At 36.5% G+C, this 72089-nt stretch overlaps 1 protein-coding gene across 2 annotated transcripts; it reads left to right on the top strand.

Annotated features, from left to right (window-relative positions):
• The first annotated feature begins 21292 nt into the window (after positions 1–21292).
• On the top strand, positions 21293–42583 carry LOC150099189 (uncharacterized). Of its 2 annotated transcripts, XM_090404027.1 has the most exons (3): positions 21293–21703; positions 38003–38267; positions 40755–42583. In XM_090404027.1, the coding sequence occupies exon 3, from the start codon at positions 40970–40972 to the stop codon at positions 41954–41956; it is 987 nt and encodes a 328-aa protein (XP_090260153.1). In that variant the 5' UTR covers positions 21293–21703; positions 38003–38267; positions 40755–40969; the 3' UTR covers positions 41957–42583. The 2 variants fall into 2 exon arrangements, with proteins under 2 accessions (XP_090260153.1, XP_090260154.1); XM_090404028.1 differs by lacking the exon at positions 38003–38267.
• The last annotated feature ends 29506 nt before the right edge of the window (positions 42584–72089 follow it).

The following is a 72089-nucleotide window of genomic DNA, read 5'->3' on the forward strand; positions in this document are numbered from 1 at the left end:
TTCCTCTGGTTGGCGACTAGATTTGACCACAAGTCTCTTTTTTCGTGCGGTCAAGCATCGTAGAGTGCAAATGCCACTTCTACTGAGCTCCACAAGCTCCACCTTGAACTTAAAAACAACAAACAACATGACTGTCATTTCTGAACATAACTTCTGCAGGTCTCCAAAGAGAATAGATCTTCAGTATGCATAAAGCCTTCCCACACACACCAGAAGATAATATCTCCATGCTCATCTTACTAATGCCATTCCACCAAAAAATACAAATAATTAACATGCTTAGCAATAGCTTACATCATCTCTAAAAGCAGAGAAAAAAAAAAATCAAAAACATAAATACCCTGGCCAAATCCTATTTTGAAATGGATATTGGTATAAGTTGATGAACAAGATCTTGCAACCCTCTCACAGACAACAAATAAGCAAGAATACAAAGATGTAATATATTCAACATATAATAGACAAAATTTCTGAAATACGTAGACAATATGACATCAAAGTAGCTTTCCCACTATGCAAGATATCAAGATTCTTACATCTTTCTAAAAACCACATCATCCACCCTTAAAAATTCAGAAGTCTAAAATTTACTGTTCATGTAGAATGAACTGGACCATCTAAAGAGATTCACATGTTAAAAAAATACCATGTGCAGGTCATAACTGCTTTGTCAGAAAATTCAAGGCAGCTTCAGCAATACTATGCACACAGACTTTGAAATGTATAATATGCCATTATGTATCCAAAGTTAACACAGTTTTCAACTGTTGATTCCATTCTGACTTTGATACAGTAAAGGTCTCTTATCATTTCACTCATATCTAACAAACTTTCCTAAAGATGTGTGCAAGAAGGTGTATTTCAAAATTTGTCTTATAAAGAGAATTGCCGGCCTGGTTGGCCGAGTGGTTAGCATATCAGCCCTCCAGCTAAAAAGCTGCTGGTTTGAATCCAGCCGTGGGCATAGATGTTTGTGATTGTGAAAGTACTGGTGACGGACGGTAGATGGCGCTGATGTAGAGGATGCGATTGGTGGATGATGGGCGGATGAGGTGGAGTCGGAGAGTTATAGAGTAGGTGCCTTCCCTCGATGAGTCTTGGACTCCCTGGAGGTGTTAAATAATAATAATAATAATAATAATATTGACCAGAAAACAATTCTGGATACTTCTGTATTACAATACAATACAGTAATTCTGTATTACAATACAAGCAATATTGTAATACAAAAAAGCTACGCTTAGCAATAAAGGAGCTGACCCATAACCAACCTCTGAGGCATAAAATTACCTATCATCCTGTGTTACAGCCCATTGTGACCCTTAGTCTCCTGTACAACTTGCTTCCACAATCTTCTATCCTTAGCTAATCTTCCCAGTCTTTCACTTTCATAATAGTCAAGTGTAGGATTACATTATCAATCCATCTTAATCTCAGTCTTCCTTTTTTTTTCCTTGTTGCACATATCTTCTCTCTCAGCATTCTTCTTGGTATACAGAAGTCTTCCATTTCTTTCTACGTGACTTAACCATTGCAATCTCTGTGCTTTTATTAACCTAACAATATCTTTTACATTTAGTATCTGACTGATTTCTTTGTTACACTGTATTCTCCAGTCACTGTTTTCTTCAATAGGTCCATAAATTTTTCTTATAATCTTCCTTTCAAATTTCCTTAATCTGTCTTGGTGTTTTTCACTCAGCGTGCACACTTTGCTTCCATATGTAACCACGGGTCTAATGAGCATTTTATATATAAGTAGTTTAGTATTTCTGCTTATTAGCTTACTTTTTTCTAATCATGCTCATATTTGTATAGTATGCTTTATTACCATCTTGAATACGTTCTTTAATCACCATGGTTGATCATGCCTCATTCTCAACAATATCTCTTAGATACTTAAATCTGGACACCCCCTTCAAACATTTTCTGCCCAACTTGTAGATTCTATGGTTTCCTTCTTATTTCTGAAGTTGACATCACCATATAATTAGTTTTATTTACATTGATCTCTAATCATATATCATAGAGGCATAAAATTACTGATCAAAATTTGTTTTAAAGAGAATATTGGCCAAAAAACAATTCTACATACCGGAAAGGGAAAGAGAATCACCATATTTGCCGAACTCTCAAATTTGGTTAGTTAAAGGATTTTTTTTTTATTTGGTATTGAACTCGATAATGGGACTGACATAGTATTAGACTGAAAATTCAATTTTGCAGAAAGTGAAGAACCAATAAATGTACATATGAGATATATATACATTTATTGGTTCTATTTATTTATAGAAATATGAGATAGTACAATAGAACAAAATGCAAGGAGAAAAAATCTTTTCAAAAAGATGAACTTAGAAAGTCTATAGTATCATGATCATCTAGTAATAGTGATAATATGTGTGCTCATTATTCCTCAGAGAAGTCAATAGCTACATTTTTTTTTTTAAATTTAAAACTGGGATGATTTTTTTTTAATAGCAAATGTATATATGAAATTTTGACACTTAAACCATGACTCATTCAGGAATAAGTTTGTTTATAAAATATTTTAATAAAGAAATTTTCATAATAAAATTCAGTATTGTGCAGAAGCATTTTGTAGAGATAATCATGCAGAATGAATCTGCAAAACAATTGATGTTTTAACTTGATGTTATTAATTATAGTTATAATTTTGCTTTATTAGGTTTGTTGATGACACTCATTTTGTTGTTTACTATAATGAGAAGGTTAAATAAGAGTGAAAGGGTGAGAAGGTTAAATAAGTTAGGTGTGAGATGGATGAATAAAGAGATTAAGCATGCAATACAGAGAAAAAGGGCATTGTGGAGGCAGCATAAGAGAAGTGGAAGTAACCAATTTCATGAGTTCTACAAAGACCAGGCAAGGAGAGTGACTTGGTTGGTGAGAGTAGCTAAAGAGAGGTATGAACAGCAGTTAGCTAATGAAGCTAAAAAGAATCCTAGGGAGTTCTTTCGATATGTAGCCAGCAAAAGAAAGAATGATTATGGAAGGATGACATTGATTGGAGGAAATGGTATAAAGACAGCTGTTGCAGAATGTGTGGTGGAGATACTTAATGAGCAGTTCATAAGGATCTTTCAGTCTTGTGAATGTGACTTCATGGAGAGATTGAGAGCAGTTGATGATGGGGAGGAGAGACTGACTGTAAGTGAGCAGGAGGTGTTTGAGGAGTTGAGTAAACTGGATGTGAATAAGGCTGTGGGACTTGATAATATATCACCGCGTATTCTGAAGGAATGTGCCAGAGAGTTGACACCTGCCTTGACATATTTTTTTAATACGAGTCTTGCACTTGGTCAAGTCCCTAAAGAGTGGAAGGAGGGCAAGATTGTGCCACTTCATAAAGGAGGTGATCGAACTCAAGCATCAAACTATAGGCCTATCTGTGTGTCAGGTGTTGTGGTTAAGTTGTTGGAGAAGCTTGTGAGAACTAGGATCCAGAGTTGGGTTGACAACAATTGTATAATCTTTGATGGACAGCATGGATTTGCCAAAGGGAGGTCGTGTTTTAGTAATCTACTTACTTATTACAATAAAGTGACTGCTTCCTTGGACAGAGGAGAAGGATACACAGTAATATACTTGGATTTCGCAAAAGCTTTTGATAGAGTACCTCATGATAAGTTGACAGTCAAACTAGAGCAGATGGGGTTGGATATTAGATTAGTGCATTGGATTGGAGACTGGCTGTCTGATAGGTATCAACAAGTTGTGTATGGGGGTGCAATATCCAGGAAAAGGAAAGTCACTAGTGGAGTGCCTCAGGGATATGTTTTAGGGCCATTACTATTTAACTTGTATATTAATGATATTGGGGAAGATTTGGATGGAGATATTCAGTTGTTTGCAGATGATGCAAAGTTGGGACGAACCATAAAGAGTAGTGAAGATGTTGTGGCCTTGCAAGAAGACTTGAATAAATTGAGTGATTGGGCAAGCAAATGGGGATGTGAGTTCAATGTTGCAAAATGTAAGGTTTTAAAATTTGGAAAACAAAGATGGGATGCAGAATTTATGCTTGGTGAGAATATATTGTTCGAAGTAGACGAAATAAGAGATCTGGGAGTGATAGTGGATAAGGATCTAAAATTTAGGGGACACATCGCCAAAATTGTGAAGACAACACAAAGACTTCTGGGAATGATGAGGAGGACACTGACGTGTAGAAGTAGGGAGATTCTTGTTCCATTGTATAAGGCTTTGATTAGGCCACACATGGACTATTGTGCCCAGATTTGGTCACCTGGTTTTCAGAAGGATGAAGAGATGTTGGAAAGGGTCCAAAGGCGACTGACTAAGGTAGTTTCTGACCTCTGGAATGTCGAGTATGAGGAAAGATTGAAAAGATGTAATTTGCAGAGTCTAGTGGAGAGAAGGAAGAGGGGAGATATGATAGAGACCTACAAGTTGGTAAGGGGTTGTTATAGGATCAATGGTGGAGAAGTTCTACAGCGAATAGTGGGAGATCAGGGGAGAACCAGAGGTCATCCCTGGAAACTGTATAAAGAGGGTGTGAGTAGGGGAGTGAGAGGCAGGTTTTTTTCGTGCAGAGTTGTGAATGATTGGAATGCCTTGCCTGAGAGTGTGGTGTCTGCAAGGAGATTGAATGTGTTTAAGACCCGGTATGATGAGATGTGTGTGAGATAAAAGGACCTCCTAGATGAGTCTTTGACTCCATGAGGTCTTGTTTAATAATAATAATAATAATAATAATAATAATGCTTCACAAATCTTTGGCCTCGTTGGTTTTCATTACTCATTATTGCTCAGAGAAGTCAATAGCTACATTTTTTTTTTTAATTTAAAAGTGGGATGATTTTTTTTTTTAATAGCAAATGTATATGTGAAATTTTGACACTTAAACCATGACTCATTCAGGAATAAGTTTTTTTATAAAATATTTTAATAAATTTCACTTAATTTATTAAATTGTTATGGTAGTTGATCTCCTGGAGGAAAAAGACACCTGACCAGACAGGACTGGAAAAAGTTGTTAATCAAATGCTCTTTAATGTTCTTTCCAAAATATAAAAATCATTAATTGAATCCATGTTTTAAGCATAAAGCAACACTTTTGTATAATAACAGGATTTTTCCCCCTTCATAGCTGGGGGAAACCTTGGTCTGCTGTATGGAGTTCTTGTCTGATCAATTTAATTTTTTTGAGAGGGGGGGGTCAGAAAAACACCTTGTGTTCCTTTTTAATTTTCCATTTAAGATTTTATCCCTGCTTTTCAGGTTCTTATGTATATTACAGTATGGAACTTTAAACTGAATAAAAAATGAAATACTTGTTTACTGTTTTTTACATAAATGCCTCTTTAATATATAAATAAGCACTTATTATTTTATTACAATTTTATATTTTAAAAAATACCATATCAGTAAGTTATCATGCAAGAATAAGAATGATATTTCTAGGAACTACTTTTTACACTGATTTTTTCTCCTTGTTACATTTCAGATGCACTATAATAATAATATTACTATTTAGTAATATTGTTATTATCACTAAAGTACAGAGCCAGAATTCTTCAATTTTTGGCATGAGTAAAATATTAAAATAGAGGATATTATAGGTACAGCCATATTTTATAGTCACATATTAAAAAAAAACTGAGAGTTTCGAAAATTTACGAGAGAGCTTGTAACTTTCCGCATCAAAGATGCCTTGGTGTTATACGTTCACACTTAATAGAACCGAGCTTGGAAATGTGCCAAGAATAGTCAATTCATGGTGAAGGGGGAATGTACGAATTGGTCACCAACACGTGAAATCACGTGCTTTATACGTAAATTTTCCAACTGTTGTACAAGCAAAATAGTTCACACTTTAAAAACTGGAATTTTCATAATCGAAAAACTAATTTTCCGACGTGTATAATAATAAACACTCATCCCACGAAACGTATTGATTACCCTGATATCGGAATGGATTCTCCTTCTGACATGCGCAGAAATGTCGCATCTGTGGGCGTACAGTATGTTATGCACTCCTACAAGCAGTTCAAAACAGCTGTCTGTCAGGCCAGTGATGTCTAATTAAAGTTGACTCCTGTACAGAGCTTGTATCTTTTAATCAGTGCATACCAAGGCAACAACAAGGTAAATTTTCGAACCTTATTTTTAAATATTTGACTATAAAATCTGGTTGGATCCATGGCTTTAGTGTCGCGTGGAGATGTAGCGGTGTATTTGAACAGTGTTACAAAAAGTATTCCCCCTTAATTATATCGTGTATATTTGTATAATAATACTTTTGTGTGATAGTCAGACTGGATATAATAATTGGATTGCATCCATCTGATTCCTACTCTATTTTTCGAAGTTCTAAAACTTCGAAAAATAGAGTAGGAATCAGATGGATGTGTAATATTAATAAGCAAGAGATTCCTAAGAAAAGGATGATGTGGAAGGAATACCGTGTGCATTGATGTCTGTTATGGAAATTATAAGCACCAGGCCATAAGAGTCGCAACTGTTTTACGGAAAGCTAAGTCTGAGTGTTAAAAGAAACTGGCTCTGCAAGTAAAAGATAGAATGAATATGAAAGAATAAATTCTGAATGCAGGTGTGAGGGTGACATGCAGAACAGGTTGTTCAAATACTAAATGCCCATTTTGCTAAAAGCTTTCAACCTGGTGTATCCAACATTGAGTTCACAGCTACTTCTTCTGAAGAAACAGGTGTATGAGGAGGAGTTATTAGAGCTGTCCACAAACTGAATAAGAATTCAGCAGTAGGGACTAATGTTATATCAGCATGTGTGCTAAAAGTGTATTCAGCTGAAATGGCTATTCCTTTGACCAGGCTATATAATAATTTGAGTCCCAGAACAGGGAAGATTCTCAGGAATCTTCCCTGTTCTGGATGTACAGACTGTATAGTAATCCCATTACACAAAGGTGGTACAAAGACTGGTGTATCCAACTATCAACCAATCAATATCTCAGTAGTGGTGGTGAAGATTTTGAAAAAATTGGTCAGGGCTCACATTCATAAATAGGTTGAGAGTGAATCTCTACTTTCCAATGAACAACATGGGTTTAGTAAGAGAAGGTCATATTTTGGCAACTTGCTCGCATTCTATTCTATTTCATGGCTACACCATGAAACTTTTGGATTTTGCTAAACCTTTTGACAATACAGCATGAAAGACGAATAAATTGGAGAATGTGGGATTGGATTATAAAATAGCATGGTTAAGGGGATGGCTGACTGACATATCAAAAAGTGGTATATGGGGGAAGTGAGAGCAAGATTTAAGAGATGACGTCATGCAAGATGGCATCTCTAGATGATGCTCCTCTTCCAGAATATAACCATCAAATTCTTAAATGTCTCATCCAGACTTACCTTCTGGGAATAGATATCACAGATCAGTTGAATGACTACCTCCACGCTGAATTCTCTGAACACTTCATTCCTCGACAACATCAGCCTACGTCTCATTCTACGATGACTTTGTCAAATAGGAAGCAGAGGATGAGGGCCTATGCAGTGATGCAGGCCCTCTATAAAAAGAATAGAGGACAATGTGCCAAACCCATCCTTCACAGTGCTTCCCATCCACCTCTAGCAGACTTACATGATGATTTTGTCAAATTCTGGAGTAGTCTTTTCTGCTCCATCTCCACACTTCGCTGATTATGATGACCAACCTACAATATTGAGGTCCATTCCTGCCCTTCAAATATACCAGCCTGTCTCCATCCAGGAGATTAAAGCAGCTCTTCCATCCAATTTCTCTGCCACCGGACCTGATGGCTTTTCTGCGTCTAGGATTCGGAAGGTGCCGTTGAAGATTCTTCAAGACTTAGTGGACATTCTCCTTTCCAGTAAAGGAATACCACCATACTTAAGTGCTTCAAGAACTATCTACATTCCGAAGAAAGAAACTTCAAGCTGTCCATCAGGCTTTAGACCTATTACCATCTCCCCTGTGTTACATAGACTCTATCATAAAATATTAGTTAAACGCCTTCAGCAACATATACAGCTTGATTACGGACCGAGAGCTTTTGTCCCTTTGGACGGCTGTGCCGAGAATATATATCTTCTCTTCTCTCTGATTCCCGACGCCATCTTAAGCCTCTATATATGGCGTCGCTGGACTTCCAAAAGGCCTTTGATAGCGTGTCCCTTCCTTCTCTCCTTCGAGTGCTGCCTATTGCTGGATGTCCAGAACCTTTTCTTTCCTATGTTATGGAGCTATACTTGGGTAGCTCCATCACTATCACTACAGGGTCACGTGCAACTTCTATTCCTGCAGTGCGGGGTGTTCGCCAGGGTGATCCTCTATCTCCCCTTTTCTTTAACTGCGTCATAGATGAGTATCTTTATTCTCTTAAGCGCTTAAAGAGTAGCCATATAGGCTACTCTCTAGGCACTTCTTCCTTTCATGCTATGGCCTTTGCGGACGATCTTATTCTCGTAGCCTCTACTAAGGTAGGCTTGCAGGAACTCCTTGACCGGGCAGTTGACTTTTTCTATTCGAGGCCTTTGTATTAATGTAGAGAAGTTCAGCTCTTGTCCCCTCTGGTCGTTACAAGAAGCTTAAGGTCGCCACTATAGAGTTTTCTCTGCACAGGAGGCCGTTGTATGCTTTGACCATCCTTGAAGAGTGGAGACACCTTGGTATCATGTTCACCCCAAAGGGAAGGTCTGTCCCTTCTATCCTAGAAGCTGGGATCGCTTCTTTGAGGAAAGCTCCTCTCAAGCTCCAGCAAAGACTGTTTCTCCTTTCCTACTATCTCCTACCTCGCTTTTACCTCAAGTTGGTGCTTGGTAGGACATATATCTCGGTACTGTACCGAATGGACAGGGCTATCCGTTCAGCCATAAGATCATGGCTCCGACTGCCGCATGACACTCCTACTGCATATTTCCATGCGAGGGTGAAGGATGATGGGCTTGGGATTCCATCACTTAGATGGCTGATCCCACGTTTGCGGCTGTCAAGAACCGCACAGTTAGAACTATCTTCTTTCCCCATATGCAGAGAGGCTTTCTATAACCCATTAATACAAAAAGACTTTACGCAGGCTAAACGCTGGTCCAGCACCCGCAGAACACAAGAGATGGGCATCTCTGTTGCACAGTTCTGTAGATGGTGCTCCTTTATGCCTTTCCAGCATGATTGGGTAAGGGATGGCACCAGACTCCTCCCTGGGTTCGAGTATATTGACCTTATCAGGACGAGGATCAATGCCTGCCTACTCGAGCCCGCACAGCTCGATGGGGTAGTGACGACTCCAACTGTAAGGGTGGTTGCCACTACGGTGAGACATTGTCTCATGTAGCCCAATGTTGCTTCCTCACCCATGGGGTACACGTGAGGGGGCATGATGCCCTGGTCCCCATTCTGAACAACCGCTTTAAGAACAAAGGTGGGGAGACTGCGGTGGAACCACATTATAGGACCTCCTCGAGTTTGCGTAAGTCAGACTTAGTGATTAAAAGAGATGGTGACGTTTGGGTAGTTGATGCCCAGGTGGTGGGAACAGGGCGCTCAATAGCCATAATAATAAAGTAAATTATTATAAAAATAACCAAGATCTAGTTAGTAAGATATGGGAGGAGCATAGGATAACTCCGAGGTTTACCAGCGCCACCATCTCTTTACATGGGGTATGGGGTGCAGAATGTTATAAGGACTTAAAACAGCTTGGGCTTACGCAGAAGGATATAAACGTTCTTTCCTTGAGCCCTACAGGGCACACTGGTGGCATGGCGTTGCCACCAGAGAATGACTACAACGATAACTAGAACAGGCATAGGGTAAGACACTTGTAAAGGCTTAGGCCTATATCAAGTCTGGACGAAATATCTGGGCGTGATGTAAGGGTAGCATTGCCCATAACCAGTACAAAGATTAATAAAATAAAAAAAAATAACTAGTGGTGTACACCAAGATCAATCCTCAGTTCGCTGTTATTCAAGCTACACTTTAATGATATTGGAAATTATTTGACAGGCCACATACTATTTGCCAATTATGGAAAGATATGTGAGGTAATCAGGAATGCTGCTGATATGCAGTACTTGCAGAATGATTTGAATAGGCTGGAATTGTGGGCATGGGAAAAATGGATGTAAGTAAATGTAAAGCCATGCACTTTGATTAGATATCCAATGGATTATATTTGGTGGGATTAAGCTAACTGATCAAGCTAGGGATCTTGGAATATTAGTAGATAGGAAGTTTGAGTTCAGGGGCCATGTAGCGAAGATTACAAATACAATTCAAAAGATAATTGCAATGCTGAAACGAACTTTGTCATGTAAAGATAAGGATGTCATTTTGCCTCTCAAGGCCTTGATAAGACCTCACTTGGACTATTGTGTGCAAGTTTGGTCTCCTGGTTTCTGTTGTGATTCTGATACAGTGGAGAGAGTGTGTTAAAAGGCCAAAGACTTATCAGAAAACCTTCCCTGCCTGCATATCCAATTCACAATCAGAATTTTTAAAATAATCAGGCAATGTATTCCACCAACCTGCACGTAAAAAAAAAAAAACCTCGCTTTATTATTCACCAGTTCCTTGCATAGTTTCCAAGGAGATGCTGTAGTATTTGCTCCTTTTATTCTGCTATCTGTTTTTGATTGTCTGTGAAAATACTAGTGGTCGTGAGGGACAGTAGATGGCGTTGGTATAGTTAAAGCTGTTCGCTGTAGCTGATGGATGAGTTGTGGAGACGGAGAGTTGTAGAGTGGGTGTCCTCCCTCGATGAGTCTTTGGACTCCTTGGAGGTATCACATAATAATAATGATTATCTGAGAAATCTTGTTCTGGTGAATACCTCTCAAAAGCATAAACGTCTCAATCATATGATCCTTTCGGCTTCTATCTTGCCAAACTGACTACATGGTCTCAATTCATTCTCATAACTTACATTCCACAGTTCCGAAATCGTTTTGAAAAACCACCTCAGCATTCCTTCGAAAGTATTTTCATCACCTAAAAAGCGTTGTGACCAAATATGAGCACACTAGTTCAGATATGGTCTGATCAGGGCCTCATACAATGCAGTCACTAACATTTTATTTATGCTGATTATTCTGGCTCTGAAGTGACTTCTGGATTGTCTTCTACCTTTGCAACATGCGCTTTAAATTTCAAATTTCGATTAACACCATTACCCATGATTCCGAGTACAGTGTCCCATCGGCAGATTCAAAACTACTTTCTTAGTAGTAGTAGTAGTAGTAACTAATGATGCATATGATTACTCTTCCTCCTGAAGAGTATCTACATCAGCACTGCACTTGACAAGTTCCCCGGCTTCACGTTATCTGAAAATATCTGATTATCTTATGAACTGCAGTAACAATATCACTGATATATAAAGGTTAAAAAGTAATCTTCCTAGCACAGAGATCGGTGGAATTCCACTGGTCAACTTCGTTTCTATCAGACTGCCAATCGACTCCACCAAATTATTAAATATTGAAACTGATTAGTTGCAGATTATATATCAATTTATAACGTGAACCCTATCAAATGCTTTTGCAAAATCCAAAAAATTAGTATATGTATTTACTTCATCAACTATTGTTGTTTTATCATAAAAGTTAATCAGATTACGTATTGAAACAAGAATGCTCCTTAACAAATCCGCGCTGATATTCACAGACTTCATTTTCATCTGCCGAACTTTATATACGACCTCTTACAGTTTTTCCAATATCTTTTAAAACCACAGAATTAATACAATCTGGTCTATAATATAATTTGATGCTGCCATCACCTTTATGCAGTGGCACTATCTTAGCCTCCTTCCTTTCCCCAGCGACGTTTTCTAGTTGCAAGACTTTCAACAACCAAGAGAGGGGAGCTTTTAGTTCTTTAGTGCATTCCCTTTAAACTTATGGGGAAATTTCATCCAGTTTCCCCTGCTTTGCTGACACCCAGAGTACTTAGTATTGTAAATGCATTCATTTAATTTCTAATCCGTCGACTCTCTCCATTGGAATAAAACACCCCTGCAGAATGAAACACTAATAAATTACTCCTTAAACAGCTCTACAATAATTCCTTCTCTTGCGTCCACATAGCGAAACAATTCCTTAGATTTGTTCCTTGAATGTACTGGTAGTATCTTCTCATATTCAAATATTTTCTCTCACTGTACTAGTCATCTTTCTCTCTTGAAATTTATATTCCTCATAAAACTGCTGTTCACCACCTCTCATCCTGTATATTTTTTTTTTCATCTCGAATTCTCGTTTGATATCGGTGATCAGCCAATTTTTTAATTTTTTTTTTCACTCGTAGTTAACACTTTGCCAGTGCTGTTAAAATGGTCCTAACTAGCTGTCATTCACCTTCTCTTTACCTTTCAATACCTCTATCCATAGCACTCCCTCAAGTTGGTTTCGAAGACTATTAAACTTGCCTGCCTTGTAATTCCACTTCAGTTCCTTTCTCCTTAAGACATTGGCATGCTTGTGCATCTCCCAAGTCAGTACCAGAGTCTCTTTCACCAATCGAAGGCAACATTTCAACCATATTCAAACCGTTTTCCACGTGTTCCCGCCAACGCATGCTGCCCGTGACATTTTACCCCTCAAGATTTCCAAATGACGAGTTTCGTTATTAGCATAGACTACTCCTCTATCCAGTCTATATGACCATAACTGAAATCATCCATAATGATCACCCACTTTCCACTTACCAAGTCAGTTTTTCCAAACATTTCCTGTTCAACCTACCCTCTACTTCACTAAATTTTGTCTGATTACCTCTATTTCTCTCTATAGACGTTATAGTCAGATAGTGTACGGCCAGAAACAAATGACGGGCCATTCTCACAGTACTCTAGATATGCGATAATACTTTCGGAATCATCAACATCAGTACTGCATGGAAAAATACTGCTCCTAAGCTGTTTTAGTTGCTTGGTGGAACACTAAGGCTCTGCTGGTGACTAAGTAGTGCCATCCTAAATTCTGTAACTTCACTCAGTTGTGGCCCCTTCTACAGTCACTAATTCTAAGCCCATGGAGGTGATTTCTGACTTATGATTCTCACCTGGCAGAGGAATGGAATCATGAGTTCGCAGATGATTTGGTGCTGATAATGCTATTTCCCCTATTACTATTCTGAACTACTTCTGATGACCCGAGTCTCTGATTTTTGATGACACCTAGTTCTCTATTTGCTCTGGCTGGAATCACTATGAGATCTGTAATGCTTTGTTTTCTTCTTATCAGTGGCGATTATGTCCTACATTGTTGTGGCACTACACTAGATGGTAAAAAATGAGTTCTAACGGTCTATTCATTCACTTCATGATTGGAAGATCAGAAGCACTACAATGCTCCCTGTGACCCTATTGAAATTAACCTTAATTTCCACTGCTGATTTTAGGAGTGTGCAAAGCCGGTCTCGTGAAATGTTCATTTCACAGAATGTGAAATGTACTGTGGTATACCATAGTATACATGAAATCTGCAGTTGCTTTAAGATCTACATATATGATATGTTTGAGGATATCGATGGAATATTTACAAGAATTTAAGAGAAATAAGCCGTGAAAGTGAACATAGGCGGAACTATTTTGTGGGCCTTTAGATTTGAAGCCCCCACAAGCTAATATCACATTTATTACTAGGATTTCACTGGTTAATAACTGATCAAAAAACAGCCAAATATTGAGCTAATGATTTTTCCATTTCAAACAAAATTGCTGGGTTTCCACCTTTTCCAGATTAAATCCAATTATTTAGTTATGCTGTACAATTATAGGATGAAGAAAGGTGACTTCTTGAAATAGAAATCGGAATATATCACAACTAGTCCATCTTATCAAGTCATGAGGATATTGTGATATTTGCCCATTTGCCGGTTAAACTAACTGGGCAGTGCTTTCACGTCTTGTGAAATGGGCAAGGGTCCTGATAACAAACCGGTTTCATTGCGTTGGTGATTTCTGCTCAAATTAAATTTCATTCAACGAACTGTCCCCTCAGTCTACAAAGTTAGATAGGGTTAGCTTCGTTTACTCCCTGCAAGGGAATAAAATGCGATGATTTTTTTCTTTACTAGGAACCAATTACATAGCGGCCGAAATCCGCAAGGGAAATACTCTACTTTAAAAATAACAACAATTATAATTATTATAAAATCTCCATGAAGTCAAGCGATTCATCGCGGGAGACCTTAATGTTACACGCACAGTCTATATATATATAGATATATATTTATTTGAATTGAAGGTGACCTGACCGATCTCATACAGAGGTAGCAGGGTTTTTTCTCTCGGAAACTCGGGATTTTCATCCCGCGTACAAACAAATCAGCCTTCAGAACAGACAAAAAATATTGATGGTAATGATGCGCGATAGATGGCGGTAGTAATAGGAGATTTAAGCATTAATGGAGTGAGTGGGATGTATTTAGCGAGGCAGAGCATAATGTCCTCTCGCAATGAGTCCTTGAACTCCATGGAGATGTCACATAATAATAATAATATATTTAAAAAAAAAACACCTAACACATTTGATTCCCTTAAAGGGGGTAAGTGAGGCCGTTTTAACCCTAACTTTATCAAATCGCGCCTTAAATATGTTCACTGTGTGTGCTCATCCCACTCTTGGGTAATGCATTCCAATCACTCGCCATCTACATATAAAAAAAAAAACTGCCCCCTTATTCCCTTGCTCACGTTCTCCTTATATAGCTTCCAGGGATGACTTGTTTTGTTTTGTTCTCTCCCTCCCTTCACCCATCAGGTCTGGTCCGAGAGTATCTGATGCCCCTAGGCAAAGAAAATTTAGGCGCCCCTATACATTATCTCTATATATTTTTCCCCCGAACTGTAGCAAAATCTGGTGCTCCAAAGCTTAACGCCCCTAGGCGATTGCCTAGGTTCGCCTAATGATAAAACCGGCCTGTCACCCATTCTCTGCAAAACCTCCCAGACATTAATCTGGTAATAACCTGTTAACAACTTATATGTCTCGTTCAAATCTCTCTTCTTCTTCTTCTGCAGCTTTCCCAATTATGTAGGGTTGCTGTACTTAGTGAGTCTCTTCCACATCCTCCTGTCTTGGGCTGTAACTTCATCCAAGTTCTTCATCCTCAATCTTCCTCCACCAGCTCCCTCCATCTCTTCTTTGGACGCCCACACTTTCTTCTCCCCTACACATCAATCTGCATGACCTTTCTTCGCACATACTTGTCCTCCCTCCTCATCACATAACCAAACAATCTCAACCTTGTTTCCTCTTCTCTCCTCTCCTCTAGCCTCGCCTCCTCCTATCCACCAATTTTAGCGAATTGAATTTTTTCCAATTAATAACGATAGTGTCATTTTCTCTTAATAATGAGGTTTTAATCCTTTTTCCAAGTAAGCAAACACACAAGCTTGTGCCTGAATGTCACAAGTTCACGTCTAAGGCAACTCGTTGTAAAGGTGAAGTTAGCTCCGATCACTTAGTGTTTTCCCCTAATGCAAAGCACATCCCCTTGCAGTGATGCTATGCATTAAAGGCAAGGTCCACTACTCAGACCGGTTTCGACTTTTATTTAGGTCTCATCAGTGTGGAACCAGAACCCAAAAAATGTCAAGGATGAAGTAATGCAGAGCTTATAAATTTTACTTAAACAAATTGCCACAAGGTGCTTTAACCTCATTACATAGAAATCTCAGGATGAGAGTAAGATGTAGAAAGTTTTTTACTTTGGGAATATACTATGTTAAAGATACCAAATAATTTTAAAAGCTAGGTTTTAATTCTTTTTCCCAAGTAAGCAAACAGACGAGTAATTCAAGTTTGCTCCTGAATGTAATTCAAGTCTGAGATAACTAGTTGTAAAGGTGGAGTAAGTTCTGATCACTTTCCTTAGTATTTTACGCTAATGCAAAGCACATCCCCTTATGGATGTGTATCACGCTATGCATTAAAGGCAAGGGCAACTACCCAGACCAGTTTCAACCTTTATTGAGGTCTCATCAGTGCGAGCCAGACACAAAAAATTCCAAGGTTGAAATAATGCAGAGCTTATAAATTTTACTTAAACAAGGTGCTTTGACCATATTAAATAAAAAAATCTCAGGATGAGAGTAGATGTATATAAGCTCTGCATTACTTCAACTTAGCATTTTTTGGGTCTGGCTCCCACTGATGAGACCTCAATAAAGGTTGAAACTGGTCTGGGTAGTGGCCCTTGCCTTTAATGCATAGCATCATACATATCCGCAAGGGGATGTGCTTTGCATTAGTGGAATATACTAAGGAAAGTGATCGGATCTTACACCACCTTTACAACGAGTTGCCTCAGACTTGAATTACATTCAGGCACAAACTTGATTTACTTGTCTGTTTGCTTACTTGGGAAATAGGATTAAAACCAAGTTTATTTCATATTGCTTGGTATATTTATAAGCTCTGTATTACTTAAACCTTGGTATGGTATTTCTAAGCCTGGCTCCCACTGAGAAGACCTCAATAAAGGTCGAAACCGGTCTCGATAGTGGCAACTTGCCACTATCGAGACCTATTCTTAGAATTCTCACTATTCTTAGTATTTACCCTTTAAGGGTAAATACTATTCTTAGTATTTACCCTTAAAGGGTAAATACTAAGAATAGTGATCAGAGCTCATTCCATCTTTAAAACGAGTTGCCTGAGACTTGCACTACGTACGGAGTGCCCAGACTTGCACATCTTGCAGGTGCAAACTTGACTTACTTGTCTGTTTGTTTACTTGGGAAATGATTAAAACCAAGTTTATATTTATTTATATACATATAAAATAGCTTGGTATCTTTAAATAGAAAGCCTGTGTAGCTCAGTGGATGTGGCGTTTGCATACCACGGCGCTTGGCCGCACGAAGGAAGACTTCGTTTCGAGTCTAGTCGACGACTAGAGGACATTTTTCTAAGCCTTTTTTTCGACCGATTCCCGAGTTAGTCGATCTCTGGCACGGGCGAGCGGGTTTTTCGTCTTGTAAACTCAAGAAAATCGACCATAGAACCCACATTATTTCAGACATTAAATGTATTGTGTTAGGGTTAGGGACCACGAGATGGCGGCACATTTGAGCCGTCTCTCTTCACCCTGTACCGCTTAATTAGTGGTAGCCTTGGGCCATCAATCTCTGATTAGTACCAGTGGAGATTGAACTGCCCACTCAGTCTCCAAAAGTTAGATAGGGCTAAATGGCCTCGCCTACTCCCCACCCACTCCTACTAATAAAAAGGCGGTAGCTGATTTTTTTTTGGTATCTCTAACATATAAAAATATATTTTAAAAAAAAAATAGATATTTAATGACTTTAAACCGAGATAAAATATTAAGTTTTAATGAAAATGATACTAGTTCAGCCTTTCACAGCCTTCATCAGGTATCCACGAAAGGCAGAACACAATAATAAAAATTGAAGTTACAAAAAACTGAGAATTACAGGCAAAAATGCAATACATAATTGACATGAAAAACGTTGTATTTTTTAAGTTGTTCTATCCAACGCGCCATTGTTCATTGCGTGCGTACTTTTTTAAGTTCTCGTGAACGCCAGTATTGAACAACTGCAGCATGGCTATCTGGGATGTTGTAACTGAAATTGCTGTTCAAATGTTCAGGATTAAGGAGGATTTCTCTGGATTCCACAATTTTCCTTTCAAACTCATCACTGCAGAGAAAAATATTTTCGGATTTATCCCAGCAAACTGAGTGAGTTTGGAGATCATCATGAGGATTGTTTGAGAAAAGAACATGACTGGATAGTGCAGATGCATGCGATCTTTTTTAAGGAGATGTCTCGTAATCCCAAGTATGTAAACAATTAAGTTTGTGCCTGAAACATAGTTCAAGTCTGAAGATGGCACAACACCAGGGCAACTCATTGTAAAGGTGGGTAAAGTTCTGATCACTATTCTTATTATTTTCCCATAATATAAAGCACATCTCACTAAAAGATGTATATTGCAATGCATTATGGGTGGGGTCACTACCCAGACCGGTTTCAACCTTTTTTGAGGTCACCTCAGTGAGTAGCTAGACCCTAAATACCAAGGTTTTAGTAATTTTAGCCCTGGTGTTGTACCATCTTCAGACTTGAACTATGTTTCAGGTTTAACTCTTAATCCCAAGTATGCAAACTTAATTGTTTGCATACTTAAGATTAAGAGTTAAATAACCAAGCTTATAAAATTACTTGGTAACCCTAATATACAGTATCCCCAAGTTAAAAAATGAATTACATCTATATCTCGTCCAGAGATTCTTATTAAAAATAAAAACACCTTGCAGCAACTTTTATAGGTAAAGTTGATAAGGCCCTGTATTACTAAAACCTTGGTATTTAGGGTCTAGCTACTCACTGAGGAGACCTCAAAAAAGGTTGAAACCGGTCTGGATAGTGACCCCACCCATAATGCATTGCAATATACATCTTTTAGTGAGATGTGCTTTACATTATGGGAAAATACTAAGAATAGTGATCAGAGCTTTACTCACCTTTACAATGAGTTGCCTGGTGTTGTACCATCTTCAGACTTGAACTATGTTTCAGGTGCAAACTTAATTGTTTGCATACTTGGGATTAAGAGTTAAATAACCAAGCTTATAAAATTACTTAGTAACCCTAATATATATATATATATATATATATATATATATATATATATATATTAGGGTTAGCAAGTATAATATAGTTTAATATAGTATATTAAATAGTATATATATATATATATATATATATATATATATATATATATATATATATATATATATATAGAGAGAGAGAGAGAGAGAGAATTTTTTTTTACCTTGGGTGTAATATGCGTTAAAAATACCAGATCCCGAAGTACAATATCTCGAGATTATTTTATTATACTGCACATTAAGGTGATAAATATGCACAAACAGTTCAGTGTATTATTTATTCCCAGTTTTTTATGAACGTGTTCGATTATACTGCCCCTAAATTATGTCTCCTGGGTTCTTTGTACCCCGGTACGGAACGGGCCTGTATTGTTGCTGAGTGGTTAGTCATTCTCGCTTAACGGGTTTTAAAGTCTTGTGGTATGAAACTAATTTGTATAGGAATTTCTTCAGGGCCGTCGCTAGATTAGATCTCGTCCTAAGGCAAACAATTAAATGCTGAATTAATGAAGAATAAGATTATTGATTATAAGACAAAAATATAAGAAAATCTCCAATTGCTATTTTGTTTTTATTACAAGAGAACATTAATGCAAAACAATTATATAATAATATTCATTAAATGTTTGCTCTATGGTTATGTGACCAGATGTACAGCAGTAGTATGTGTACAACATTCAAAATATTTTATTCAGCTTAAGAGAAATAGTAAAGTACGAACATATTTACATTAGTTGTTTATTCTGAGGAACTTTTTCATATTAAATTATTTTTTAATTATATGCCAAACTTTTATAAAGATGTAAAACTTTTTCCTACTATCATTCGTTATTTTGATTCAAAAAGTGGTGTGAAGAATAAGTTATTGATTTTGTTTCCCTACTTGGGCTGCAGAGCTTATCAGCAATTCTATCTTAACTGTTCTTGAAAAAAAACAATTTATCTAAAAAGGCTGTTGCATATTGTGCTGATCATGCAAATACCAATTTTGGTGGTGTAGCTAGAAAGGGTATTAACAATGTCTTCACTATATTGAACAGACGTTAAGAGCAAAGTATTATTGGAGTAGGTTGTGTTGCTGACTTACATATAGTTCACAATGCCATTCAAACTGCTGCTGATCTTCTACCACTAGACAGAGTCTATTTCAACAAAATTTTATAGCCATTTTTACATTTACACTGTCAGAGTAGAATCGTTGAAAGAACTCTGCGAAGAAGCAGAAATTGAATATCACAAAATACTGGGCTACAGTAAAACTAGATGGCTAGCTTTAATGCCTGTGATTGAGAGGAAATTATTACACAATAATTACACACTGAAATTATATAGTCCATTTAAGTCATATGTCTTATTCCTTGATAAGTGTCCAAGAATAATTGAACTCTTTTTTCAATGATAATACCTCTCAGTTGTGGTTAATATTTCTTCATAGTCAGACATCAGTCTTTGAGGCAGTAGTCAGAAACATTGAAGGAAATTATTACACAATAACGGAAGTCTCAGAGGAACTTAATATGCTAAAAGCAAAATACAGAGAATGTCTCGAATCAAACTACTTTCCTATTTGCATAAGAAGAGATTTAAGAATTTTAGATGATGGAAGCATAAAAAAAAATTGTTTATTTCTCTTGTTAAATTTTTTTACAGTAACTGTTTGGAATATTTGGACATGTAGTCATCCCAGTTCCTGAAAATTAAGACATTTAAATGGGTGAACCTTAAAAATAGGATATCATTGCATGATTTTGAGGCATCATTGAAGTATATAGATTCTAATTTTGGAAAAAAAATCATGGAATATATAAAAATAACCTTTTTTGATGAGGTTTCTTGTTTAAAGAAGTATATAATTGATTCAAAAATTGAAGAATGGAAGGATAAAAAAAACTCCTACAGGAGATAGATGGTTGTGATATTCGCGTTTTTTTGAGAAATAAAAAGTGCCGTATGGTAATATATATATATATATATATATATATATATATATATAAACAGTGGAATTTGCTCTTTGCTTAGCTGGGAGAAATGCTGTTACAGAATATTTTCAGTTGTGAATAAATTATGGGCTGCAGAGAAAACATAATTAAAACTTGAGACAATAAAGGTCATTGTTATTCTGAAATATAATATGGTTGATTCCTGTGAAGATTTTATGGGTGAAATATCAGAAGCTGATGAATTATTGAAAATAATTCATTCTTCCGAGAAATATGTTTAAATTGTTCATTTGGAGAGTTTTAATAGATATTCATTGTATAAGATAAATAAAGTTTTGTGTGATATTTACTTTTGCATATATTATTAAGAATTTAAATAAAAGTTGCTTTTAATAAATATCTATTCAATTTGTATAATATAAAATATAAATAATTTTTTGGGGATGTTTACTTTTGCATCCATTATTGAGAATTTAAATAAAAGTTTCTCGATAGTTTATCAATAATAATATTATTAATTAGTAATAATAACAAGAATGAAAGCAGAATATTTTATTGAAAAGGTATGGTTATGTTTCTGTTGGGATACGAAGAAATACAGCAATTTTAGAATATACGCCTGGAGGGAAGGCAAACCTGTAAAGCAGGAAACAAAAGTTATGCAACCAGTGGAACGTATCCAGCATTGGTCATTGGGTAATATGGTCGTTATACTCTACGGAGATATCGCACAATAAAACTGTTTATAAGCTCTTCTAAATGTAAATTATAAGCTATGTCTGCTTCTATCGATATAGTTGCTAGATCAACCTATCTTTCTTGGGTCATTGCTGTTCGCAAATAATTTTTAATGAGTTTAATCTTGGAAAAACTTTCCGCACTAACAGCTAATAAGAATTGTTAGCGTAGCGACGGCGCTAACCTTAATATGGCTGAACGAGCGCCCTTATTAAGCGGCGCCGTGAGGTCGGTTGCCTCTATGCTCCACCCTGTTGACTGCACTGAATTTCTTCAAAGCGGTGTTAAGGCCCATATAGATGTATCGGCTTATTGCTTTGAATGTTAATGAGTTCAATGTCTTGATGTGCTGTCTACAAGGAATCGATTAAGGAGAAAACAGGTAAGTTTAATTTATATTTGATCAGTGGCGTAACTATTGTGCACGAAATTTCGCAATGGGGACAAAGAGCACCGATCGAGACATACTGAGGTTTCGAGTGCCTCCATAAGTGCAGGAATTGGTGCACTTTTGGAGGCACTGCTAATTAGTGCACGAAACCAGCTTTCTAATCAGGTAGTGCTAAATTCTGCTACCATTGACTCTGCCGGTTTTTGACTGTAGGGTATCCAATTATAGTGGTGTGCATGTAGGCAGTGGCGTAGCTAGGGGGGTTCGGAGGGTGAGGTCCGCCCCGGGCGATACTTTGAAACTTTTTGAACTTTTGCAGTTAATTCTAAAATACAGTCTCGAGAACTCATTTCCAAATATTGTAATACTAGTGCGAATTTTCCTCACAATTGCTGTAAATGTTGCTAGTTTTGAGAGGAGTTTTTCTAAATAAAATTTGATTAAGAATTACCTACATTAGTATGAAATAGACTTCGCCAATGTCATCGACGATTTTGCTAACTGAAAAGCAAGAAAAATAACATTAGAGAATGTTGAAATTAAAGTTTTACTTCAAAAATAAACGTAGTGTTTTAATTTATTTCCCTTTACTTCGTTTTGAATTTTTGTAGTATTTTTGTGTGTGTATTGAGAGGGGCGGCGGCAACCGCTCTAGCCACTGCATGTAGGTAACTGTTGAGGCCACTTTTGGATAGGAGATTGGGTGGTATTTGCAAGCCTGTCACCTCCCACTGCATACTCTTCCTCCGTCCCTCAGAAAATGAATTACAATTCATTGAAACACAATTTTATTATAGATCATAAAATATCACACAAAGAAATCCAAATAAGTAACTGAAACCATTTAAAAAAAAAAATAATTAATTCTTTCAAAATTTTTTTTCTTGTCCATTCCATTAATGTTTCTGGCCTAAACAGATATAAATGATATGCACTGCCACCTATAATCATCTAGCCCAGTGTTACTATTATTCCTAACAGCTTTGGTTGGCAATTTCAACTCTTCACCTCAACTGCCCAGACTACACATTACACAGTTCCATCCCTCATAAGGGTGGCATTTATCAGGATTGATATCCCATGTCAGAGATTGCACAACTCCAACCCCCCCCCCCCACACACACACCGTTTAATCTGTTTTGGCTCAGAATTTCTTTTACAGACCATGCTGTCACATTCATTTGCGCTCTCTCTCTTTTGCTCTTCAAACTCCAGTCGCCACTCTGACCACTTTAATTCTGTATCTCTAAAGCTTGACTTTCTGCAGTCAAAATATCCTAATAGTGAGATCTTTTGGGCTTCATTGCCCACAATTCAAGTTAGCTTTCATTCTGCAGTTCCACCGATCAAGCCAGGCAGGGATGCCAAGGCTTGATTGGTGGATCCTAAATGTGAATCCTTGATCTTTACCATTACCATTAGCATCAGCTAATACCTAACACAGTACCAGAATACTAGACAATCCCCACAACCTACCAACACACTTGACTTCCTCTTAACAAGTTTGTTTCAATTAAAATTATACTGTAGATGTCAGTTCTCTTCTCAATTACTTAACCTCATACAAGTCTCCTTTGGCATAGAATAACTTCCAGGTAACATTCTTATTATTATACGGGTATCTCCATGGAATTAGAAGACTCATCATGGAGACCCAAATTATCAAAACAATATCTATTATATCTCTTCTTGAACTCATTTACAGGCGAAGCACTCACACTGAGTCAGGCAATGGATTCCATTCATTCACCACTTTCCAAGCAAAAAATCTAGTTCTCACACCCTTGTTAACCACACTCATTCCTTAATTTCCAGGAATGACCTCTTGTTCTTCCATCACTATCACACAGCTGAAATATTTCCCTGCATCAATCTTATAAAAATCTTTTATGTAATTTAAATGTTTCTATCATATCCTGTCTTCTCTGCCTATCAGCTAATCCCTGTAATCCATAAACTCTCAAGCTATCAACGTAGGGAGCATTTTTTACACCACTCACTAACTTAGTCACACTCCTCTGAACTCTCTCCACAAATGACTTTTCTTATGCATGATTTTTACTCCTTTCCATAGTATGACTACTACTTCTGCTATCTCAATCTAAACATCTGCTCAGACTGAATAACAGATATCATCTTCACAGGAATGAAGGGATCACAGGAATCACCTCTCATTACACCCAATATTCCTGACCACATCTAAGTCTTAGTTCTTAAGCAAGTGTGCCAACACAGTACAAGGAAAAATTCTATCATACCATGGGGGTTTAAGATCAAAATCCCAGCTGCAACATTCCACTTATGTCATGACTTGCAACAGTTGTAAAAAAGCCTCCTGCAAATGCAAATCCGATTCTGAAAGGGCCAAATGCTGCAAACTTGTCTTCTGTCCAAATGGCAGTCAAGCTTTCTGGTCCCTTGCCCATGCCACTGGGTGTAGCTTTTGCCCATCCATGTTTACACCATTTTCAAAGATGGTACCATAGTAACATCACCCAAAAACACATTAGTTACTGGCATCAGTATTCTCTTCCAGTTCCTGTATTGATGATCAAGGCAAAGTACCCCCCCCTCCCCCCACACACTTTACAAACAACTTCCATTCCATGATATTCTGGGTCTTATGCCAGAAAGAAATGAAAAGAATCCTTTAACTTGGACACAAACAAGGTACTTGATCTTGATGGTATTCCACCTATTGTATTAAAAACTTGTGCTCCAGAATTAACACCTATCCTGCATTGCCTCTTCAATCTATCGTATTCAACTGGCATCTACCCTACAGCATGGAAGCAGGTCTACATCAAGCCCATCCAAAGAAAGGTGACAAGTCAGTCAGTCAGTCAAAGTATTCTCCAATTGCCCTCAGTTCTATTCTTTCAAACTATGGAGAAGGTTAACAGCCAATTTCTGCATCACCTGGAGATCCACCAGCTAATTAGTAACCATGGATCTGACCACACTTGATTCTGCCCACCTTTTGGATTCAAGACATGGAAAAATTTGTCAAATCTTACATGGTTGCTGTCGACATTTTTAAAGCATTTGATCAGGTTTAGCACAGAGGCCTACTCAGCAGATTGTATCCTATGGTTCTTCTATCTTCTTCTACTGGATCATCAGCTTTCTCACTGGTTGCTCACTATGAGTTATGGTGGATGGTTTCCTGTCCTCAGATTTCTTCACAAATTCAAGCATAACTCAGAGCTTTCTACTCTCTTCTTCTTGTATATAAATGACCTGCTCTCACTGACTTAAGATCTTATCCATAGCTTCACTGATGACAGTACACTTTACTCCTTTTCATCTGACAAACTTGTAGTGCCCAAGTATTAGAAACTTCAAGATCTACCATAAGCAATGTTGTAAACTTTAATCTCCTTGCTATATTTCAGTATTTATATTCACATTATATTATTTATATTCATATTATGGTTATATTATTTTTGATCATATTATTATATTATATTAGTTATCATATTATATTATATCATATTATCATATTCGTATTTTTATATTTAAGAGACCTAACAAAAATAAAAGATGTCATTTGAGAGCTAGGAAATCAAAATGGGATTGGGCAGGCCACTTGGCAAGATATCAAGATGATAATGGTCAAAGAAAACAACAAAGTGGCTGCTGAGAGAAGTAGCCAGAAAACCTAGAAGACAGAGAAAAAGATGGAGAGATGACATTGAAAAACAGCTGAGTGTCGCATGGACAAGAGTTTTCCAGGATAGGAGAGAGTGGGAGAGGTTGGGGAGGGCCTGCAGTGGGACATCTAGGCTAACAACAAGGTATTTCGGTGGGGTCAGGACAACTTTGTAGACATCACTGTCGCCAGCCCTGTCTAATCTCTCATGAGAAAGATCTTACCACTCTGATTTTGCTAAACTTGTGATAATGCACATATATCCAAAGACGATCAGATTTCCTTTCTTGGGATACCAACACTTCCACCTTTACTTGGCACAAACACATCTCAGCCATAGCTTCTGCAGCTGTGGCTGAAATATGTTTGTGCCAGGACCATAGCTGCCAAAAAAAATTGTACTTTTCTGCTCAAGCCACCACTGTACAGCTGCTAACTCTGTACAAATCCACCAAACCATGGAATACTGTTTATACATCCTGTCCAGAAGAGAACAACACAATTAATTGATAATCTTGCTCTATCTCACAGACATTCAATTTTCACATTATGCCTATTTTTCAGGTACCTTCATGGACAATGCTCTGCTGAACTGGCCACTATCATTCCTCCACTTTCCTTGAGAACAGTAAGAACAAGACAGCTGCTGGTCAGTACCATTTACAGCCCAGCTCCAAACTTGCTAAATGAACTTCTTTGCCTCTTTTCATTTCATCTAAATCTTCATTGGAACAGCCTCCTTCATTCTGACTTCCCCACACTATAACTTTCAGCTGTTCAAGAAATAAATACATAAAAAATGTAAGCAGATTCCCCTTTCTTCTTATTTTCTTACTTTCTTCTTACTCACTGATATGATGTAGATCTTGCATTACCTTTTGTGTGTGCATTATATATCATCATCATCAAATTCCTGACATGTACTACCCTCAAGGGGGTATACAGGATATGATTGTACTACATGAAAAGCTTACATCATTACTAACTTTCTATTGACAGTTTTCCTCTAAATAAATCTGTTACCTGTCAAGACTCCAACATTATCAGATCTTATATTTCTGCCTTCTAAGGCACTTTTTTTTTTTTTACTGTATCATTCCACCTACATCTTGGTCTTCCTCTGGGTCATTTTCCTGCCACCCTGGCAGAGAACACTTGTTTTGCTAACCTTTCCTCTTCCATTTTGTTTAAGTGACATACATGAGATTAGCTCTGTTAACACATTCCTGGATGCTAACAATGTCAAGCTCGTTCTTAATATCCTCGTTTTTAATATGATATTGCCACTGGCACACTATGGGTGCAGTGATAGAAACCTGCAGAAGTCTCAAAAGGACTGCCTTCCATATTTTAGGTAAGGTGAGGCAGCTGAATTTGTTCAGATTTGGTGAATGATGTAGTGCAGTGACAGATTCTAGGAATAACCTTTCCAATTTGCACCTGTTCCTGCTAAAGATGGGTCATAATCCATGGCATGGTCTGTTACTCCAGAGTGACCGCTGTGGACATAGTTTTGGTGTTCATTGAGGCAGATGTTGCTAGTTCTTCCTGTTTGTCCAACATAGGAAGCTTGCAGGAGCAAGAGATTCTGGAGACTCTGTTCTAGATGATGGAGAGATTCTTTCAGTGAGCAGATAAGAACAGTTCATTTCTAATGAAGGCCATCTGCATGTTGTATTTTTAAAATAAACTTGTGATTTTTTAAGCCATTGGCAGCAGACACATCATGGAAGAAAACCTCTCTTTTATACAGATATAACTCAGTGAGATTATGTGTGAATTCTGCCATATCACTACAGCATTCACCAAATCTGAACAAATTTGGTTGCCTCACCTTACCTGAAATATGGGCGACAGTTATTTTGAGACCTTCAGTGAGTTACCATCACCACACTATAAAACCTATAGAGGGTGAAAATTAGGCATTTAGGATCCTACTTCTCTTACTCAGACTATGTTTGCCTTCCTACTAGTGTGTGTGTGCTTGTGTGCACATGCTCAGTTATTTTCTTTGTACCCAGGAAGTTAGATACCTTGATGACCAAGATAAAATATTGGCATGATAATGTGTTTTTCTCCATTAAACTTCAATGTGAGTGTACATCTAACATCTAACATCTAACATCTAAGTATCCAAACGGGAAAGGCAATGTGTTAAACTGTACTATGCTGTAAATTTCCTGTAATACAGTACTTATAATAAAAGCAGTATTCTGTGGTCTTTGCATCTCTTCAAAAACAATCTTCTCTTGAAGCACAGTTCTGCTTATACAGTACATAATTGTATGTACAGTATTGAACTGATGAGTGCACTTGCCCTGCAAAGTGCAACATGTTGCATTTATTAACATTAAAATTGCAACACTCCTGATTCATATAAGATGAAAATATTTAAATCTTATTGAAAGAAATTGACATTATTAACACTCAGATAAAAAGGCAAAATGGCTATTTTTTCTGGCGAAGTTAATTAAATTAAGGGGATAAAAATCCCTTATTATTTTACAGCCAGTATGCAAAACTCTAGAGTTTCACATACTGGCTGTAAAATAATAAGGGATTTTTATCCCCTTAATTTAATTATTAACACTCCTTATAATCGTCCCCAACTTTGCATTATCAGCAAACAGCTGAGTTTCATTCCACATGAAATAACACGAAGAAATAACATGTGTTAAAAGATGAAAACATTTCAATATAATGAATTGTTAATGAATGGTATGTTTGAATATACCATATTATTACAAGAGCAGCCCAACTTTTTTTTTTTTTTTTTGTCTACTGATTTTAATTTTTATTAGGTATTATAATAAATGATTATGTTCTATCTATTTCTTGTGAGCAGAATATATTAATTATTTAATTTATATTTAATGTCTAAAATAATAAAAAATTAAGAATACTTTTTTATTATTCTTAATATTATTCTAGGTAATAATAACACCAAAATAAGCATTATTAATGCTACTCTCGGTCTCAAAACACATCAAACTGCTTAAGTTTGATGTGTCTCAAGGTCAAATTTAATACTCAGGAAAAATAGTATGGTATTAACTCGTACTGATAAACTGTTGATAAAATTGGACATCGAAGAAAGAAGAAATTAAGATTTTGGAAAGCTTTCAGATGTGGATTTGGAGAAGGATGGAAAAAATCAAATGGACAGATAAAATAACTAATGAAGAAGTCTTAAAAAGAGTAGAAGAAGAAAGAAGTCTGCTAAAGAGGATAAAAAGAAGACAGGGAAATTGGATCGGACATTTTCTGAGAGGAATTGGAATCATCAGAAATGCCATCGAAGGAAAAATAGACAGAAAAAGACCCAGAGGAAGAGGAAGAAAAACAATGCTATATGACATATTGAATGGAGACAGGTACACAGCCTTGGAAGAGAAGACTCAGAACAAAAGAGAGTGGAAGGGAAGTTTTTGCTACTAAGAGAAGAACCTGCTTAATTGCAGAATACTTAAGAGAAGATACACAGTCAACTTTCACAATATAATTGTTAGATGCCAAGAAGTTATATTCTTGGTTTAATACTTTATCTAATGGGGAGACTCAGGGTGGACAGGGGAACACAGCATGAGAAAAGTGGATGCTCAAAGAGGATGTGAATGCATGTGTAGACAGGAAAGGAAAGGGATGGCCTTGGATCTAAAGAAAACAGGTGGATTTGAAGAGGATTGCAAGATGAATAAGGAGAAAAGGAAATGGCTTGAGTTGAACATGGAGAAATCACATCAAATGAATGGTATCAGTGGAACTAGCTATAGATCCAGGAATGAGCTGCTGTGTTTGCATACAAATGCTAGGTGTAAGAAACAAGACAAATGAAACGGTTGCATTAATTGAGTCTGTTCACCCAAAAATTGTTAGAATAAGTGAGACATGGTTGATGAGGACGACATCCTGACAGGAATAGAGATGTGTATAATGTGTTTCATGAGGATAGAAAGGGAGGGGAAGTGCTATTGGTGATAGAGAAAGAGTTATGTCCATACAAAGTAGAGATGCAAGAGGGAAATAGTGCCAGTGGTTTTGAGGCAGTATGGTGTGAGATAGAGGTGAATAGAATGAAATATTTTGAAATACTTGGTTGGATGTTGTTATAGACCTGATAATGTAGTAACTATGAAATGTATAATCAAATTGCTAAGCAAATAAGAAAAGGGGTGATCATTATGGGCGATTTTAATTATGGCAATATAGACTGGGAAGATGAGATAACAACTGGAAATTAGGAAAATGACTTTCTTGAGTTTTTGAGTATGTAACACAGGGCACACGAGGATTGAGGGTCTTGGATTTGGTCATCTCATCAGCGGATGTAATTATAAATGAAGTGTCAAATCACCCACCAATTGCTGAGAGTGACTATGAGGTGATTACCTGGAAGTAATCTATTAGGTTGCCAGCAGTGTGAAGACCTCTGTAAGAAATGGGTATATGTGGAACTACAAGGGTGGGGGATGATTATGAAGAGCTCAGGATGCAGCTTGTAAGTGTATGAGGAGTTAGCTGGAAAAGAGATCACTGCAGCTTGGGGGGATTTTCAAAAACTATCTAGTAGATGCAATGTCTAAATGTATTCCAAGGGTGATTTTATAAGGTGATTTAATAAGGTAGGTGTGAAATGGAGGAATAAAGAGATTGAGCATGCGATATAGAGAAAAAGGGCATTATGGAGGCAGCATAAGAGAGTGGTAATAACCAATTCCATGAGGATTACAAAGACCTGACAAGGCAGGTGACTTGGTTGGTAAGGGTAACAAAAGTGAGGGATGAGTGGCAGTTAGTTAATGAAGCCAAAATGAATCCTAGGGAGTTCTTTTGATATATAGCCAGCCAAAAAAAAAATTATTATGGAAGGATGACATTGATTGGAGAAAATGGTTATAAGGACAACTGTTGTGGAAGATATAGTGGGGACACTTAATGAGCAGTTCATAAAGGTCTTTCATTCTTGTGAATGTGACTTCATGGAGAGATTGAGAGCAGTTGATGATGGGGAGGAGAGACTGACTGTAAGTGAGCAAGAGGTGTATTGGGAGTTGAGCAAACTTGATGTTAATAAGGCTGTGGGATTGATAATATATCACCACGTATTCTGAAGGAATGGTCCAGGAGTTGATGCTGGCCTTGACATATTTTTTTTAATACAAGTCTTGCACTGGGTCAAGGTGATAGAATTTAAGCATCAAACTATACGCCTATCTGTGTGTCAGGTGTTGTAGTTAAGTTGTTGGAGAAGCTTGTGAGAACTAGGATCCAGAATTGGGTTGACAACAATGGTTTTATCTTTGATGTACAGCATGGATTTGCTAAAGATAGATCATATTTTTGTAATCTGCTTACTTATTACAATAAGGTGATGGCTTCCTTGGACAGAGGAGAGGAATACACAGTAATATACTTAGGTTTTGCAAAGGCTTTTGATGGATTACTACATGATAACTTGATAGCCAAACTAGAGTGGATGTGGATGGGGTTGGATATTAGATCAGTGCATTGAATCAGAGACTGGCTATCTGATAAGTATCAGCAAGTGGTGTGTGGGGAGCAATATCCCAGAAGAGGAAAGTCACTAATGGTGTACTTCAGGGGTCTGTTTTAGGACCATTACTGTTTAACTTGTATGTTAATGATATTGGCAAAGATTTGGATGGAGATATTCAGTTGTTTTCAGATGAAGCAAAGTTGGGATGAAATATGAAGAGTAGAGAAGATGTTGTGGCCTTACAAGAAGATTTGAATAAATTGAGTGAATAATGGGCATGGGAATGAAGATTTGAGTTCGGTGTTGCAAAATGTCATCATCATATGAGCAATTCAGGTATAGGCTTCTTATGTCCTGTTCCTGCTCTGGAGATGAAGTTGATCTTTCCCCCTTAATCTTAGATATCCATGGTCTCTTCTTTCTGTAGGTTTATATTTATATGCTAATTTGGGAATCTTTTTGTTATCCATCCTTTCTATGTGGTCTAGTCAATTTGCTGATATTCTTCTATTGGTTGTATGATGTTTTTTGTATCTAATCGTCTTCTTATTTCTGTGTTTTTCTTTTTATCTAACCTAGTGAGCCCTAGGAGAGGTCATAGAAACTTAATCTGTGCTGCTTCCAGTCTTTGTTTGTTTCCCTGTTTTAGAATCCAAGTTTCACTTCCAAATTTGAGAGATGGTTTATAGGTCATATTATGTAATCTTTATTGGGTTTCTTTAGTCATTTGTTTTCCAAAATTTCTTTTAATTATGCCATTATTCTATCGTAAATTTGTAGTCTTGCTTCCAATTGTGAATCATTATTGTATTGCGAGATTATATTTCACAAGTATTTGAATTCTGTAACTTGTTCTATTATTATTTTATAATTTTGACTTTTTGAATGGTGTTTTCACATGCCATAGCTTTTGTTTTTGTTTCAGAGATTGTAATTTAAAATTTTTTTGCTATTTCATTTAGATGGTTAGTTGCAATTTGGAGTTTATCTTCTGAATTTGAAATTAGTACTTGATCATCTACATAAAGTATTGTATTTAGCTGTATATTATTTGTTAGTTTAACTCCAGTTTTGACAGTTGTTTTCCATTCTTTTATGATTCTGTTTATATAAATGTCGAATAGGATTGGGGATAAGCCACAACCTTGTCTTACTCCTTTATTTATAGTTATAGGTTCTGATAATGTTCCATCTGCAAATTTGATGCAAATTTTTGTTTCTCTGTATAGACTTTTTACTGCATTAATTAATTGAGGTGGTATTTTATCATCTTGTAATATTTTCCAGAGTAGATTTCTGTTCAAGTTATCATATTCTTTTTCATAGTTCAATAAATAGAAAAAAAGTGAGCAGATTAAATTCTTTTCTTTTTTCTATGATCTGTTGCATTGTAAAAGTAGCATCTGTGCATCCTCTCCCCCTTCTAAAACCACACTTCTTCTTCTTCTAAATAATTTTCTGTATATTTAATTGGTCTGTTCTTAAAATGTGTGCGTATAGTTTAGATGCTGTTATTAAGAGAGTAATGCCTCTGTAATTTCTACATTTGTCCTTGGGACCTTTTATGCGAATATTTATTACTGCTCCAGTTTCCCATTCGTTTGGAATCTTTTGATATTTCCCGATATTATTGATATTTCATGATATTATTTTCTTTTAAGCTGTTGTCTGCATATTTCATCCGGGCCTGGGCTTTTTCTATTTCTGCTGTTTGTAGTTGCCTGAAAATTTTAAAACCTATTCTTTGTGGTCCGGTGATATCCTGCTCTAATGATTTAACATATTTACTCCAGTCTTCTCTGCGCATACTTCTGTAAAGCTTTCTGATTTCAGCCTGTAGTTTCTTATATTCTATATAGTCAGCAGTATTTTTACTCTGCAGATAGGTTTTAAAAGCCTGTTTTTTTCCTTTCGATTAATTCCTTTAAGTCATCATTCCAAGTTCTGAGCCATTTTTTGTTTTTCCTTGATTTGTATCCTAAACTTTCTTCTGCTGCTTTTAGTATGGTTTCCTTTACATTTTTGCAGTCAGTTTCAATATTGTTTATGGTTGATTTTATTTTATCTCTTATTCTGCTTTTATATACGTTTCTGATACTCTTCCTGTTCTAGGAGGTGAATTTTAAACTGTTTATTAAATGTTGGTTCATTATCTTTTTTCTTTTGAAGTATGTGGTTCTTTTTATGAATTCAAATCTGCTTTCAACTAACATGTGATCACTATCAATTTTGCTTCCTCTAAAAAAACCCTTGTATCCTTGATATTATTATTTAGTTTGTTGTTAATAATTGAAGAACATTGTTAGATATTGTGAAGAGGAAAAGTGTCAATGGGAGGATAGTGTGTGCTGCCTCCTTTTGGCAATTACGAGTTAAGTAGACGAGCGATGATAATGAATGATATGATTGCAACAAGAATGTGCAAAAAAAGAGGTCTGGAATTTGTTGATGTCTATAGTGTTTTTTGAAGGAAAAAGACAGTTGTATGCTACAGATGGGCTGCATCTGAACGTGGAAGGACATAAGCGATTGAAGAAGTTACTGTTTTCTGAACAGGTTGAAGTAATTGGGCAGGGAAACTAATATTGAAAAGGTTGGTGTAAGAGAGGGAAACTTTAGCAGTGATTGTATATTTATTGATCCTTATTTGCAGAATCAATTGCAGAAGAGATGGGATAAAAATCGGCATGGGACTACTGAAATTAGTGACTTGTATATCAGTTCTAAAGCCGGTACAAGAACTAGAGGGAATCTGCAATTTTTGTATACCAATGCAAGAAGCATTCGAAATAAGAGAGAAGAATTTTTGGCATTAGTCAGTGCAATTTCACTGAAGATAAAACAGGGAGAGGAGCACTGTTGATGATAGCTGATGTGTTGCAGCCAAAGAAAGTAGTATATCAAGATGATAGACATGTGAATGAGAGTTCATTTGAGGCGGTCTGGTGTGAAATAGTGACCAATACAACCAAATATACAGTTGGATGCTGCTATAGGCCAGGGGTGCAGGGGGAGATATTGAATTCATGCATCAGCAAATTAGTGCAATGAGTTCAGAATTAGTGATTATTATGGGGGATTTTAATTATGGTGATATCAATTGGAAGGAGGAAATATCTCGTAACAAAAAGGAAATGGAGTTCATACATCTACGAGATAATTAATTGAAACAGCACATACCTGAAGGAACATGTGGTGTGAGAGTGTTGGACCTGGTTATTGGTTCAGAGGATATATGCATAAGTAAGGTGTCCTCGTTACCTCCAATTGGTGAAAGTGAAGTGATCATGTGGTATTGACTTGGGAGGTTGCAAAATCTGTGGATTTTTCTGTTAAGAAGGGAGTATATACAGAAGTACAGGTTAGGTAATTATAACAATCTTCGGAGTGAGCTTGCAGCCATCCCATCTCAGAACATATTGCAGGGGAAAGATGTTAGCAGTGCATGGGATAAAATCAGCAGCTGTCTGAGAAAAGCAATATCAGATTGTGTCCCCATGGTCAGGAAGACAAACAAGGCAGGCATTAGATGGATGAGCAGTAGTATCAAGCTTAATCTGCAAAAAAAAGATGTTATGGAGAATGTACAAGGAGAAATGCGATCAGTACATCCATGAGCAGTACAAGGCTCAAGCTAGGAAGGTTACCAGCATACTAAGAAAAGCTAAATCTGAGTATGAGAAGACCTTAGCCAATGAGATCAAGGGCAATCCCAAAGAGTTCTTCCGCTATACGGCAAGTAAAAGGAAGAATGACTTCGGAAGGATAACTTTAGTGTGTGCTGATGGTATTGAGGTGACAGAATCAGATGTAATAGTCGAGTTACTGAGTGATCACTTTTCAAAAGTCTATCACCCAAGTGAGGATATCTCTGTACCTGTAGCAACAACTAATGTGAAAATTGAAGCTAAGAAATCAGAGGTATTTAATATATTGCAAAATTTAAATGCAAACACTGCTGTAGGTTTAGATTGAATATCAGCTCGGGTGTTGCATGAATATGCAAAGGAATTGTCAGCCCCTCTTACTTGGATATTTAACTTAAGTTTGAACTCTGGTATGGTCCCTAGGGAGTGGAAGTTAGGCAAAGTGGTTCCTTTGCATTAGGGTGGCTCTAAAACTGCAGTGGTTAATTACAGACCAATCACCATCTCAGGAGTAGTGGTAAAAGTATTCGAAAAGTTGGTTAAAGACAAAATTCAAGAATGGGTGGATCAGGATATGATACTCTATAGAGGCCAACATGGTTTTGTTAAAAGTAGATCCTGCCTTAATAATCTATTAACTTTTCGTAATAGAATGACATCTGAGTTGGACAAACGAACTGGCTACACAGTGGTACTTCTGGATTTTGCTAAGGCTTTTGACAGGATACTAATATTGAAAAGGTTGAGTGTAAGAGAGGGAAACTTTAGCAGTGATTGTATATTTATTGATCCTTATTCGCAGAATAAATTGCAGAAGAGAGGGATAAAAATCGGCATGGGACTACTGAAATTAGTGATTTGTATATCAGTTCTAAAGCCGGTACAAGAACTAGAGGGAACACTGTTTTGCAAATTGGAGCAGATGGGAATGGATACTAAATTGGTGATATGGGAGAATGGCTCAGGGAGAGATACCAGAAGGTGGTGTATGGAGGAGCCGAGTCCAGGATGAGGCAGGTGACCAGTGGTGTGCCTCAGGGCTCTGTGCTTGGGCCATTGTTGTTTAATTTGTATATAAATGATATAGGAAATGGCTTAAAGGGAGGTATTCAGTTGTTTGCTGATGATGCAAAGTTGGGTAGCTCAATAAAAAATCAAACTGATGTTGAAAGTTTGCAGGATGATTTTAATAAGCTGTAGAATGGGCAAAAGGTAATGGATGTCAGTTCAATGTGGAAAAGTGTAAAGTCATGCATTTTGGGATTAAAAGATTACCAGCTGTGTGCTACATTGATGGAACAGTACCCCAAGAGATTGATGAGGCTAGGGACTTAGGGGTGTTGGTAGATAGGGAGATGAAGTTCAGGGGACACATTGCTAAGGTATCCAAGATTGCACATAGGATTACTTGGATGGGAGGAACACAGTGACATCCAGAGATAAAGAGGTTATTATTCCCCCTTTATAAAGCATTGATACTTCCACATTTGGATTACTGTGCTCAGGTCTGGTCACCTGGATTCCTTGGAGATGAGGGTTCAGAGAAGAGTGACTAAGTTGGTGAGTGATGTAAAAAATGCTCCCTACATTGATAGATTGAGAGCTTGTGGGTTTCAGAGGTTGGTTGATAGGTGGAGAAGAGGGGATATGATTGAAACATTTAAATTACTGAAGGGTTTTTATAGGATTGATGCAGGGGAAATGTTTCAGCTGTGTGATAGTGATGGAAGAATAAGAGGTCATCCCTGGAAATTAAAGAAGAGTGTGGTCAACAGGAGTGTCAGAACAAGGTTTTTTGCTTGGAGGGTGGTGAATGAGTGGAATTCATTGCCTGACTTAGTTGTGAGCTCTTCATCTGTAAATGAATTCAAGAAGAGATATGACAGATATTGTTTTGCTAGTTTGGATCTCCCGCGATGAGTCTACTGACTCCATGGAGATACCCATAATAATAATGTAATCTATTATTAATTTAGTTCCTCTTGCTTCCCATGTATACTTATGTATATTTTTATGCCTGAAGAAAGTATTGCTGATTTTTAGACTCTAAATATGCAGAAGCCTCTTAATAAAATTTCATTGTTATTGATTACTGATTCTCCCTCTGATCTAATGCATCCTGTTATTGGGTTATTTCCCACTCTAGTGTTGAAATCTCCCGTCCAGATTATTGCTTCATTTTTGTCTGTTTCATCAATACATTCCTGAAGTGTTCCGTAAAATTCTTCTGTCTCTTCCTTTTTCATCTACTGGTGCATAAATTCCGAAAATATTGAATGTTTGATTCATAATTTTCATTCTAAGTTTGATTATTCTGTCTGATGCCCAAGTATAATCCAAAATTTTGTTTTTAATTTTTTATTAATCCAAATTGCAACCCCAGATGCAGTCCATTTGTCTTCTGGAACTCCAGAGAAGATCATGACATAATCTTGCAGAATTTGAGATCCCTTCTTTTTCTTTTTTGTCTCAGTTATTGCTGCTATATTAGTGTTTCTATTTTTTAGTTCTCTGTTTAGCTCATCAATTTTGTGTGCGATTCCACGGACATTCCAAGTAGCTATTTTTAGTTTCTCAAAGAGAAGTCCCTGTCCATTAGCCGGGTCAGTTCCGATAAAATCCATCCTATTTTTCTTTTTCAGTTGCAAGTAATTCTAAATTTCCCCCTGGATAGGCTGCCAACCTTTTGCAGGGCGAGTTCACTAGTGGGGCTGCCACCTTAACGCCTCCAAACCTTAAGGTAGCAGATTCCCACTGTGTGAGATGGAAAGAACATAGTATAATAGGAAAGGTTCACCCCCTAGCTCTTGACTACACTAATAGCATTGGGGGGGGGGAGCAATAGGCACAACAAGAAAGAAAGAAAGGTGGGGACCGGTCTACAGATAATATACAGGTGTATATTACATGAAGTAAGGCATGGTCTGGCATCAGGTGCCTCGGGTTTGCCGCTCCCATATTCACTAAAGTGAGTCCTCGAGGCTTTCAAAATGTATGGTTTTAAAATTTGGAAAACAAAGATGGGATGTAGAATTTATGCTTGATGGGAATATGTTGTTGGAGATGGAGTTTCAGGGTGTAGCATAGAGGCAGCCTTCCTCACAGTGCAGCTTCATAAGGGCGCTTGTTCAGCCATATTGTGGTAGGCACCGCCGCCATGCTCACAATTCAGGAATTCTTAGTGTAGGAAGTGCAGAAAGAAGTCCTTCCAAGCGTAAACTGATTAAAAGTTATTTGCGAACAGCAATGACCCAAGACAGATTCGTTGGTCTAGCAACTATATCAATACAGGGAGACATAGGCTATAATTTAAATTTAGCAGAGCTTCTAAACAGTTTCATTGTGCGATATCCCATAGAGCAAACATTTAATATTATTATTTAACCTTTTTGCATTAATGTTTCTCTTGTAATAAAAACAAAATAGCAATTGGAGATTTTCTTATATTTTTGTCTTATAATCCGTCATGGGTGATATTTAATTGTTTTCCTCAGGGTTCGATCTAATCTGGCGACGTCCCTGGGGATGATAGTGGATAAAGATCTGAAATTTACGGGACACATTGCAAAATTGTGAGGACAACACAAAGACTTCTGGGAATGATGCAGAGGACACTGAATTGTCGAAATAGAGAGATTCTTATTTCATTGTATAAAGCTTTTGATTAGGCCACACACTGTCTACTCTGCACAGATATGGTCACCTGGTTTTCAAAAAGATGAAGAGATGTTGGAAAGAGACTAGAGACGACTGACTAAGGTAATTTCTGACCTCTGGTAATAGGTTCAAGAAGAGGTATGATAGATTGTGTGGATTGATTGAGTCTCCTGTGATGAGTTTTCAGACTCAGTGGAGGTGCCCGTATATTGTAATAGTTAGTTATAATAATGGAACTTACCCACGTAAAATATTCTTTATTAGTAGAATTCTCACCTGAGTATCACAGGCATAAAAAAAATTAGGCAAAAAAGAAAATAATAATAGTAGTTATTTGGACATTTCTGGTGATTGGTTGTGTTTCTGCTTCAAGTATTAACACACACACACTCATCCACTTCTAATTGCATTCCTCTTCATTTTCTTCCACCACTGTTCTGTCACAGCTTGTTTCATTTAGCAATATTTCAAAGTAATTACTTCAGTCATCTAGAATTTCGTTATCTTCAATTTCCATTTCACCTTTGTCATTTTTCATTCTTTTTTACAGCTTTCCTCTGTTTCTCATCTTTTCAATAACTTCCAAAACGTTTTGCTACTTTTCTGATATTTATTTTCTGTATTGTTACAAAAATCTTTCTATGACTTTTGTTAAGCTACTTTTACATGTGCTTGAAGTGGGGAATGCAGCCAATGTTAAAACAAATATAAACTGTCTTATTGCAGATTCTATAGATCCCTGACACATCAGAATTTAACAATTTCTAGGTGTTATTTGTCATGAGGCCTTTTAAGGGAGCTACATGAGTGAATGACTGCAGTAGACTCCTTAATTTGTTTAGGGAAAAAAAAGTTAATAATATGCCGTGGTGGCTAAATTGAAATCAATTTGTCATGGACATTAATAAGCTGGGCTAGAACATTCTTCTCTTTTGGGATCAGTGTCATTGACATGTTCCTTAATTTGAAACTTCAGCTTGTCTGATGTATGTAGGTTGTACCATAAGAACATGGGATCCTTTCAACACCTGGAAGATCCCCAAAAATGGCATTCCTTTAAAAACCCTGATTATGGTATAAGAAACTACCTTATTTGTTGTACATGCATCTTAATAATATGCCGTTTTATTGTACTTGCTGGACAATTGCAAAGTCACATAGTAATACATGACTCTTACATCAATAATTCTGCCCATTTTATTCAGAAACCAATATCCAAAGATGAGATGTCAACATTCTGGCTGAAGTGCTGAACCCAAGATCTCTTCTCATGGGATGTCACTAGAATATTTGAGCATTGCCTCTTTGAAGGAACAGTGATCTTTATAAACACCTGCTTGGGCTAGCAATGGACAGTTCTTTATCCCCCCATCTCACACACATACACACATTGATCTCTTTATGGAAAACTGAGACATTTTAATAGTTTGGGTGCATGATTATCTGCTTTACAACAGTTCTTTCATTCTATTAATTTGTTCCATTCTGATATACATTTCACATTGGAATTGAGGAATATAGGCAAATAACTAACACTTGGTTTATAGGTTGTAATAGGGTTGCCAGATTTTGGAAAATCAATTACTGGAAATGGGTGACCAAAAGAATGATGTTTTATGCCATGAAATGCCATAGCTATTTCGGCAGCAACAACATTTCCTTCATTGCTGGTATTTGGTTTTACAAAATAAGCATCAATACTAGAAATCTAAATGCTCAATTTGTGTTCCTGAGTGTTAATGTAATTGTGTAATATCCGATCTTCCCCCCATGTGCAATACTAAACGTTCATCTACAGATTTTGCATTTGACTTTGTTGTTATGTTTTCCTTTTGCAATAAAACTCCATTCTTTCAAATAATCATAATTTGAAATGCACTTTCGTTTTGCCATTGTTTAAAGGCTTAAGGAAAGAAACAAAATTTAATTTACCTTTGTATGATTAATAAAGAAAATTAATTTACCTTTAATTATATTTTTATGCACTAACCAAATATCACACATTAGAAAAAGGCAAGGTATTATTTTTTTTAATAATTATTGAAATAACATCCACGTACTGTACCAATGCCGCACCATGCTATGTCCAAATAAGAACTGTTTAAAAATAAGCAAATGCAACATATCTGTATAGAATTATAAATAAAATGCTTATACTAAATAAAAAGCGACCGATGAAAGGGACCATTGCCACCGCCATAAACCCTAAACACACTTAATTTCCTCGAACTTTCAGTTCTTATGACTTACAAATCAATTTAAGTTGGATTATTCAAAAAGAGTATTGAAAATTATAATTGCTTAACATAATATTTATAATTTTATCTTTTCATTAAATTGTATCAACAGCCTAATGTCTGTAGAATAGGGGACAGCAAAATTCGACATAAAATCATTTGTATGGAAAGTTCCCGTATATACGGGACGTCTGGCAAGCCTAGATTCTAATAAACTAAGTTAGTTATATTTTATACCATTAGTTTTTAATCGAAAAAATCAGTAAATGTAATTTCTAGTGGATGTGGTCTTTCTAATATTAATTGTGTAAATAATTAAATGTCTTTCTTAATGACTTTTTTCCCCTTTCAGGTTACTTCATTTATAGATAGAGGAAGGAGAATTCCATCTAGCTGTCATTCTTTTTTTCACTACTGAATATTTTCCAGTTTCTGGATAACCTCTAATTCAGAACGAGAAGTATGTGGAAATTTTTATGAAACATTTTGATTAGTCATAAACAATATTTTTCTCTTCAAGAACATATATGTGAAACATCCTGAACTTCAGTGAAATATTTGGAAAATATGAAGCAGTCTTCCTTGGTAACTACTACTAAGGAAACTTTTCTCTGTGAAACTTGTGGTAAATTATTTTCACAATCTTATGATCTTGAAATTCATGCTAGGGATCACACTACAGACGAAACTTTTACTTGTGAATTTTGCACCAAATCATTTTCATCCACTTTACATCTTAAAGCACACAAAAAAGTTCACACTAATGACAAACCATTTTCCTGTACCACTTGTGGGTATTCATTTAAAAGATCTGATCATCTGAGAGATCATATGAAGAGTCACACAAATGAGAAAAGTTTTACTTGTGAAATATGTGGCAAATCATTTTCAAAAATTTCAAATCTTAAATCGCACATAAGAATTCACTCTGGTGAAAAACCTTTTATTTGTGAAACTTGTGGTAAGTTATTTGTACGTCTTCATGATCTTAGGAGACACACAAATCTACACAACAATGAGAAACCTTTTACTTGTGAAACTTGTGGTAAATCATTTGTACGTCTTCATCATCTTACGAGACACACACTGCTGCACACCAATGAGAAACCTTTCAGCTGTGAAACTTGTGGTAAATCATATACACGCAACCATGATCTTAAAAGGCACATAAAAAACCATACTGATGAGAAAAGGCCTTTTATCTGTGAAATTTGTGGAAACTCATTTAACACATCTGTACATTTTGAAGAACATGTGAAGATTCATACAAATGAGAGACCTTTTGAATGCGAAGTTTGCGACAAATCATTTCTGAAATTGCCAAATCTTAAAGCACACTTGAAAATTCACACTAATGAGAAACCTTTTCCTTGTGAAACTTGTGGAAAATCATTTTCACGAATTCAAGATCTTAGAAGGCACTCAATTGTTCATAGCAAAGAGAAACCTTTCATCTGTGAAACTTGTGGCAAATCATTTTCTCATCATAGTTATCTTAAAAAACACACAAAGACTCATAAAGTGAAACCTTTGAAAGCATATATATTTATATGAATTGCTCAAGCCAACAGTGGGGAATCTCCAACCTTTCTTCATACTTTTCTCAATGAGCACAAAGAGAAGTGTGTAGTTTTGTCCCACTTTGCACATGTAGGCAATTTTTTTTTCTTAAAGTTTGCTGAGGAAAACATGGAGAACCATATGCAAATTGGATGCAAAAGGCATACACATATGTGATTTAATACTCCTGATTGAAAATTACAGTGATGTGTTTGAAGATATTGAGAAACACAATAATTATACAGAGGTCAGCTTTTCAGTTAAACCAATCTCAAATGAACCTGAAGACTGCAGGATAAGGCCCTTCAAAGACATTTTGAAGTCTGTAAACAAGAAATAGATCCTCTTGAATATGGAAGAGTATTTTTGACTGCATCAACATGACTCTTGTTTAGTCTGTTATTTTGATACAAATGTGAATTAACATTTTCTCATATCACTTAAATCAGAACGTGCCTGCAATTACTGATGACAGTTGCTGTTTTCATTTTTTGTAAATATGAAAACTTCATATTTGATTGGACCATAGAATAGTTTGTAATAGTGAATAATTTGCAATGATGAATTTTTTAAGAAAGATGTAGAAACTTTTTTTCCCCACTTGGTTACAAATTAAATTAAACTTGCCAGTAAATTATATTCTTGTTTAATCCGTTATCCAGTTCTAAGCAAAGGAGGTTTGTGGATGATATATCTTCATGACCAGGTACCTGTCTATGAGGCTGATGACTTCACGTCCTTGCCTTAGTATCCTATACAAAGCAGATATCTTTTTTGGATATGTATATTACTTTCATTATGGGAAGAGTTACCACTCAGACCAGTTTCAATCTTTACTAAGGTCTCATCAGTGGGAGCCAGACTCAGAATTACGCAGAAATTGTATATTTCCCAGAAGTAATTAGTAAAAAGGTGTATCATCGAATTAAAATTCTCCAGATTAAAGGTAGATATAGAAAGTTTTTTCAACAGGTTACAAATTAAATTAAACTTGCCAAGAAATTATATTCTTGCTTAATCCCTTGTCCAACTATTAGTCATCAGCCTCTAATATAAGTAGCCTAGTCATGACGATCGTCACACAACAACATTCGTTCTTACAATAAATGATGCTTTGCAGCTTTCATTCTTATCATATTTCACTACATTTATAATGGCAGCCCCTACCAGTATAAACATATACTATCGAAAATTTTTCTATCTTTCCATTCATTAACACTTCTATACAACATTTTTCTTCTGTTCAGAAAAATTTCTTGTGGAAAAATATACATTGAATCTTTGGCATCTGGCATATGACTGTATCTAATAATAGAAATTCAGAATAACTCTATTGAGCAGCAATTAAACAAATGCAAAAATTAAAGAATTTTTTTTTTATTTAATTCTTTGGCTAAAAAGAGATTACCTACCACCCTGCTCAGTATTGTCGAAGTGGCTTGAGAAAAGATTCATATTTGATCTCTACAATATGGGTTACCAGATTAACTCCCTAGCCCATCTGGCTAGGGAGTAAATTAGGGCTACACATATACCAGTTTCTAATGTTAATTGCATAAATAATTAAAATGCCTTGACAATTTTTTCCTGTTTCAAGTTATTTCTTTTTTATAAACATAGGAAAAGGAATTGCACCTAGGAGTGTAGTGAAACATTTCTGTTTTGTAATTTGGGAATATGGAATACATAGCATTTTAGACTCTCTCAAACACATGTATGACATATCTGTGAATGATTATATATATCTTCCTAATCTTAAAATTCAAAGTAAGGAGTTAGCTGTGTAATTTTCATAAAATCATTTTTGCAAACTTCACATCTTCAAGCACACACAAAAAGTTCACAATAATGAGAAACCATTTTCCTGTAAAACTTGTGGGAATGCATATACCAGATCTGGTCTTTTGAAAGAACACAAGAAAAGATTTAGTTGTGAAAATTCTCTAGAAATGGCATTTCCAAAGAATTTTCATAGCAACAGGTTGCACACACAAAAAAATTACAACTACTTTTTAAGTTTTTCTTTCATCAATTTCTATGTTAGATGATCACTGGCATGGACAAGTATGTATTTTTTTATTATTAATCCTGTGGATTAATCGTTTAACCCTGGAACCTGAAACTCAGAACTTTAACCTTGTGTCACAAAAAACATACAATTCACACTATTACATACAATAATTAACATGGCTTAGGGTTTAGAGCCATGAAAAGCAGCAGTTGTGTACTGTGCTCTGTCTTGGAAAAAAAAAAAAAAGAGCTAAAGGCCCTCCACCTAATATCCAAATAAACTTGTGCCAAATAAAATACATTTGAGGATTTAATATGTATGTATATATATATATATATATATATATATATATATATATAAGGCTAGGAATAAGAAAAGTCTCATTGACTATGTTATTGTTGATAGTGATGTTTTTTCCCTGGTGCAGGACACCAGAGTGTACAGAGGATTTGAAATTGGAAGTGATCACTATTTAGTCTTGAGCAGGATAAAATTAAATTTCATATTGAAAAGAATAACATGTAAGAAAGTTTTAAAGCGAATAAAAGTTGAGCAGCTCTCAGATGTGAACTGTAGACTAAAATACAGAAATATTATTGAAAAGAAAATGAAAGAGTTTGAGAACAGGAATCAAACCTTGGAGATTCAGTGGCAAACTCTGAAGTAAACATTGATTGATTCTGCCAGAGAAGCATGTGGTGAGGTTGTGTGCAAGGATAAAAAAAATCAGAACTCCCTGGTGGACACAGGAAGTTAAAGAGGCAGTGAAGGAAAAGAAGAAAGCATATCAAAAGTTCCTGGCAAATAAGTCAGCTTTTACTCTTACAGAATACAGAGACAAATGTAAGAAAGCTAAACAGTGTGTAAAACTAGCTAAACAAAAGTCATGGGAGGACTTTGGCAAGAATATAGAAAATAAATATCAAGAAGGTGGCAAAATATTCTGGAGGTTGTTGAAGAAGCTTAGGAATGGAGGAAAGAGTGCTATAAAAGGAATTAGAGATGATAAAGGTGAAATGAAAACAGGAGAAAAAGATATCCTTGAAGTATGGAGTAATTACTTTGAAAAACTGCTAAATGAAACAAGCAGTGATGACAGCACAGTGATAAAAAAACACTGACCAGGCATGCAGTCAGGAATACATATCCATACTTGAAGTAGAAAAAGCCATCAAAGGCTTGAAATGTGGAAAGGCAGCAGGAGTAGATGATATTCGACCAGAAATGCTGAAGTATGGTGGTATAAGAGTATTACAGTGGCTGCACTGCATAGTTCAGAAAGCCTGGACAGAGGGACGAATTCCCGATGATTGGAGTAGAGCTCTCATAGTACCCATATATAAAAAGGGAAATAAAACTGAATGTGAGAATTACAGAGGTATTTCCCTACTGAGTGTTCCTGGCAAGATCTATGCAAGTATACTTGAGAAACGGTTGAGAAGAATTGTGAAAGAAAAGCTTGGTGAAGAACAAGCTGGATTCAGGCCAAATAGAGGCTGTCAGGATCAGATCTTCACTTTACGACAAATAGTCGAGAAAGCATGGGAATATAACAAAGATCTGTATTTAAGTTTTGTCCATTTGGAAAAGGCATATGACAAGGTGCCAAGAGAGAAGCTATTCAATATGCTGCAGTTATATGGTGTCAATGGGGCATTATTTCAAGCAATACTTAGTTTTTATTTGAGTTGTGAGTCAGCAGTTAGAATTGAAGGAAGTACAGGAAGATGGTTTAATGTTAAATCTGGTGTGAGACAAGGATATACATTATCCCCTCTGTTATTCATTATCTATATGGATCACATTATGAAGGAATGTGGTATTAAACCTGATATCAAAATTGGAGATGTTAATGTCAGCTCTTTGCTTTATGTGGATGATGTTATACTTCTAAATAAATCCGCTACAAGTCTGCAAGATTCTCTGACTAAATTGAATAGCTGTTGTAATAGATATGGTATGAAGGTCAGCAATAAATAGACAAAGACAATGAAAATAGGCAGAATCATTGAAAATGTCAACTGTGTTGTGAATGGAGAACCTGTGGAACAAGTAAAACATTTCAGCTACTTAGGCACAATTTTTACTGAAGATGGTAAACTAAATATAGAAATAGACAACAGAATCAGCAAAGCTGGTATCGTGGGAAGTCAATTGAATAAATTCATATGGAATAAGAAAGAAATTAGTCAGAACACTAATTAGCTGTATACAAGACACTGTTCAAACCAATTTTAACTTATGGATCTGAGAGCTGGGTCAGAAGTAAAACACTTGACCAAAGACTAGAGACCGCAGATATGAGAGTCCTGAGAAAGATTAGAGGCGTGAACAGATGGCATCAATGGCAATATCATATTAAAAATGAGGATATTAGGAAAGAACTTGACATTGTCAGCATCCAGGAATGCGTTAGCAGAGCTAATCTCAGATGGTATGGTCACTTAAATAGAATGGGAGAGGAAAGATTAGCAAAACAAGTGTTCTCTGCCAGGTTGGCAGGAAAACGACCCAGAGGAAGACCAAGATATAGGTGGATTGATACGGTACAAAGTGCCTTAGACGATAGAAATATAAGATCTGATAATGTTGGAGTCTTGACAAGTAACAGACTGATTTGGAGGAAAATTGTAGATAGGAAGTTAGTAATGATGTAATTTTTTCATGTAGTACTGTCATATCCTGTACACCCCTTGAGGGTACATGGCAGGAATTTGATGATGATGATGATGATGATGATGATATATATATATAATAGTTTTTTTTTTTTTTCATCCCTCAAAACAGGCAAACCGGTCCTTTGAACACACACAGCTACAGTCACAACATATATATTGTAGCAAGGAAGGCAACGCAAAACCATCATGCTCACAATCATCTCCCTAGTATGAGAGCTTATGGCTTAGGGGATAGGAATGAAGTCAATGATGTAATATCACCACCTGCTTATTAAGCTGCCGTAGTGCAATTGGAAGAATAACAGAACATTGCACCCTTAGATTTGTAAAGACCTGGGTTCGATTCTCGTCATGACGAGGGGAATCCTTATATGCACTTTTTCAGTTCAAGGTGAGTTAGGCGATCTCATACGGTGGTAGCCAAGTTTTTCTCCCGGAAAGTCAGACTTTTCATCCCACATACAGACAAATCGGCCTTCAGGACACACGCAATTTACAGACAAAATACTGTTGTTGGTGATGATGCACGATAGATGCCATTGATGGTAGTGAGGTGTGACGTCATAATAATAAAAACAGTGAGAAAGATTTTATGTGCAAATTCACATAAGGCATATATGTGTTAATAGTTGTGAGACACCTATTCCTCTAAAATTTGTAGGAAATCATTTTTTCATTCTAGTTATCTTAGAAAATAAGTACTCGTATTCAAGGAGAAATTACATATGTATATATATGTGTGTGTGTATATATATATAAATTGTTTAAGCCAGTGTTGGATATTACAACTTTTTGTGATTTGTTTGTCTGCAGGCTTTCTGCATTGTTTTAGACAATTATGTATAAATGAGTAAAAGCAGAATGTTCTTTTTTTCCCTTTCTTTGAAGATGTGAGTAAAATAGGTGTTGAGTAAAATATTATTATTATTCAGGCCTCCATGCAGTCAAAAGACTCATCGTGAGAGGTCCTTCCTAGGAAACACAAAGCCTATCATACCACTCCTTAAACTCATTGACCATTCTTGCTCTCACCACTCTATCAGGCAATGCATTCCACGGTTCAGCCACTCTCCATGCAAAGAAACCACTTCTCACCCTGTTGCTCACAGCTTTGTTTTGTAACTTACAGGGATAGTTCCTTGTCATCGCTCCTTCCTGTTGTTCCACAAAGCGAAAGAACTTACCAGTGTCAACCCTGTAACTAGCTCTCAACAGTTTAAAAGTCTCAATCATATCACCTCTCCTTCTGTCCACCAAGCTCTGTTGTCCACATTCCCTGAGCCAATCCTCATAACTAACATTGTACAGTCCTGAAACCATGTTTGTTATCTGCCACTGTACCCCTTCCACAGTTAATTTATCCCCTTCAAATCCTGGGGACCAAATTTGAAAATAATAGTCTAAGTGTAGTCTGATCAGAGTCTTATACAATGGAACGATAACTCTTTTATCTCTGCAGGTCAGCGTCCTTCTCAGTATTGCAGCAATCCTCTGGGTTACCATCACCACTTTGCAATATGTTCCCTGAATTTCAGGTTTCTATCAATCATCACCTCCACCCCCAGAGATCTTTTTCCTCTACTTCCTCCAGTACAACTCCTCCAACTGAGTATGCAGTCTCCCATCAATGTATCCCAAACTTCAAGACTTTATATTTTGCTGCATTAAACTGAAACCCCATTCATTTGCCTATCTGTCTACGTTATTCAAATCTTCTTGCAGGCATGCCACATCTGCAAACAACTGAATATCCCCTGAAATCCATTGACAGTGTCATTGATATAAAGGTTAAACAATACAGGTCCCCTTACTGAGCCCTGTGGGACCGTGCTTGTAATCTTCCACCTCCTTGATATTGCCCCACCATACACAACTCTCTGATACCTATCAGACAGCCAATCCTGAATCCAGTTGACTAACCCAATATCTAAACCCATGTGCTGCAACTTAAATATCAGCTTATCATTTGACACTCTGTCTAATGTCTTTGCAAAATCCAAAAAACGGCAGTATATGCCTTTCCCTCATCAACTACTCTTCTCAGAAGAGTATGTGGTCCCTCACTAATTTCTCCAAGATCTTAACAACTATTGATGAAACAAAAAATGCCTATAAATAGACAGTTCCAGTCTGCTACTGCCCTTATGCAATGGCACTTTCATATCTTGGGTATCTTTCCCATAGCCAGACTTTCATTGAAAAGCCACGGCAACAGAGCAGTCAGTTCTTTAGCACATTCTCTCAAAACCTTGGTGAAATACTATCCAGTCCCACAGCTTTACTGACATCCAGAGTACTCAATATTTGAAACTTACTCTCCTCATGCATCCCTAAATATCGAACCTGCCCTTTCCCTCTAGTGTTAAAACTTCTTTCTCCAGGATGAAAGATTCCAATAAAGTGTTCATTGAACAACTCCACTATGTCCTCTGCATCAGTCATCATATTGCCCATTTTTATCTCACAAGGTCATTCTTACACAATCATTTGTCGTCCTATTGGCCACATAGCTAAAAAATGCCCTAAGATTTTCTTTAGATATTAGGACCAGTCTCTTCTCATATTCCAGTTTTGCCTTCCTTACCATACTAGTCACTCTCTTGGTTTGACTCTTATATTCTTCATGCATCTGCTCTCCACCCCCTCTCTTTTTATCTCTTCCATAACCTTTTTTTCACCTGCAGTCCCTGTTTGATATCGTTTGTCATCCACTTTACACCGAATTGTGTCCTCTTGTTCAATTGTGGAATACAGCTTGCTATGGCTGCTAATAAATATTCCTTCACAAGTTCCCAAGCACTGATGATCTCGCCTTTCCAATTCCTCCCCCCATGGAATTGCCCAAAGTTGATATCCAAGATGGTTATACTTACTTGCCTTAGAGTTTCACATAAATTCCTTTTTCTTTGATACTCCTGCATACCTATTCATCTTCAAGTCAAAACCACATGGTCACTCTCTCCAACTGGGGCGGGGGAGATGAGATGTCATCTCAGTTATTATCAGCTCTTCTGATGCTATGACCAAATCCAAAACTATTGACCCTCTTGTTTCCTTTATTACATGTTGCCTACAAGGCCGCCGAGAGGGGGTGACATCTGAGACTTTTGTCATGGGCCCCGACATGTCACATAACTGTGTTTATAATGCATGGTTTTAATTCTCGTAATAATACAACAATGATAAAGGATAATGGCATATCGAGAATGATACTGTGTTTTGTTTTAGACAGACGGCTATGCTCTTTAGCTCGTCATCAGTGTCCGGAAGATACTGATTCTCTCGCCGTGGATCGCTGTAGTTATAGCTGGTGATAACGTCAATAGGCATTCCTGCAAGGTTGTTGCAGTTAGCTGTGCTAGCGCCAGCTAGTAATTGCATCCAGTAATGTTTCCAGCAGAACGCTTCGTTCTTGTTAGTATTTTGATAGACAAAGGTTTTGTGATTGTTTGTAAAGTTTGCGACTGTATAGTATAGGCCATGCGCTAAAACATAAAAGTAAGTATTCTTATTAATTTTATTTTTTAATTATTAAAATTATATTTTTAATAATTAAAATTTTATTATTAAAATTTGTCATACCATGGCAATGAAAATTGATTTTGACAAGGTGATTAAAGATTTCGCTAACCATAAAGTGAGGAAGTGGATGAGGCAATAAAAATTTAAAAATTCTCTTTTTATATAATATTTGTATTTTGTTTGGTATGTAGTGTATCAAATTTTGAATTTATTGTACACTTTTTTAAAATAAATTTTAATGTTTTATATGACTTTTTTTATTAATCAAAAGTGATGCACTTTTTTAAGTGGGGCCCAGACCACAGACTTGTCACTGGCCTGAAAATTTCTCTCGGCGGCCCTGGTTGCCTAAGAGATCTGTCAATCAAGAATTCTAGAAATTCCATTCTCTTATTACTATGCATTTTTCTCTTCCCAATTTATACTGCTGTATGATTTGCACTTGCCAAGCTCAACTGCCTAAAAACATTTCCTACTTCCCCACCCTCTGTGCTCCTTGGCTTGTTGATGGTTTTGAAAGCATTAGTGACACTAATGCTTTCAAAACCATTAGTGTCACTACCCTTGAAACCTCCACTCCAAGAGGACGTAAGTCATCGCTTATCATAAGCAGTACTCCACCACCGTGTTTTCCCTTCCTATCCTGTCGAAAAACGCTGTACCCTACTACTTCAATTCCTGTTCTTATATCATCTTCCATCACGAAGTCTCAGAGATCCCAATAATCTTTGGCCAGACTGATGCTATTCGGTGCCATCAATTCATCTCCTTTATTCTGGATACTCTTGGCATTAGTATAAAGCATAAAAATAGCACTGTTTCTATACCTATCATTATCCCCTCCAGACTCCACTGGACTCAGCATTACCTGATGTCATCCCCCCCCCCAAGCACCCATTCCCACAAGAGGCCACCCCTGCTACCATCCACCCTGGGAATTCTAGTTTCCCTGCATTGAGACCAACTCGTTCAGAAAACTCCAGATGCCTCTCCATCCTTCCTCATTCAAATGCAAGCAGTCTCTTGCATACAGTTCCTTTCTGTCCTCAAATGCCCTCCAAGCATTCACATATTCCAATCCTCTTTTTCTGACTCATTCTGGCTATTATGCTATTCATTATTACTGCTCTTCTACTCAGCTCGTCCTTATCATACCTGGGCAACACACACACACACACACTATCTTTATTCTCTGCGTTTTCTTTTGTACATCCTGAAGCATGAGTCTCAGATCTCTTGCCACTCAATTTTCACTGCATCTCAAGTTATTCATGCCTGCCATCACAATCATCTCATCCATCCTTTCTCCTCCGCTTAAATGCCATAGCCACACTTTATATCATTCCTTCAGGCAAACACTCTTCTGGCATCTTATCTTGCACACCAGGGATTTACAAATTAAGTTGTGAACATATACACACATCCTTGTAGACCATTCTGTTAGTGTTAGCAATATTGGGAAACAGTTACAGAGACGTTTTAGTGATACTAATACATCAAATTCACCCAGAGTCTGAAGAATAGATCCTCAGACAACCAGAACATTGAAATCTGAAAATTTCCAATCCAAGGACAGCCCTTTCAAAATATGAAAAAATATCTTTCACAGTAGTGGTGGTGTGTAAGAAGAGCTCTGGATTCAGATAAGTTATTCTTGAAAGAATAAATTGTATATGAGTGATTATTTGAGTAAGAGCAGCTATAAAAGTTGTGTTGTACAGTATTATTAGCAAGTGGAATATTTTGCTTAAACTTAATTACAAATTCGTTGTTATTAGACCTTAGAGTAGTAACCGGCAGAGGAAAGATGGCGGTGGCTTTGCGAGTGCATGACTTTAACTTAGACTTCAGTTGTTTCGTTAAGTGCAAGGTGTGCTACATGTATTCTTTTGATTAAATAGATGATTTGTGGACATTTAGGGCTGATGGAAGGAGGATATGTGTGAAGTGTGAGCTAAACGAGAATTTGATGAGAGAAAGCGTTAGTAGCGAGAATGTCACAGGAAAAATGAGTGCTCGTCCAAAAGAGAAGCATGGTGTGAAAGAAAGGCAAAAAATTGTTAAAAAATCATAAAAAAAGAAAATGAGTGATTTGAAAACTCTAATGGATGGTAAAAAGAATGAAAGCGAGGTGAATGTGGTAGAAGGCAATGAAATTGAGAGAACGAAAGAAACTGGGAATAGCTTGACGAAAGATTCAAAAGAATGAATGAATGAATCCAGAAATATTGTGACGCAAGGTTTGAAAGTGGGAAAAATGGAAAGAATGAATGAGAGCGAAAATTTGATGCATGGACCAAAAGTACGGAAATTCAAAAGGATGAATGAGAGTGAAAGTGTGAAGCGGGAGTCGAGAGTTCGAAAATTAGAAAGATTGAGTGATAGAGAGAATGTCATGCGAGATTCAAAAGTTGAACTGGATTGGATAAGGCAAGAGATGAAATGGATGCAGAGTGAAATTAGGAAAATTCGGGTGAAAATGATTAAAACAAATCAAGTAGGTACGAAAGACGAGCGAGTGGTGTTGTATGGCAACTCCATTATTAAAGGTGTGCTGGATGAGAAGATACACAAGGTATGTTTTCCAGGCTGTAAAATGAGTAGTGATTAAGGCACTGGATATGAGGAGGGAGCAAGCAAAGGAGTTGATGGTTTTAATAGGTATGACTTGACAGAGGACAAAGTGCACATTAGAATGGATATCAGGAGGCTGCTTAGACAGATAATTTAGTCAGTGTCAGAGGACACTGACTTGTAGATGTAGGGAGATTCTTGTTCCATTGTATAAGGCTTTGATTAGGCCACATATGGACTATTGTGCCCAGATTTGGTCAACTGGTTTTCAGAAGGTTGAAGAGATGTTGGAAAGGGTCCAAAGGTGACTAACTAAGGTAGTTTCTAACCTCTGGAATGTTGAGTATGAGGAAAGATTGAGAAGATGAAACTTGCAGAATCTGGTGGACAGGAGGAAGAGGGGAGATATGATGGAGACCTACAAGTTAGTAAGGGGTTGTTATAGGATCAGTGCTGGAGAGGTTCTACAGAAACTAGTAGGAGATCAGAGGTCATCCCTGGAAACTGTATAAAGAAGGTGTGAGTAGGAGAGTGAGAAGCAGGTTTTTTTCATGCAGAGTTGTGAATGATTGGAATGCCTTGCCTGAGAGTGTGATGTCTGCAGAGAATTGGGTGTGTTTAAAGCACAGTATGATAAAAGGACCTCCTAGATGAGTCTTTGACTCTATGGGGTATTGGGTAATAATATATTTTATCAACATGTGTTCTGTTATTCTAATGCAGTTTGTTTTTGTGATTTACATTACTCAAAAAAATAAATACCTCTGCAATATCTGATGCACTTTGTGAATTAATTGATTATTGCTGAGATTTAAAGCCAAACATTTAGCATTTCACTGTCACAAATATAAAAGTATTTCATTATTTAAATATAATATGAAATTTATGTACAGAAACATTGAAACTTTAAGGAAATGATTATTAACATCTGACCTCCTTGGAGTCAGAGACTCATCATGGGAGGTACACACTGTCACACACAAAGCTCACCTATCTGTGACTTAAACTGATGCAATGTGTCTACATTCACAACACACTCGGGCAATGCATTCCACTCGCCAACCACTCCTTGTAAAGAATCTCCTCACTCCTCTGCTCACACCTTCCTTATACATTTTCCAGCAATATCCTCTTGTTGTATCTCCCTTTCCCATTCTATGAAAAATCTCTTCCATGTTAATCCTATAAAACAACCCCTGACTAACTGATGTGTCTCAGTAATTTTCCCCTCCTATTCAAGAGGTTTTGCTTACGTTCTCTCAATCTGTCCTCATACTTCACATTCCAAAGACCACTGACCACCTTTTATGAATCTTCTTTGGACCCTTCCTAACATATCCTCATCACCACGAAAACCCGGTGACCAAATCTGTTCACAATAATCTATATGAAGCCTGATCCAAGCCCATATACAATGGCATCATAACCTCTTTATTTCTGAAATTTTTTTTTTTTGAAATATTTTCGAAAATATTTTCCTTCTTTCAAATTTTAAAAATTACACATCTGGTATTAGTTTATTGCAAATGAAAAATATTTCACAAAAAAAAAAAAAAAAAAAAAAAAAAAGCATTTTTATAGTGTAATATAAAAAGTTAGAACTAGGTAGGAATCAAATTGACTGATGGCTGTCCTAGACCAGCAGAAAAAAAGACAATTTTGATAACCTATTTTAAACAATATTAACACCAAATGAACTAAATTATAAAAAATTGTTTATTAACTGGTTTATATTTTGTTGGATTTCAAACCAGCACATGTTACAGTTTACACACAACAGTAAGTGAAACAATTCAAATTATAATGGACAAAGATCTTAGTCCTAATTTGGCACCTTCTAATGTTGTAAGAAAGAAGTATTATAGATGCATTGGAGTTCATCTTAAGATAACATCTTCCAAATTTTTGACAATTTAATACAACCATAATACTTGTTCAGGCTAGGAGAATGCTTCATAGCCATTGCTCACTAAAAATAATCTTTCCGACCTGTATGGCTTCCACATAGCAGATTGGTTTTCTTCCATCTAACGCTGTGTGAAGGGGTATTCAAAATGTGGTCTGCCAGTCTAGACGTGCCATAATAATGGTCTTGAATGTATTTTTATGCATGTGGTGCAAAGATATTTTTATTAGTGCTTTGCCAAGCTTTTCTGATATACCTCAGACTTAGGGAGTGGGGATAGTGGTAGTTTGTTTTTGTGTGGTTGAGGAAGAGATGAAGAAGAGGACCATGTAGTATTTTATCTGTTTTGTTGGAGCTGTAGCCATTGACCAGGAAAGTATTCAAGATATTTACATTTTTTTCTGTGAAAAGAGCTGCATCATTAGAACTGATTGCCTGCTCTGTGTGTGTTTTTATGATACCATACTGTTCAGCTTGGATGTGATTGTTCATGTTGATGTCTTTCTGTGTATGTTGGCTTTCTATAAATGGAAAAAAAATAGCGAATCGTCATAAAGGCAGGTGATTAATGTGAAAAGAAAGGCAAACAGTTATTGGATTCTTTTTCTACTGTGTAGTGAATTTGGGGGTGCTGGTGTTTAGGTAGGTAACAAAATAATTCAGTGTCTTGGCCATGGGGCCAAATTGCAAACACATCATGAACAAAGTGTAGCCACTCTAAGCACTTGTATGTAGCTGTGGTATTTTGTTTTTGAAGTGTTCCATGTAAAAGTCAGGGGGAACCAAAATTGTAGATAGACCCCCCACACACACACACACGTCTCAAAAGGAAAAAGTCCATAAATTATTGAAAAAAGTGACTTTGTGACCCAAAGATATAAAATAAACCTTTTCATGTTAAACCCCTCTGTGGGATACCTAAAATCCATAAATCTAATAGTTCCCCTGTGCCTTATAATTGATGGCACACAGGCCTACTTGGAAACTTGTTGAACACTTAACTAATTTGTCTGCTCCACTTTACTGGCAACTCCTCTACTTTTTATAAAAAAAAATTCTGTCCATGTCATATTTAGATGTAATGGTTAGTTTTGATGTCACTTCTTTATTTACCAATAGACACATTTGATCTAATAGGCTAATCCCACTCTGATATCTTTGATTATTCAAATGAATGGTACTGCTATGGTCACCACACCTTTAGCTAACTTCTACTTGGAACACTTCAAAAACAAAATATCATGACTACATACAAGCCTTTATGTGGTTATATTTTGTTGATGATGCGTTTGATTTTTTTTATTTTTGTTCATTTGGATTCTGATTGCTCTCTAGGGGAATTTTAGCTCTCAATTTTGAGAGTTAAAATTCAGTCATTCAGTCATTTCCCAATTAATCAATCATAGGCAAGTAAGAGTTTTTCTCCTGGATATAATCTCAGAATTTTATCCCCATAAATGAAGAAAAATTACCCATAGGAAACACCATCTGAAACAATAATATATAGCCATGGTTAGGGAACATGAAATCATTTGAACATGAGACAGTTGTCTGCTATATTCTTCTCCATGAGATGTCTATGAAATTGAGAGCTTGGGCCACCTCAAAATGATGACTAAGGAGATTGACTCCCTTGGCAATCTCCAAAAAAGTTTCGAGGACTAATTGCTTACTCTGTTTGAGAAATAAAATGCATTAGATTTATTTATTTTTTTTATCCAGTTGGTGGAAAGGGGATTGAACTGCAAAGGATCAGCTTTCTTATATGTAGTGCCAGTGCCATAACAAGGGTGTGGCGAAAGAGGCGCCGCCTTGGGCGCAACTAGGTTTGTGGTTCAAATTTCTTTTGAAATTTTTCATGTTCTGAAAAGAAAATTATATTGGGAACAGCAATATCTTTTTGGAAAGTGATTATCTTAAATTACTTAGTCTCTTAATTGAGACGTTTTAAGTAAAATTTATAGAAATAAAAATAAACACTGAGATTTTTCTCCAAAGGAAGTGCAAGACCATTTATTCCAAAATAACTTTTGCAGACTCATGACAGCTACAAACCACCCTTAGACTATCAGAAAAACTGGCTGAAGACCATCTAATTTTAATTGTCATCTGGAAAGAAGAGTATGTCAGACAACTGCCACAATCTCATGTGTTTTCGATTTTCTTGAGGTAGGAGAGAAACCCTTATTTACCAATTCTAGAGATAGACTGTCTTGGGAACAGGCTTAGATAAAGTTCCTCTCATTAGTGAATAGAATTGAACTTAGAATACTCTTTGGGTGGTCTATCACTATGAATTCAATATCACCTTCCATTGTCCTGCAGTACTTCGGCTTTTTAAGAACAACATACTAAGTATCCTTGGCTTTCAAAACACTTAGAATAAGGTGGATAGTATTATGCTTGCATCTATATTTTTGTTTGCAATGTGGGTGTGTTCCAGGCAGGTTTCCTGACTATGGGGAAAAAAAGTCATAATGAGTCTGGCTAACACACTTTAAACAGAAATGTTCTGATAAAGGTACTTGTCGAAGTTTTTTCATATGAGCTATGGAAGCTATGTACGTATATTTAACACCTGTGTGCATCAATAGTTCTGAATTTTCTTTTTCCTGGCATGTGTTGGACCACCATGAATCTTCAAACGTTTTGTGTATTGGTGCACAGATTTCAAAAATATCCGTTCAAATCTTCATCAGTTCATATCAGAACACCTTTGCATAGATTTTTTTAAAATTTCTCCGTTCAAATCCCCATAAATTCATATCAGAAAGCGCCTTTTTATATAATAATCACTGCAAAAAGTTGGTATCCATTAATACTATGTATAGAGTCTAGACTATCGTACAGTTAACAGGAAACCACTTTGCTGTAAATGCTCTTTGTCCCATAAGGCAGGCATCCTGCCAAAATAACACGTGATTAACAGTCTACTGACCTCTCAACCTTATTTGTTTCAACTGTAATTCAAAACTAAAAGAAATGCAGTATGTGTAGTGGATTCCTGTGAAAATATGTTTTTAACAGAATTAGGCAAGTGATAAGTTGTACAGGTTGGCCATAATTACAGAGGAGGCGTTCAGAGGCCTGTAGCAAAAAAAATGTATTGAAAAATTCAACCAAATTTGGTTTCACTGTGGAACACGGAGTTCTGATTTACAGGTTAAAAATAAATAAATAAAAACATTCTGCCACCAGCCGACAATTGGTTCTAAAATCGTGTGATTTTTGCATAATCTCTGTTTCTACTGATGAGTCGGTGGATATAAGGAAGACCGAACGGATAAGGATCTTTCTGATAAGTCAAGTGGTATGGATGTAACCTTAACTAGAACGTGCGTTGCTATTCAAGCTTTACTATCAACAACGTGGTAACGCTAATGCCGCGCTTCGAGAATTCCAGCGTTTTTGGACGTGAAGAAAAGGTCCAATAACAAATCTTAGAAAAATTATTTTAATTCGAAAAAAAATTGGATCGTTAGGAGTGAGGCCGGGACAAGGGCGCGAACGGATTATTCCTCATCAAGTTGATGACGTTGCAACTGGCGTAGTGGAACACGCAATGAATGATGCAGAAGGGTCCAGCAGTGCTCAGGAAATATCAAAGCAACTTGACATTTCATAGTCAACTGTGGAAAATCCTGCATCAAATGCTGAGGCTTTTCCTATATAAGATCTCCCATACTTTCCTTGACTGCAGTTTGCCTTGACATTAATAGCTCGATGGAGGTGGATGATGCATGGCCATTGAAGATCTTGTGGAGTAAGGATGCAAATTTTTATCTGAACGGTGGTGTTAACTCAGACAGTTTCCACATTTAGGCTACTAATAATCCTCATGTGTTCCATCAGACTCCTTTACACTCACCGAAAGTCACAGTGTGCTGTGGTTTCACTGCATCGTTTTTTATCGATCTGTAGTGTTTTGAAGAACGTCGCCCGACAGGACCAGCGACTTCTATCATCTCTGCTGTTAGGTATCGAGAGATGCAGAGCAACTGTTGTTCTGCAACTGCAGCCGTGAAAATCTCTGACATATTCATGTAGGATGGAGCACCACCTCACATTGAATTGCTGGTTTAGCGAATGTTACGAAAACACTTCACAGACACATAGTGATTAGTTGTGCATTTTTCTCAGCATGTCCACCACATTCGCCTGATATTAACCCCTGTAACTTTTGCTTGTGTGGCCATCTGAAATGTGTGGTATACGAAACACGTTTCTGATTTAGCAACCATGAAAGACAGAATAATGCACACACTATGTGAGACAAATGCAATTTATAGACCATCTGAAAGGAGGACATATTGAACCATAAGTTTTAAAAGAGGTATACCGTGAGTAGACATATCGATACAAAATTAATAACGGAAAAAACTCACGTACTTTCCGTTATTAATTTTGTATCGATATTGAACCATATCTGTAAGTTACATGCACACGAAAATTTGTTGTCTCTTCTAGCCATTATTGTTTAATTAATTCCAAACCACGCGCTTATAGCACCAAATATTCCCCGGTGGCAGAATTTTGTAATATTTTTTACCTGTAAATTGAAACAGCCATGTTCCAGACTGTACTTACACCAAGTTTGGTTGAATTTCGTCCAATACATTTTTTCACTACAAGGCTCTTCCTCTTTAATTATGGTCACTCTGTATAATGACTGCTAAACTGTGTTCAGCTAATAAACCATTGGAATTCTTAATCCACTCCTACAGTCTTTGTCATGTTCGAGTGATTATATTTTAACCATTTCAAAAATAAAACATGACCAGTTTTTTGTGATGTTGAAATAAAAGAGGTAGTGTATTCAATATTTGACTAATAATAAGCACGAATATTTAAAATTAGTGAATGATAAGCTGCTTTAAGTCCATGTGGAATTACCGTTTCGATCCCTTGTACTAGTCTTCTTCAACCTTTTGGTTCTGTCCACTGCTGGATGAAGGTCTCCCCCGTGATTTTCCAGATCACTCTGTTTTCTACCTCTTCCATTTATCTCACTCCTGCAATTTGTTCCAGTTCATCCCTCCACCTTGGTCTTCCTCTTTATCTTGCTCCATCCATTGGTCTCCACTCTGTTGTTTTTCTAGTCCATCTCCTGTCATCATCTAGTCCATCTGGCAAAATGGCCAGCCCATCTCGACTTAGCCTGTTAATGTATTTTACAATATCCATGACACCTGTTTGAGATCTTATCCAGGTATTTGTCTTCTTATCTCTTAATGTTATTTTTAGCATACTTCTTTCCATGCGATGTTGTTGTTTTCCGCTTTTTGTTTAGGGCTTCTGTTAAAGTCCATGTTTCTCCTCCATATGTTAGGACAGGAAGTATGCACTGGTCGAAAACTTTCCTTTTTAGACTTATAGATATCTCACTTCTCATTATGTCTCTCATTTTCCCATTAGCCATCCATCCAAGGTGAATTCTTCATTCAATCTATTTTCTTTGGCACACCTCAAAGGATAACAATTGGCCCAAATATACATATGAAGTAACTTGTCTAATTTCATGGTTTCAACTTGAACAGTTCTATGGTTAATATATTTATTCATCATTATTTTTGTTTTTTCTCTATTTATTTTTAATCCAATTATTCTGAGGCTTCATTTTGCTGATTTAGCCTTTCTTCCAGATCTTCAAGATTATCTGCTATTAGGACAATATCATCTGCAAATTTCAGAGGATGCAACATTTCTCCATTTATATTTATTCCTTTTGTTTCCCAATCAAGGCTTCTAAAGACCTGTAGTACAGCTGTAAATAATTTGGGAGATATGGTGTTGCCTTGCCAGATACCTTTTTGCATTGGGAACTTTTCACTGTTTTTATATAATTTAATTACGGAAGTAGCATTATTGTAAATATATTTTAGTGTTTCAATATATGGTTTCTCAGTTTCCTGGGTTTAAAATGCTTTTAGTGTTGGATATTTTTACTGAATTAAATGCTTTTTCATTGTCTATATAGGCCAGACATGGGTTTATTGTTTTCAATTGATTTTTCAATGAGCTGTCTTAATCTTAATGTGTGAATTATGGTTCAAAGTACTGTAATTTTTTCTAAATCCAGCTTGTTCACAGGATTGTATTCCCTCTAGGTTAGATTTTATTCTATTATTTATAATTTTTGTGAAAACTATATATATGGTGGGGCTTATAGGTCTGTAGTTTTTAATTTCTTCCTTATTGCCCTTTTTAAAAATTAATATTACTACTAGTCTGCCCGATTGTAAATTCGATTCCACGCGGTGACGTGAAACTCTCTCTAAGCCTTTCTTCTGCGACAAGTGAGTCGACCCTCTGGCTAGTGGAAAGTACGGTTTTCCAGTAGCCTATTTCAGACACTAACATATAGTGTTAGGGTAAGGGATCAGGCAATGACGATTGGGTGCCATTTAGATTGGTTAAAAATTAGGGTGGAACGACCGCGCCTACTCCCTTAAAGGCTTTAGCCGATTAATTTTATTCACTTTTTATATTAAATTGAGTTTACTTTTTAATTTCTTCATATATTTATTGTTAATTGGAGATTAATGACTACCTTCTAATTAACATCGTTAAGGCCTGTGTAGCTCAGTGGAAGTGGCGCTTGGTCGCTCGAAATTTCACTTAAGTTCATGTCTAGTCGCCAACTGGAGGAACTTTTTCTGAGCCTTTCTTCGACCGGTTCGCGAGTTAGTCGATCTCTGGCATGAGCAAGCGGGTTTTTCCTCCTGGAAACTCGGGTTTCTCATCCCATAAACTCAAGAAAATCGACCGTTTTTCTTGAGTTTATGGGATGTGGCATATTTTCAAACAGTGGCATATCTTATTAGGTACCAAGAGATGGCAATACTTTTTTGCCAGCCTGTTTATTGGCGGCTGCTGTAATTATTGATATACATGGTCAGCTATCTCTGATTGGCTACCAGTGGAGATTGAACTGCCCACTCGGTCTCCAAAAGCTAGATAGGGTATAAAGGCCTCACCTATTCCCTATAAGGGAATAAAAGCCATTAGCAGGTTTATTTTATTTTTTATTTATGAGGTGTTTATTCCCTTGGCGATAACGAAGGGAATTATGTTTCGTAATCTGAAACAGCGTTCAATTATATTGTATGTAATTCTGTGGTCTTGTCGATTTTGATGAGTTGGTAATAAAAATATATGTATCAAGTTACTCTGGATTTGGCTGACAGGATGACCTAGAAAATTTTTCTGTAATGTGGAAAGCAGCAATAGGAGATGGTGTCCGACTAGAAATTCTCAAATGTGGACGTAAAAAATTTAGTGGCTCTCCTGTATAATTCAGAATGTCGAATCCCAAACGAACTCCCATAGCTATCGATCACCAGTTAGAATTTTAAAGGGGGGCGGGGGTATAGGAAGACGGTTTGGTGTTAAATCAGGTGTGAGACAAAGGTTTACGTTATTACTCTTCGTTATTTATATTTACAATATGGATCACATTATGAAGGAATGCAATATTGGAACATACCAAAATTGAAGATGTTGCTCTTAGTTCTGATGCTATATTCCTAAATAAATCCACTACAAGTCTGTAGGACTCCCTGACTAAATTCAACAATTGCAGTAATAAATTTGATACCAAGGTCAGCAAAGAAACGTTGAAAATATTAAATGCATTCTGAATGGAGAATCTATAAAAAAATTTTTTAAAAAATTCAGCTAACACACAATTTTTTGTGAAGATTGCTTAAGTATAGAAATATCAAAACTAGTGTGGTTGAAAGTCAAGTGTGTGAACAAGGTCTTAAAATTAATGAATATAAATATTCTATGGGAAACTTGCAACGATGATTATAACATATTATTAGACTGACAAGATATAATAGACAGTGGTATTATTTTTGCACCTGCCTCCATGCCGTTTATGTTATACCCTAACTAGGATTATTGTGGAATGGTATGAGTTGTACGGTGTTTTTCTAAAATGTAAGAATGAAACGAGATTTTTTTGAGAGAACACAGTTACTCTCTGCTACAGAGAATTGTAGCAGAGAGTAACTGTGCTATCCACTAGCCGGCTATCAGGATCGAATCTATAATGGTGTATGTTCTAAGGGAAGTTAGGATCATAAAAACTGATATATAATTACATTACATTTTCAATAATTTTATCAGGAATGATTACAATTAGAATAAAATAAACAGTTTTACACTAATAGAGAGCAATTTGATAATAAAACTGTAGCTGTTCTTTATATTAAAGAAATATCCGAAAATATTAAAAACACTCAGTAAATGCCAATTACAAACTTCCTCTATACCAGTATTAAAACTAGATTCCATTATTTGCTATCCAAAAGATCATCTTTCGGATTATCAGTATCAGAGTATACACAATACATTGAGTTAACTCCCGTGTTATACACAGTATTATGATCTTCAGCAAAACCTAGCTAAACTGGATAAGCAGAATGATCCACAATCTAAATGCAGTTAGATGGTATGGCATTTGGCTACAGTACATGGCTTACATATTTACAGTATGGAATCACAGAGGCATAACTCCATTTATTTTTACAAATACATGTATAATGAAAACCCTGTATTTCCTAACTAAATTCACATTAGATAAAGGTACATGTACTTGATGTACCTTTATCTAATGTGAATTGGTTATGAACGTCCAGAAAGGACGTTCATAAACAACACAAACCTGATGGCTCACTTTCTACTTCTGTCTAGCAAAACCTAACTTCTATAGGACGCTGTATTCACAGTACTCCAGCACACCATTCAGCTAAGAAATATGGCATCATAAAATGCTCTCAGACCAGAGCACACAGCATTTGCTCTTCCAAAGGGTTTCTCAAGAAGGAATTGGAAACCATTAAACAAGCAGCTTTACTAAATGGATATAACTCAAGAATAACACAAAAGATAGTTAACACCATTCAAGGACAATATCCAAGAGAAGTAGAACTCCATTAGACTACCATAGCTTACATCAAAGATACCTCTGAACAAGTAGCAAAGATTACAAAACAAAAAAAAAGTACCAACTTATCGCTACCTTTAAATTAATAATCCACAAAAGACAGTTACTTATGATACTACATGCAGTATATCAAGTTCCATTTATATGAAATCTGTCATACAACGGGCGTGTCATACAGAGTTGTCAGGGTTTTTCCTACGAAGCAGGAAACCGACTATAAGAACACGTGCAATTAATATACATAATACACTGGCTTCATAGCTTGAGTTGCTTCGGCTATAAATATAAATAAACTAATACTATGAGCAAAGAGGAAGATTAGCCTACAAATATATTTCTGAACATCAAGACCACATCCGGTTTAACAAAACGCGCAAATCGGGCTTGGCAAAGCATGGAATTGCGAACGAAAACCATAGGTACCAACAGGAAAATACAAAACTTACACAGATCTAGGTACAGATATGAAGAGCTATTCAAAGAAAGCACTGAAGCTTTCCTTCATCGACCACACCTTAATCGTAACGATTGCAGGAAGGCAATTACATGGTTTAAATACAAAAATTAAACCATGGCTTTTCCTAATAATGTATAGGTGATCCACTGTTCCTAATAAGTTCATTAATTCGCTTAGGCATAGATTTTACCAACATAGAACACATTTTTTTCTTATTTTTGCATCTTTATATAATGGGTTGTATTAAGCTATCCTCTGTGAGGAACTCTTTCAGTTTTTTTGAAGTGTGTAATGGAGTGACATCCTGTTGGAAGATGATTTCTTTGTTTTTTCTGGATCTGTGGGACCAATATTTTTTATGTATTGGTCACTTTTCATCATACTTTCAACACACACAAGTGAACAACTCCAGAACATCTTTTTAAGGTGTTTAGTAGTTTGTTGAAGGTGGGTGGAAGTTTTTCTCAGCCGCTGATTTTGTAACATAAGATACTAGTTCTCCTTGGACAAAGAAATGGTTCTCACCTGATAATATAACCTTTCACCTCTCAACAGTCCAATCTTTGTACCTTTTTACCACTGGAGCCTCTTTTTCTGTATAGCCTTCGTCAGCAGTTGCTTCTTTTTTTGTCTGTGGGCAGACCAAACAATTTTCGACGGACTGTGATATCAGAAACATTAATTCCACTAGCTTCCAAGTCTCTATTTATGTCTAGAATGCTTCGGCTTTCATATCTGTACCTAGAGCAGACAAACTTGTGCTAATTTTCCTAACTAGTAAACGATCTTGAGTAGGTGTAGTTTTCCTATTTCAACTACATTTTCCTTCTCTGTCGGGAGAAAAGGCACCTGTCTTCTTAAACCTCTTTAAAATAGTATTAGTAGTATCCAAACTAACACTGCACTCGTTGCGAATTTGTCTTTCAGTCATGGATGTGTTCTAAGATATAGTATATATTTTTGAACACTTTCTTGGAGGTGTATCCATTTTATAGCTACAAACTATGAATAAAACACTACGAATTCAACTTGTTTACACTACTAAAAACGCACGTCGCTATTAATACCCACCATAGAGACAGTTAAAACACACACAGCACTGATCCACAATAGTGAACTGAAACCGAAATTAATAAACAAATACCAAAATTATAACTAAGATGAAAAGCCAAAAGGCTATTTTTTTCTGGCGAGGTTGATATAAGTTAAGGGAGATCGTAGTGTTCGATCTTAGTTTCGCTTACTGGCTGAAAAACAATAAGGGATTTTTTTTTATCCCCTTAACTAACAAATACCAAAATTATTGCGAACTGAAACGGAAATCAAAAATTGGGCTTGTTCGGATTAATTCTTTCGCTACTGTATATTCAGTTGTGTTAAATAGATTATATCATAATAATTAATTTAATTACCATTTCAGCCCAATAGTTTTAATTTAACAAACATGCAACTACTTGTATGGATGGATTCAAATTTGGCACATGCGCTGTGCCATTTATTGTTCATATTCCCTATCGTTCTTCTTCGCTCTTAGTGACGATGTCTTACAATATGCAAGGTGAAATATTTGCAAAATAAATATTATTTTTAGTGTGGCACATGTGTGAATTATTAATAAAAAAATTCTTCAAAACTTTTCGTGGGAGTCTGCGATGCTTTCCTGACCAGTCCTCACATAGGGTGACCATACGTACCGTTTTGAATGGGATCGTACCTCTTTTTTTTTTTTCATATTTCCCTGGCCATCCCGTCGTTTTAATAAAAATGTCAATTTTGTCCCGTTTTTAATAAAAACTATAAATATACTTTAATATTGGTCAATCATAAATTATTATTCATAACCTATATGATTATAGGTTATGAATAATTGATGATTGACCAATATTAAAGTATATTTATAGGTTTTATTAAAAACGGGATAAAATTGACATTTTTATTAAAACGACGGAATGGCTGGAAAATATGAAAAAAAAAAAAAAAACGGTACGATGGTCATATATCAACATCATGGATACCAGTAATTTGAATAACCATGGAGTTGCATTGTTCGATATCTGCAGTGATTTATTCAACAAAAAAAAAAAAAACAAAAAAAAAAAATGTTGGCAACACTTGCGGCGTCTGTTCTGATGCAGCTTTAGTTTTTGTTTTGCCTGTATGCTAACTGATGGCTTTGTTATTCGATGCTTAAAGTTCATATTTTTTAAAGTTTTAATCTTATTTTTTAAAGCTTTAAGTCTATCCTTGCGATGTCAAAGAGGCGAAACTGCAGTTTTAATGACGATCTTCAGAAAGAATTCTAATTTATTAAACTGGACAAGCTGTGTAGTGATGGAACAAAAGTGATATGCCAACATCATAATGTCCATTTTTCCGTTGCTCATGGAGGTAAAAGCGACATCTACCAACTTCCACATAGTCAGAAACATAAGGATACTGAAACGACTCTGGCTTCAGTTAAAAACATCAGCTCGTTTATGGTGAGATGTGATGGTGATAGGGAAAGCTATAAAATTGCAGCAAGTGAAGCTCTTGTTGCGTATCATACTGTGCGTCACGGCTAAAGTTTTCGCGCAAATGATTGCTTGTCGACATTGATAAATAATATTTATGAACCAAAATTTTCTTCAGCATGTACCAAATCAGAAGCAATAATTACCAGTGTTTTATCACCATACATATTGGGCGAAGTAATATATAGAATTTGAATAAAACAAAAAGGATTAAAGTCAGTTTAGATGCACCAAACAATAAAGACATCAAACTTTTTTCAATCGTTGTGCGGTGCTTTTTGCAAAATTGTGATGTTCAAGACAAAATTATACTTTATTTCCTTACCTGGTGAAATATTCGACCTACAGTGTGCTATGTTGAAGGAAGTGACAAATTTGCTTTACAAAACAAAATTGTTTTGTATGCAGATAACGTGAACACCAATTTTGGTGCCTGCAAAAGACTTGCAAAAATAATGTGTGGCAAAAACTTGAAACTGAACTGAAGAGGTAGATTATCGGTATTCGTTGTGGGGCACGCACCCGTTATACACAATTGTCTCCAGTCTACTGTCGACTGCTTACCAATATATACACAGAGTTGAATAACAGAAAGAACTTTTATTACTTTACAGGAAACAATTACACTAAATTGTTAGAGCATGGAAATACAAGATTTTTGTCCCTGAGACTATCAATTGATAAAATTTTATGCATGTTTGATGGGCTTTCTTATTTTCTTTCTCAAGAAATTAGGAATGCCCTGTTATGTTGCGAAAATTGTTTGAAGATCCCTGTTTGAAATTGTGGTTGTCATTTGCAAGCGATCAACTGTCCACGTTCCAAACATATATTAGTTTAATTGAAAAAGATAATATTTCAGCTACAAAAGTAGCCAGGAACATTGAAAACCTTGTAAACAATTTATAGTCCAGAACATAACCGCCGTCCCGTTTTTGCCATCCCAGTGTCTTGTTTTGGTCTCAAGGAAATATGATCAGCCTACCTAACACCAAGTGTTAATCAGAAAATTATCGAAACACCTTGGCGACTTAATTGTGTCTTTAGGTCACGCAAATTCTAGCTTCTTACTGTAACCAGAGAGCATCGACAAATCAATTGGATGAGTGCTTGATATTGTATGTTCTTACTCATATTATTTAATTTTTCACCATTATATCATCGTTATTGTTGAAATAGCCAAAATTATGGTAGGCAAAATAATAATAATAATAATACATTTTTATTAGAAAAAGAAAAACAACGCTACCCTGTCATGTTTCTAACTTTTGAATTCAGCAATCAGCAAAGAAAAACGCCGAAAGAATTTTCCACTCGCTACAGAACTTGCCGCCATCTCGTATCTGTAATCCTAACAAGATATCTTGCTGAGTGAAAAAGCGTTGGTTCTATACTCATTTTTTTTTAGTAGAGGGATAGGCCTAGACCGATTTAGCCCCATCTAACATTTGCAGGCAGTGGGCATTTCAGTCTCCAATGGTAACAATCAGAGATAGCTGGTCGAAGTCTATCGCTAATTTAAAAGTCATGCATTGAAGAAACGGCTAACAAGTGCCTTCATCACGTGTTCCCTAACCCCACACACTATTTTGAATATGTGGCGTTTGCACACTATAGCGTTTGACTGCATGAAGGAAGGCTTTGTTTCGAATCTAGTCGCAGACCAGAGGAAATTTTTCTAAGCCTTTTTTCGACCGGTTCCCGAGTTAGTCGATCTCTGGTATGGGCAAGCGTGTTTTTTCTCCCGGAAATTCAAGGAAATCGACCATAGAAGCCACATTATTGCAGCATTAAATATATTGTGTTAGGATTAGTGATCACCAGATGACGGCACTTGTTAAGCCGTCTCTCTTCACTGCGTGCCGCTTAATTAGTGATGGCCTTGGACCAGCTATATCTGATTGGATACCAGTGGAGATTGAATTGCCCACTCAGTCTCCAAAAGTTAGATAGGACTGAAACAGCCTCGCCTACTCCCCTATACGGGAATAAAAAGGCATTAGCTGATTTTTTTTTTTTTTTTGAAAATACTGTAGATTAGACGGTCGATTTTCGAATAACACGATTTTTTCAGGAGAAAAACCCGTATTCAGGTGCTAGAGATTGACTGACTCGGGAACGGGTCTAAACATGGCTTAGAAAATGTTCATGTAGTCAACGATTAGATTTGAACCCATGTCTTCCTTTGTGCGATCAAAAGCCTTAGAATGGAAATGCAACTTCAGGCTCTGTTAATAAAAATAAGAAATCAAAAAGTATGTAATTAAAAAAATCAAACTAAATCATACCATTACTTATTAAAATTCATTTAAATCAGGAATTAGACAAACTGGATAATAAACTGCGATTAAGTTTGAAATCATCTGAAACTTTAAAGTTGATCCACTGGAAAAAAAATGGTTGTTATCACTAACAGCAATATTTCTTCAAATTTTTAAAATTTCAGAGGATTTCAAAATTATTCACGCTTCGTTTTCAGAGAAATATGCAAAAAGGTTGTTTCAACCTTCCATCTGAATCCTAAGGTAACCAAACAACCTACTTCCAACAAAATACAAAATGATGCAATTAAAAATTAATTTTTAATTGGATAATTTCACATAGATTGTGTAAAATGATCCAACTATAAACTCTTTAATCCGCTGAGCTATTGTGCCGCATATTGCAATATGTCGTCTGAATATCAAATCTGTATCAAACACCACCACGAACAAAATCACTTGCCCCATAAATTTCACGAAATCTAATACGATTAATATGATATGAAGTATGTAACCCTTTAATCACAAAGTGAATCAATCACGTTACATTTTACAACAGTAAATTAACAATCAATGTCCTTTATGGACACTGGCAATTCATTTTTTATCCTTCAAGTCATTTATATAATCTATATTAACTATTGTCTTCCCGTGCTTTGATATCATCGGCAAACTACTGAGCATCCCCTCCCAAATCTTCCTCTATATCACATATAAAATTTTAAAGTAGTGCTCCTGGTAAAGAGCTCTTGGGCAATCACCGCTATATTTCATTGTGTATATATTTCCTTTATCTAATTCAGCTGTAACGTTATTAGAGAATGTGAATAAATTACTGAGGCCGGACCTCAGTTTTACAGAATCATAATCCCATCCTACTATTCCATAGTTTTAAATTTAACCAACTATTCCAATCCTTTAACCACAACTCCAGAGATACTAATTCGTCTATAATATACTTCTATTAGTGCCACCTTTATGTAATGGAACAATCTTATCCTCCTAGCAAGGATTTGTTTAATGTAAAACTCAGCATTAGATTATACAGCATTACAGATCAGCATTACATTAAACAACTCCTAGCAAGGAGTTGTTTAATATAAAACTCAGCTCTAGCAAGGTTCCAAGGGAACCTTGCTGGAGCTGAGTTTTACATTAAACAACTTCGTCAGAGGCACTGGCAGTTCACTTGCACATTCTCGCAGCACAGGAGTAGACATACCGTCCAGCCTCCCTAATGTATTCAATGTATTCACATTCAGGAGGCTTGATGGTATTTCTAGGAGGAATGCTTCTGGACGGATTGATAACAAATGATATTGTGACTCCGGGATCTTTCTTTCTTTGCTGGTAGATCATCGATTTGATCTACGGGATTTCACATTTGAGTTCTAGGACCCGCTTATCAAACTTTCAGTTTTGATAATTGACACTGAAGTATGTAAAAACTAATGAACGAAACAAAATTTGAAGACATTTTGTGTGAAGTAGTTAATAATAACTGGCCAGGAAAAGTAAAACTCTATTACACATTCTCCTCTACAATTGTCACAGACAAAAGTCTGGAAAACCATCACCATGAAAACGTGACGGCGTTGGACATCGGACAAGGAGGCTCGGGGTAGTCATTAGATCCCGAGGATGCGGCAGTATCCCAAAACAATGCCCACCATATATTGGATACAGTTGACACAGAGGAATTCCAAACCGCTAAAACTAAAAAAAAAATTTTCCATTACTAGGGAATCACCCAAAACAGTAGAAATGGAGACTGATATTAATAAAAATTCAAAAGAAAGAATACCCCCAGTAATTCTAAGAAATAAAAACCATTGGACATCAGTTGTTACTTCACTCCCAACTCAAGAAATATCATTTACGAAAGCCACTAATACAGAAGAAGGGATTCGCATCTAGCCAAGAACATCTATCGATTACAGACGATTAACAAAATTACTGGATAATAACAACCTACCCTACTACACATTTGCACTCAATATTGGAAAGAACCTTAAAGTTGTGCTTAGAGAGGTAACAGAATCCATTACAACAGATGAAGTACAAGCAGATCTCCAAAACAAAGGCTTCAGACCTACAATAGTCAACCGTATGCATCGAGCTGATAAAACACCATACCCTCAAATATTGGTAGAGATCAGCAATGACCAGAACACACATCTGCGAACTTCAAACTGTCTGTGATTAGGTCATAAAGATTGAATCGCTAAAACATAAACAATGACGCAATGTCATCGCTGTTAAAAGTTTGGTCACTCACAACGCTGCTGCAGAGCAAATTACCGATGTGTTAAATGTGGTGGCAAACAAGCAAAAATTGAATGCCCAAAACCTCTCACACAACCAGCAAAGTGTGCAAATTGCTGAGGCCCACACCAAGCAAACTACAGAGACTGCATAGCATTTCCTCAAAACCAGCAAACCTGTACAAGAACCCACGTCCTCCCATCAAACACGGTTTCCACAACGGACGGAAGGTCGTATGCTGAGGTTTCAAGACCAACCTATCTAGAAGACCCAAATTCAAAACCAAACTTGTCACAGCAAACCAACAAACCTATCCTACAGAACATAACAAGCCAGATAGGTGAAATGCTTGCTGAACTCCCGCAAACCAACCCAACTCAAGAAGCCAAGGATATCATCTTAAGATCTGCAGTCCCTGCTTGTTGAAATCCTTAATGGATAAGGCTAATAGAAAACCTAAATCATTACAGATTTTCAGCTGGAACGCATACGAACTATCCAACAAGATACAGGAACTACAGGGGTTTGCAGCAGAAACCCAAGCAAACATTATCCTCTTAAATGACAAGATCAGAATCAACAGTTATAGCACTTACCTTACAGACAGATCATATACAAGAGGAGGAGCCACCGCCATCCTTGTCAAAAGAAACATAAAGCATAATACAATAACCGAACCCCAAACAGAAATGTCTTTCTAAGCAAATGCTTAGAAAGACAATGCAGCCTCAATTATAACAACGTAGATTTAAACTTAATAAGAAAAATCTACTCCCAAGTGCGTAAAATAACTCAAAATGCCTCACTCCAATCCAAGAACAAATTCGTGTCACGAACAGAAATATATAAGATCATAAGAAAACTAAGCACAAGAAGGCTCCAGGTCCGGATGGTATAACGAACAAGGCACTCAAGCTCCCACGTAAAGTGGTTATGTATCTGGTAGCCATCACTAAAGCCATTCTTCAGCTAAATTATTTCCCACTG

The sequence above is a fragment of the Typopeltis vanoorti genome, chromosome 14 (assembly GCF_054136105.1).
Source record: "Typopeltis vanoorti isolate ZY-2024b chromosome 14, IOZ_Tvanoo_1.0, whole genome shotgun sequence".
NCBI classification, from domain to species: Eukaryota; Metazoa; Arthropoda; class Arachnida; order Uropygi; family Thelyphonidae; genus Typopeltis; species Typopeltis vanoorti.

Excerpts from the sequence above, each read along its gene's own strand:
- LOC150099189 (XM_090404027.1), top strand. The coding sequence starts at position 40,970 with ATGAAGCAGTCTTCCTTGGTAACTACTACTAAGGAAACTTTTCTCTGT.